The following is a 72,089-nucleotide window of genomic DNA, read 5'->3' on the forward strand; positions in this document are numbered from 1 at the left end:
CTGGATCTAGTCTATGCTACAGCAAACAAGGTGTACCAATTTCAGTAAGAAACAGTTAGAATATGCAGGCACTATAAGCCTTTAACCAGAAATTCCCTGCTCAGAAGGGCAGAATCCAGCCTCTCCTCCCACAAGAGTGCGGACCGCAATCCTTCTTAACGTAAAATAACTGGCCTGAAGCCCAAGTGCTTAAACCAGAACTAATACACTTTTAGAATAACAGACACTGAGCTCTCAATCAGCAGTTCCCAACTTAGAAGGATGTAAGCTACCTGTCCTGCCACCACAGTGCAGGCCACAAACCTTCCTAATGTAAAACAACTGGTCTGAAGCCAAAGTGCTTAATCCAAAAGACTTAAAAATGATAGCTACACTTTAATCAAGTTACTACCAGCAGTAATAAATACAACTGAATACTTTAAAGAATGCCTGGATTAGTCAAGTTATACAAACAAAGCTAGATTCAGCAGGCCTGGATCTAGTCTACGCTACAGCAAACAAGGTGTACCAATTTCAGTAAGAAGCAGTTCAAATATGCAGGCACTATAAGCCTTTAACCAGAAATTCCCAGCTCAGAAGGACAGAGTCCAGCCTCTCCTCCCATAAGAGTGCAGAACACGAACCCTCTTAATATAAAATAACTGGCCTCAAGCCCAAGTGCTTAAACCAGAATTAATACACTTTTAGAATAACAGACACTGAGCCCTCAATCAGCAGTTCCCAACTTAGAAGGATGTAAGCTACCTGTTCTGCCACTACAGTGCAGACCACAAACCTTCTTAATGTAAAACTGGTCTGAAGCCCAGGTGCTTAAACTAAAAGGCTTAGAATGAGTTACACCAAGCAGTAATAAATACAATTGAGTACTTTTAAGATGACGCAAAAGCAAAATAAAGTAGGAAAAAACACAAATACAGTAAAAGCAGATACATTTTTTTTTTTTTTTTTTTTTTGTGGAAAGAGAGAAAGGAAAGAGAAAGGAGTAGCAGAAACTAAGCTGATTGGCCTTCTCAAATGCTCTCCCTGTACTGGGTAGAATGAGGTAATGACACAAGACTGGGAGAAGGGTCCCAGATCAAATTTACACTAGGGGCGGGCAACTGCAAAGCCAGCAACTATAAAAACACTATACCAACAGGAAGGGAGGGTGGGAAACAAACTGCAGAAATGTTACTCACAGCTGAAAAGCAGCAGTGAGCCTTTAAATGAAAGTTTTAAACAGCTAAAGGAGCCAATAGAAAAAAGAGTTTAACTGCAACAAGTTATTATAAACAAACAACCCAACAGATGCTTAATAAGAGTGGACAATTTCCAGTTAAAACCTCACACACAGTGAAACTAGCTAGAAAAAATACACAGTACACAAAGTTCTATAAACAACAAAGAAATAAAGAACAAAATAAACAAAAAACAGGATACTTAATGTTATATATTATAGCTCTGAGTTTGCTGAGCTAGATATAGATATATATATATATATATATATGTGTGTGTGTGTGTATGTGTGTGTGTGTGTGTGTGTGTGTGTGTGTGTGTGTGTGTGTGTGTGTGTGTGTATATATATATATATATATATATATATATATATATATATATATGTATATATATATATATATATATATATATATATATATATATATATATATATATATATATATATATATATATATATATATATATATATATATATATATATATATACACATATATCTATAGCTATATATATATATATATATCGATAGATATAAGTGTGCTATATGATGAAATAAATGAGAAACAACAAAAAATATCAGAAAATAGTAAAAAAAACACTACTGTTTGCAAGGATGCATCCCCCCTTCCTGTGCCCTTGCTCCCTTTACTAACTATGTATACCAACTCCAAGATCACATAACAGAGAGAATGGTAAATTCACAGAGCCTTCTTAGCTGTGATACTAGAAGCAGAACTGTCAACAGCCGAAAAGCAAAGAGAATGAATGTTCAATCTATAGGTTTCGCTCTTAGAAGTATAATAAGACAAACCCATAACTAAAGCGAATGCATATATACCCACATCCAGGCTATGTGTCACAGGTTATTACTAGCCACATTGTGTTTCAGACACTAATATTATCCACATTAGCCAGGGTGGTGGGCAGGCAACAGCCATCACCATTTGCACAGGTGAGTGAGGCACAGTGACAAGGAACAGCATTGGTCTTGCAATGTCAGTTCCATAGGCATTTGATTAATAAGGATGATATAACACAGCTCGTGACCATTTTTAGATTATCACTGTGATCTGGCTGTTATACTCCAATGGAATGAGGGAATCCACTATACTGTGTTTGGGCATGGGTAGGTGTTATTCATCATGAGGCCATAGAGAAGTGGACTGGCATTGAACTGTGGAATCCTGAGTGTGTTGCTGGTGGGCTGTGTCCACAGTAGATCTGAGCAAACTTCACTTATGTCCTTGAGAGGGTCCCTAGTCATACTTGGAGGCAATATTTGAACTGGAGAAGCCCAGCATCCCATGTAGCCTATCATGATGTCAATATGTATATGAAACAGCATGTAAACACCTAGATGCCTTAGCATGTAATCACCTACATGCCTGGAACTTGATTGAGTATGCCTGTCATCTCTGCACAATAGCTGTGTGGCTGATCCTCCAGCACAACAACCTCACATTCCTGTTCCCTGTGTCCTAGCTGGATGAACCCTCCTGCCAGCAGAAATGCAACATATTCTACTTGTTATCCCTGCAAACTGTCTGGCTACTTTCCAAGACTAACTCAAAACTAAATGAAAAGATCTGATGAGAAGTTCTGGTTAATAACTGAACAAAAGGTGCTTAATAAATATCAGTATGGACTGTTTCCTGTGGTTGCTACTTTTTTCATTTGGACTGGTACTTTCCAAGACTATCTGTTTTCAGTATCATGTCTGGATAAATAACCCTCTCAGGACTGCACACAGTACTTTCTGTTTTCAGTGCCCTTGATGGATGAACACCAACCCATACTACTGCAAGCTGTCCTTCCTGCTTCTTGAGCTTCATCATGTTGAGTCCTCCAGACTGTCAGAACCCTTTGTGGGCATTGCAGTCTAACTACACACACTGTACCTTGGTGTGACAGTGTCTGTGACTGACATGCCTCCTTGGGCAGTGACTGTAATCCTGATAAGCATTTTCCTCAGATTCCGTGTTACACTGTAACACAGACTCCCACAAAATGGTGAATACAGTTTTCATTATGCTAAAACATTGCTCTTAGTATAGCTATTATGCTAATGAAATGGACTAATTCAATAATGTCTGAATCTTGACAATAATACAATGCATTCTCATCCTTATTCTGCACTATGGGGTATGGTACTGGAATGTCATTCAGAGCATGAGCTTTGAGTAATTTATGGCATGGCCATACTTATTACAGTTTACAACATGCTAATGACCATGGTCATCACACTACTCAGCTATTCATCATGTCCATGCATTGGTTTGGAGATCATGTAGGTAGTTAATACATGTGGTGCCTGGCCACTCTACTAAATGATTTCACTGTAAATCTGACCATGTGTTTCATCCTATTATAGATGACCATCATGCTAGTGTGCTGCCCATCTATGCATATGACATGGTCTCTGCAAAACATTGCAATGCACTCTATCATTACCACTCTTGACTTTGATGTGGTGAGACCATGGCTTCAGGTTGATCTAATGCATTGCTCCCACACAAAGCATCAGGAAATAGAAAACTTTTTTACACCTCCATACATGCAGTGTAAAGATTGCCTGGTGGGTTATGCAGGTCTCTTATATAAAGTAGATTCCTGCCATATGCTTACTGGGGCAGTGAGTGATTACACTGGCATCTCCTGAGCTGGAGAGGAAGACAGGCATAAATGTACTGACTTGAGGAGGGACTGCTCACATATTCCATGCCAGTTGGAAGGAGACAGGTTACAGAAGGACTGAGAGAGAGAGAGAGAGAGAGAGAGAGTGAGTGAGCAAATATTAGAGTAAGCAGTCTGCTTCTGCTGTGTCACTTCTACAGTAAGCCTGACACTGAGTTCTGCACATGCCATCTATTGTCAAGGAACTGTTATGCTCATTAATGTTTGCTTGCTGTTTTGCAGTGGCTCAGAAAATTGAGGAAAACTGGATAGCATGTCAGAGAAGGCAGGCTGGGCTCTACAGGTGGCATGTAAATTATTACACTAATTATCATATATCTGTGCAAAGCCTGTGTACCACAGAAAAGAGAATTTGTAGTTTGTCTTTTTTTCCTTTTTTGTGCATGTTAATATTAACCATTGCTTAGCTTTTAACTGATTTTGTAGATTATGCTCATACCCACATTGGTAAACCTGTTCTTTCATCTCTTCTGTAATACTTATTCACTCTTCATTGTTTTACATTGTTTTTGATTTTTCCCCTCCTTTCATATGTATCACAGTAACACTGATCACTCTGTTTGTGCCTTGATTTGTTCTTTGTTTTTCATTCTTTTTTTATTTATCCTGCTTTGTTGTTTTTTTTTTTTTAATATTTATTTATTTGGTTGCTTTTTTTTATTTTTTTATTGCAGGATTGGCCACGGAGCAGGCAAAAGTTAAATGTCAGTCTGAATTGTCTATACTGGCCCATCGCATAGATCACTGGATCCCCATCAATCCCCAGGCCACCCTCCTGGCAGGTTGATGAAGGTCAACTTTTAGAAGGTGATCCGGAGGAGTCACTAGCAGCTTTGAATGCTTCTTCTCTGATCGATGGCATGGACCTACCCATCAGAGAGTGGCATAGAAGGATATCCTAGATAACTTTACATGAGGTTTGTGGGGCTGGTGAGGACTAATGTCTACCAGCTACTCTGCATCAGCATCAGCACTCTGCAGTATCCTATTATGCAGGTGGTAGAGTTGTGCACCTGTCTGGCTTTAATCATTAGGTCATGAAGGCAGCAGCCATGGAGGTGACTGTCTTCTCTGGGGACCGACACAGGTCTTGCTTTAGAGGTCATCATTACCCCCCCATCTTATTCCCATGCTGGTTTTCTATTTCCATGTGTGTCACTCTTCATTCCCTGTTTGTAGTGCAGTTCACCTTACCTCTGTCAGCACATCTCTTCATTATTCTCCCCTTTTGGTTCTCACTACTTTTCGTTTCATCTTCGCCTGTGTTATGTGTCTTTCTGTCTGCCCTTCCTGTTACACCTTCTTTTCTACATGCATTTCCCCTGCTACCTTCTACATCCACCTTTCTGATAAAAATGAACACCTGTCCTTCAAAAAATATATACTCTTCTTTCCCATCCTTACTCCACTTTCACCCTTGTATAGCCTTTCTGTGTATTCCTTTTCTTATTTCCATCACTTTCGGATTGTCCAATCACCCCCTTTCTTTCTCATTTATATAATACAAACAGTTGGCAATTTGCTGTGCAGACCTTTTATTGACTCCAGTCTGTGTTTGTGCAGCAGATATGATGAGCTTCGATATGTGTTTGAATGATACCTGCATGCCAATGTCTGTGGGTAACATGATCACATATAGCATACTCCACTCCTTTGCATGTCTGTCATTCTCATGACTGTGAGGTTCCATTATGTGTAAATGTCCCAGGCTTGTCCAAACTTTGTTGGCACTTTAGAATACCTAATTCCTGTGAAGTCACATGAAGTTAGCTTCACACGCTATTTGCCGTAGTGTGATCATGTTATGCTTTTTCTGAACACTGCCATATAATCAAATATATAACTGAGTCTCTGCACTTTATGACTAAATATACTATAAAAGTTAAATGACAAATACAGAGTTGTTTTATAGGTAGACAATCACCCCTGCAGCCTCCCCCTTTTTAGGGATTTTATTAAAGACAGAAAATTCACGTATTCTCAGTAAATAACAGTAAAAACTGAAAAATGTAACTTAATAATTAAAGCATAAAAGTTGTCCCATGCTCAACGTTTCAGTTATGTTCATTTTATTTTAAGAAATTATGGAAAAGACACAACTGTCCCTGAGCACAATTTCTTTGCAAGTGCTACATAACTTAGTGACAATAAGGATTAATGAGCTGTTGTTAATCTTGTGTTATTGTAGCTATACTGTGCTCTAGGATCATAGCTTTGAGGATTAAAAGTGAGACACTTTTCCACGGCCTGTTGTTGATCAGGATATCTCTTTCTCTAAGCTGCTTTCCTGCTGGTTGTTACTTCTCTAAATAAATGGCACAGCAATTATACAACAGAAAACACTGACAGAAAAATGAGAAAAAGCATAAAACGCTGCAAACTGTTGTTAAATACTTTTCAGGAAGGCAACAAGCTACAATACTGTCATCTGACAACAAAGCAGAAGAAATACTACCAGCACTGAATGCACTTGTAATGGTAAGGAATTACATTAATTCAGTCTTAATATTAGTAGTACTCATGCACTCATTATCCCCGTCTCCAATCCCATCTAGAGTACTTTGTATACTCAGTCACTGGATATCTGATATCAACTGTATAATCAGTGCTTAAGTGATGCACTTAGTTAATGGCTATATTCTGGGCATCCTATATTACTAACAATATTTATAGACAGTACAAGATAATCTTACAACAAAGCTCTCTCAAACCTAATGCTTTATGTCTGACATAATCTCAGCTTATTTACATAAAGTAAGGAAGTCTATACTATACATGAATGGATTTTTTTTTTTTTTTTTTGAATATAGCAAGTAAGCATCTATTTCAAATTGACACTGTGGTGTTTACTTTGAAGCTAATAAGGCATTGCAGAATGCAAATATTTTTTAAGTTTCTGTTTCAGACCTTTACACGTGTGTATCTTTTAATGTGTCTCAAACAGCAGTCATACATGTTATTTTATGCCTTTGCTGCTGGAAATAAAATTTTTGTCATATTACTTCTTTATTTGTGAAGTTTTGAACTTATGCAGAATATAATATGTAAAGTAAGAGTTAGTCATAAATGCAACTTAAAAGTTTGTGAGCATATGTGTGTGTCATGGGGGGAGGCAACATTTCCGTCTTGCTTCACTCTATGCCCTTCAGTAACTAAATTGAAATGCTTCCCATGATGCCATTTCCTCCCTATGATTATTGTATTTCGTTAACATGCAAGCACTGGATGATAAATGTTGCTCAATTAGCAGCTATCAGCAGGCTTCATCTTTCCTGCTCTATTTATCTCAGACAGCCATGGTAATTGATTACGAACATACTGCAACTGCATTAGTCATAAACATTCACAAATTAAATATTCTGGCTTGAAAATTATATAATACAGCTTGTGTGTTGTTTTTGCTAAATGAAGACGTAACTTTTGCTTTCAACATTCTTAGTATTTGAAAAAGCTAACATTTCCCCATAGGGAAAAAATACTGGTTCTTTAATTAGCCTGCTATATACACTATAATTGAACATATCTCAAGGCAGCACTGACAGGTCCAATTTTGACATTCTTTTCATACTAATGTACTGCATTGAATTAAGGAGTTCTTTGTCTTCCTAGCATTATATTTAGAAAATTAAGACATAATATTATACATTGGAGTGGTGAAGTATAGTGTATAAGCAACATTGCTAGTACTATGTGCTATAAAAAACATCCTTAATGCATTCATAGGTGTGCTTTGCATTTATTAAATATGAATATATTAAATATAAAGCTATTATGACATTGTTAGCAACTAACTGCAACATATGTGTATGCATATATTTATATATATATATATATATATATATATATATATATATATATATATATATATATATATATATATAGAGCTGCGGTAGCATTGTCGCCTCACAGTAAGACATTGTCCTGTTCGATTCTCAGCTAGAGTGTCTTCTGTTTAGAGACATGCGTGAATGGCATACCTTCGTTGAAGGTTGTGCATCAGGGCCGGCAACTCGGCATGTAAAAATCTACTGCCAATCATTAGCGGACTGGAGTTCCGCTGTGGCGACCCCTAACCGGGAAAAGCCGAAAGAGACAACAATAAATATATATATATATATATATATATATATATATATATATATATATATATGTGTGTGTGTGTGTTAGTATAGATTCACTTTCGAACATCAAAAGCCCATAACATTGAAATTCAAAACATTGAGACCAAAATTCTGAAATTCAAAACACTGAAAACTCAAAACACTGAATCCCATAACATTGAAAAAACATAGGAAGCCATCACTTAATATATGCCAGCACAACTACATACAGAAACCAAAAATAAACCATATTACACTTCTCCAAATATAAGCAGGGGTCAAGCCCCACTGCACCTCCCATGTGGGGGCTGCACCCCCACGCCCTGCTACTTAAATATATCAACTCCGAGATTGCACTACACTGAACAAAATGACATATATACCATTCCATGCTTCATGACTGCATGTTTAAATTCTAAAAAAATATCCTCAGCCTTCTGTTAGAAACACTACTTCACTGTTAAAACATTACACATTACTATACATATATCTGAGATACTTACCAGAGTTTCATAGGTAACCTCACTCATGTTCCCTTTTTACTTGCTATACTACAACATAACACATCTTAATGTAATGTAGTGTGATGTCGGAGTTGATATATTTAAGTAGCAGGGGGTGTGGGGGGTGCAAGGGTGCTTGCCCCATTGCTTATATTTGGAGAAGTGTAATATGGTTTGCTTTTTATTTGTTTCTCTACATAGTTGTGCTGGAATATAGTACATGTTGCTTTTCTATTTATTTATTTTATTTTTTTTATTTTATTTATTTTACATTTGTTGACTGGGGTAGTCCAACTGGATACATGACCTGGAAGAACCAACAAAATAACGTGTTGAACCAACTTTATTGTGGAATAAAACCAGAATTAAACCAAGCGCTTTCGCTCGGTTATTACCGAGCTTTTTCAAGGTGACAACAAACACATACTGACTCAATTCAGGTCATTAAATACTAATTTCAACCATCACATGACCCTCCTAATTAACCAAGTTCAAAATATAACTTTAAAATACAGCCATAACATACTCCAAATTTTGATTAAAATATAATGAAAAAATATATGAAAAATGTTGTGAAAAAACTATATGAAAATGAAACCTAAACCAAGACAATAAATATTCCATTGTTAAAACTGTAGACATGCTTAAATATAAAATAAAATATATAAAATGAAATATATGATAAAATGTGGTAAAACTTTTTTTAGTCCTTTAATACCAATGATGACCGTTTTCTAACACCAAAACACGATTTACCTAAAGCAATAAATAACAAAATCGATAATCGAGTTTGTTTCCTGTACAGACAAGAATAACAAATAATAAAATATTTATTTAACAATGTGTCGTTAACAGGTAAAAGATATTACAAACGGGCCTTTCTCAACTTTAGAACACTGTTGATATTTATATTCTCGTTCAAGCCGGGAAACCTTCCTGAATCTAATTTCAGTTGCCAATGTAATTCTCAGTGCTCCAATCTAGTTTCCCAGCTGCCACCCCTAATATCCGGTAATACTTGTTCAAAAACCATAAATTTTATGAGCATATTCTTACAAACCTGGGAGTGCTTATAAAAGGCGTTATTTTCTTTACCCTTAGTGATGTCATTAAAATGCTCATAAACCCTTCTCCTCAGATGACGTTCAGTTTTGCCCACATAGAAACTATGGCACGTAACACATAGGCCCAAATACACTACTCCCTTCATTCCACAGTTATAATATTTCATGGAGGTGTATCTAAACTTCCTAGAGGGGATATGTAGTGTGTCTTGTTTAAACATTGCGTGACACTGCTTACAGCTCCCACATTGATGTGTGCCAAGCTTCGTTCCCTTTCTATTCAGTTGTGGGTCACTTTTTTTCTCAAACAATTCTTTCAAATTTGTGTCTCTCTTCCTAATAAGATGTGGACAGGGTGGTACTTAGAATTTAAATTCATCCTGCAAGCTAAGAATAGGCCAATACCTAAAGATAATTTGTTCAATCCTGTCAGAATTTGTAGAGAAGGTGTGAATGAAACTATTTTTACTGTTAAATTGATTCAAATGTTCGTTCTGTTGTAAACTATTAAGTCCAGTTCCCAATAAAGGGGGGTAGCTAGTTTCTCTATTTTTAATGACCTCCTGTGTCAAACATTCTATCAAAGTATCCGGGTATCCTTTTTCTAAAAAGAAACCTTTAAGAGTTTTTATTTCATCCATAAAACTCTCCCAAGTACTAGACATTCGTGATGCCAGAATTATCTGCCCTTTAACAATACCCTTCTTTTGGTAGAAAGGATGTCCGCTGTTAAAATGTAGGTAAGAATTAGAAAATGAATTCTTTCTATATAACATTGATTGAAAACATTGTTTTTCATAGTCTTTAACTAAGGTGACATCCAAATAATGTAATCTGTCCTTATCGATTGTATGTGTAAACTTTAAGAATGTTGTTGTGTTATTAATATAATGTAGAAACTCAACCAGACTGTCTTCACTGCCCTTCCAAAACATACAAATGTCATCCAGGTATCTTTTATAGTGTAGTATGTGTGGAAACCATGAACTTGAAAAAACAAAATACTTTTCCCAGTAGTATAACACCACGTTGGCGTATAAGGAGGCACAAGAGGCCCCCATTGTTACCCCTTTTCTCTGACGGTAAAATTCTCCGTTGAAATGGATAAAATTGTTCTCCAACACTATCTCCATAAATTCTAGAATAAGATTAATGGTCTTGGCACCAAGGCTTAATTCTGATGTCAGAATTTGGCCAAACCATTCCAAACCAGTCAGGTGAGGGATACTCGGAAAAAGTTCCACTACATCTACAGTAACCATAAAAATTTGTGGATCAAATAAATTCTGGTCAATGCCTCTCAGAAAGTCCCATGAGGTCTTACATATATGCACAATAGTAGTCACATATTGTTTTAGACTAAAGTCAATGAACTTAGCTAAAGGTTCTGTGATACTACCAGAACCAGAGACTATTGGTCTAAACTTGAGTGGATCCAAAGTTTTATGTGTTTTAGGAATACCAAATATCTGGGCAGTTTTTGGCTTATACACATGTAAGTAGTTGTAAAGGCGTTCGTTGATCACATTTTGCAAAAGGTGGTCATACAACTGATAGTTAATTTTAGCATAAGCAATATTAATTTCATTTATTGATAACAACTCGTATTGATCCACATCCTGTAACATATTGTGAATGTATGAGTCATAGTCAACCGTATACATCAGGACTACTCCCCCACCCTTATCGGATTTCATTATCCTACACCCTTCTTATTTCAAAAGGTTAATCAAAACTAACTCATTGTCATTAAGGTTAATAGGGTGGGTCATAAAAATTCCTTGTTCCATCTTCCTAATGTCCCTTTCAACCAGTTCTTCAAACACTTTAAGAGAAGGGTGAATAGGGGGATTGAAAATGGTCATCATTGGTATTAAAGGACTAAAAAAATTTTTACCACATTTTATCATATATTTCATTTTATGTATTTTATTTTATATTTAAGCATGTCTACAGTTTTAACAATGGAATATTTATTGTCTTGGTTTAGGTTTCATTTTCATATAGTTTTTTCACAACAGTTTTCATATATTTTTTCATTATATTTTAATCAAAATTTGGAGTATGTTATGGCTGTATTTTAAAGTTATATTATGAACATGGTTAATTAGGAGGGTCATGTGATGGTTGAAATTAGTATTTAATGACCTGAATTGAGTCAGTATGTGTTTGTTGTCACCTTGAAAAGCTCGGTAATAACCGAGCGAAAGCGCTTGGTTTCATTCTGGTTTTATTCCACAATAAAGTTGGTTCAACACGTTATTTTGTTGGTTCTTCCGGGTCCTGTTGTGCTGGGCTTGCTCGTTTTTTGGCCCGTTTCTGATTTTTGGATTCATCAACTGGATACATGTCCATTTTCAGTGGAGGCCCATGGAGAAAAGCTCCACATTCCAGAAAAAAGATCACAATAACATAAGTACATTACTAAGATTTAACAAATTTAACTAGTAAATACATTTTAGCTAAGAGAATACTAGTAAATACATTTTAGCTTAAAAGTAAGGAAAAAGTATTCTAAGCTAACAAATCTTGTATGGATATACATACAACCTAAAACAGTAGGTAAGTAACATTGATCACTATTTGAACTTTCAGATGGTTTTACAGACAAAGATGTCAATAAAAAAGGAATAGCTAGTTAAGTGTGAGTGAGAAGAATAGGGTCAAGAGACAGTGGAGAAAGTTAGTCTGGGTTTGCACAGGGGCATAGCCAGTGTGATTTAAGGTATGGTTTGAGCTTGGATTTAAATAGGGCAGTAGAAGATAGGGAGGTAAGATCAGTAGGGAGGGAGTTCCAAGTTTTACCCACCATGTTAGAGAATAAAGAATCTCCAGCCAGGTTGTTGGTTTTACATATCTTTCCCATTATTTTGTTTGAAGAGCGCAGGGTTTTCAGGTTATTGTAGGGGGTGATTAGATTGGTTAGTATTGGAGTAGATGTAGGATGGAACAGTATCTTATAGGCAATTGTTAGATGGTTTGATAGGATAAGATTTGGCAATTCTAATCACCCTAGTTGATTAAGATTGTTACAATGATGGGTTCTAAAGGTAGAACCAGTTGCAAATTTGGTAATATTATTGTAGGAGCTAGCCAGCTTGTTCAGATTACTTTTGCATAGTTTGGTATGGGGAAGCATATAGCAGGGTTGAGATAAGGTGGGTCTGGGCAGTAGTGGTCCTTGCTAGTGGGGTAAGAAAGGGTTTGGTCCTATAAAGGGAGCCTAGTTTTTTGTTTACTGTTTTTGTAGTGTTGTTAATATGTGGCTCAAAGGTGAGGTGGTTGTCAATTAGTACTCCAAGCAGTTTTGTAGTAGAGTCTGGAGATATGATTGTACCATTGCTAGATGTGATTGTGAAATGTAGTGGGGGGCTCTGTGGGTGGGAGTAAATAGTAGCATTTTTGTCTTTTTTTTTTGGTTCAGGATGAGACATGGTTGAAGGAGCCAGTTCTCTACTGTGTTAAATGTGTTTTGGGTTAGGGAATGCAGTTGTGAACGTGAGGAGGCTGAGCATATTAGTGTAGAGTCATCCGCATATTGGATACAGGTGGCTTGAGGTAGAGTAGTGTGTAGGTCGTTAGTAAAAATAGAAAAGAGGACCCAATATGGAGCCTTGAGGGACTCCAAGGGCAACTGGTAATTAGGAAGACAAGTTGTTTTCCCATAGTACAGCCTGTTGCCTATTATTTAGATAGGATTGGAACCATTGAATAGCAAGTGGATCCAGTGATAAGTTGCCAAGTATGTTTATGAGTAGCTTGTGGTTGACCATGTCAAAGGCTTTTGCCAGATCAATGAAGAGGGCTGAGGAAAGAGTGTTACTATTACAGTTTTTATTAATGACATCTGTGAAGGAAAGAAGAGCAGAAGGGTTGCTGTGAAATGGTCTAAATCCATGTTGGCAGGTAGCTAATAGGTTGTTTGCTAGGAGGTGGTTTAATAGTTGCTTATGAATGCACTTCTCCATGATTTTAGCCAGAGGGGTTAATATGGCTATAGGCCTATAGTTAGAAAAGTCTTTGGAATTACCAACTTTATGCATGGGGATAACATGTGAGATTTTCCAAATAGTTGGAATAGTTCCTTCAGAAATAGTTCTGTTAATGAGGATGGATATGGGGTAGGCTATAGTGTTGGCTGCTTTTTGCAGGTATTCTCCAGGTAATAGATCAGCAGAAGGTGGTGGGTTTAAGTTTTTTGATTAGGTTGCATACAAAGGATGTAGGAACGGGTTGGAATTGAAATATTGGGGGGCTATTAGGGATAATATTAGAAGGAGATGCAGTGTTAGTGGATAGCTGATTGGCCAAAGATTGAATGTTGTCTGTGAAGAAAGTGTTGAAAGAATTGGCAATTTGGTTGGGGCTAAGGATATTCGAGCCTGAGGGGGTGGGTGTGATTGAGTGACCTGGGTGCAGGAGTTTGTTTATACCTCACCAGAATTTTTGAGGTTTGATTTGGTTGGTCTGTTGGAGTTGGCAGTAATAGTTTCTTTTATCTGACAATATGGCTTTTTGGTTTCATTTCTTAGTTGTCTAAATATTAGTTGATCTGCCAGGTTTTTGGTTGTATGCCAGGTAGCCCATTGTTTGTTTCTATGGAAGATTTTTTGTTTGGTAATTTTGGTGAGCCAAGGGGCTGGTTTAGACCTAGTTTTTACTATTCGAGTTGGGGCATGGTAGTCTAGGATGGTTAAAAATTTAGAGTTAAAGTATTTAACGGCATTGTCTAATGGAAGGTGTTTCAGGGGTGTCCAGTCGCAAGGTACAAGTTCTTTTTGAAAGCTGTCAGTGTTAAAACTTTTATTACATCTTATTTTCTTATATATGGTTGGGTTTGGCATATCTGGCATATCAGTTTTATACCTGATTAAGAAGATGAGTGAGTGGTCACTTATATCTTCTGGAAGGGTCCCTACTTTATAAGATTGGTTTTGGCTGTTTGTAAGAATCCAGTCTAGGATGCTATAGTTATTATGTTTATTGGTTCTAGTGGGGAGTGTAATGTTTTGTATAAAACCATGTAGGTTGATGTGTGAAGAGGGCTGTTCAGATGTGCAGGACATCCAGTTTATATTAAAGTCACCAAGTATTATGGTTTCTTGTGGGTAGGTGGTGGACAGCCAACTCAATGTTATGGGATTCAATGTTTTGAGTTTTCAATGTTTTGAACTTTCAAGGTTTTGGTCTCAATGCTTTGAATTTCAGTGTTATGAGTTTTCAATGTTCTAAAGTGAATCTGTATATATTCATTTATTTATTTATTTATTTTACATTTGTTGATCGGGATAGTCTGACTGGATACCTGGGCATTTTCGGCGGATGCCCAGGGAGAAAAGCTCCATACATACATGCATACAGAAAAACTGTTACATTAAATAAGTTAAAGCACTGTTACAAATACAATGCATAGGATAAAAGTCATTCATTCTGCCATATATAAATCTGATGTGTTATGGAGTAACAATTAGGAAGCAATGTAGGGTGACCATATATATAGTATATATATATATATATATATATATATATATATATATATATATATATATATATATATATATATATATATATATATATATAAAATTGTCTCATGAAATTGCGAACACTCAAAAGAGTGAACTAAAAAAGTGATAATTTCTGAGTGAATAAAATGAAAATTGCATGGACTAAAACTAATGTCCCTGCACTCCATCATATTAATGGCTGCATCCCACACCCCTGCAAATTATATATACTAAGTCTGAGATCACACGACAATATCACTGCATCACAAAAAAGCTGCCAGCAAAATTACCATTAACAAGAGCGTTCATTTATATGAACATTCACTTTTTTCTGCATCACTTAAAAGATTTCTTATCTACATGTTTACTCTTGTAGATTACAACTATATATATATTGTAATCAAATGTACTGCACACTTGAGGCAGCTGTTATGACATTGTTATCCACTAACCACCCAAAACTAACTTTGTAGGTGGTGAAAGCAGACATTCTAATTGAAAAATACTCTCCAATCCCAGGTAACCTGAATGTTTTTTTTTTTTTTTAATTTTTAAAATGAACATTAAGAAATAGGCTTGTGTGTTTTAACCTCTTTGAAAAATAGATACAAGCAAGCCAAGCTTTCATCTGACAGCCACATTTGCCAGTATTTAATTATTGCCAGACTCTGTAGACTGAATTATTTTCTCTAACAGTCCAAAGACCTGTATGCTTCCATCATTCTCTTGAATTACAGTTATTTTTCTGCCATGTTGTACTGCACTTAAAAGACAACTACAACATATTGACAGTCCTAGAGCTGAGTGTCTGCTCTTATCCTTTGAATACTTATTGCATACGTCCATTCTCTAATCACCACATTTCCTGTTGTAATTACAAATATCTGAAAAGCTGTCTTCAGTACTACTTTCCATTTTGCTAACAAAATGAGTGAAATTTGTAGCCACTCATATCTGTAAGGCCAATCTAACCAGCAAACTGACTGAGGTCCATACGAATGTTGTAGTATTTGAAAATTCTTTTCCATTGTTTGAAAGGATATTTTGTCTCATCTTTGTAGGTGTTGTTACCACTGTCTTTTTCCTGATCATATGTGCAAATATTGTACAGACATGTGACAGCAAGAGCATATCTCTGTATATTTCCATTCACTTACTGAAGTGCAGAGGTAAACACTTCTAATAGCTACACATGGTTACTGATCCATTTCAGAAAAAAAATTGTGCTATGGAAATGAGTAGAACTTTTTTTTCTCTAAACTCTTTTATTGCGTTTTTATGTAAGTATAATGTTTTTCTCCTCTAAAGCCCTTTTTTACATTTTAATATAAAAAGACAAGGCAAACAATACAAACAGCAGATTGCATCAACAGCACTTTTCACAATGAAGTACTTTTGTCAACTCAGGCATCTGAACTTATGACACTGTGACCATAACCCATGACATTACAACATACACCTCTCCTAAAGACTTACATACCTATGCAAAGTGTTCATTTACTTGCACACTAACCATTGCTTACGTTCCACCTTAATTGTGTGAACTACTCTGCTTATCCTATTTGGTCCATTCACCTTAAAACACTTAATTAAATTAATTTCCCTCATTTTCTGTCTCATCAAAGTCAACCCTTTGCTGATCACCTTCATTATCCTGTCTAAAAATACTCATGGTAGTGCCTACAAAGATATCCTTTCATAAAGCAGCAACCATATAAGCATACCTCCCTCCAAACTTCTATGGGTTCACCTATACTACCTCTCACACTTTACTAAAAATCACCTTATTACCTATTCCTTCTCTCTCCTTACTCTGAAATTAAAGTTTTCATCTTACAAACACACACCTGTCTCCAGCCCTGTCCCTCACCCCGTATTTCTCCTTTTGCACTTCTATATTAAATGGCTTTTTGAATAGATCCTTCAATATCTTTCCATTTTAAGTGATATTCTTTTTAATCAGGACTTTTGCCACCTGTAATCCTACTCTTAAATTATTACCTATTGCTTTCCCCTGTAATACTTTCATAAACCCAAAACAATCAATCAATGTCCACCAGTTACACAGAGACTTGCTCACATATGCATAAGTCAAAACAAAATTCATCACTTCCACAATATATATCTGATATCAGCTCATGGCTCTAGATATCTCCAGCAGCTATTATAACTTGCCTATGCCTCCTTTAGTACCTCCATGGATCTCCTGAACCCTCTAGATGCCATTATTTTATATAAGTCATATACAACCTCTCCATTTTCAGTTTACCATTAATGGAAAGGAAAAAAATGCAGTCTTTAGTGTTGGCAAGAAAAGAGCAAAACCAGACAGTCAGCCAAAAGGTAGTTAAAACTTAGTTTTTCTCAATCAAGAAAGTAATTTTGTTAAGATTTAGTTAAGCACTTTCATATGACAATCAGTAAAACTGAATTCTTCAGAACAAAATGACATGCATCAGTTCATCCCTTTAAATAATCAACAACAAAGACCTCATTTATGAACAACAATATTTAAAGACCTTCTTCTTTTGGCTTTTCCTGGTTAGGGGTCGCCACAGCGGATCACCTGTCCACTCATGATTGGCAGTGGAGTTTTACAGTGTTGAGTTGCCAGCCCAGCACCCAACCTTCCACAGAAGGCACACACACTCAGGGCCAATTTACAGTGTCCAATCCACCTACAGCATGTCTTTGGAAGGAAACCCACGTGACCACAGGGAGGACATGCAGACTCCACACAGAAGGCACCCCAGCCAAGGGTCGAACCAGAGAACCTCTTGCTATGAAGTGACAATGCTAACCGCTGCACCACCATGACCACCCAGCAATATTTAAAGACCAACAAACTTAAAATATCAAACCATTAAATAGCAATACTATTCATTACCTAAAAAATGCACCAATAAAATGGCAAAAAAAAAAAACCTCTTATATACTTATTCTACCCTTATTTTTAAAATGGGTCTAGCAGTAATAACATCATGTATGCCCAGTCTATGGGAAGTGTTCAGTTTTAATTCCCGAAGTAATTTGTGGTATTCTAGACATGTTCCGAAGCTCCACCCCTGGGGTTGAACATGACCAATCTCAGTGATACCATATTCAAACTTCAAGAGCGTTTATATAAAGAAATTTTCTTTTTTATTTTTGATGTCATAAATATGCACAATATATATCATATATCCTGTTACAAAGAGGTCGCTTTGCCTTCCCTATATAAAACACTGCAGAGGTTAACACTTGTCCAAATAAACAACCCCCCTGGTGCCACAATTGCCTTTGCAAAAATATACTGTAGAAGCCTTAACATTTTCTAAGTTCAGACTAGTAGAAGTAAAAATATAACTACATTGCCCACAGAATCCACATTTTTCAGATTCCTGTCACTTCTGTACTCCATACCCTATTTATATTATTTCCTGGCTTGTATACAAATGAATGTTGTTCTCCTACAATCTCAAAATGCTTTCATTTGCCTTAAAACTATTCCAGGTGTTCCTAATAATATTAACAGACTTCCATACCACTCAATCCCAGTGATTACAGGATTGTTTGGAATTAGGTATCAATGGACTTTGCTCACTTCTTTTGATACCCATACTTAAAATAGGTGTATACATGTTATTTATATTTAATATAAGTTTATTAATAATTGCGTTCAGTAGATCCATAGGATAACCTCTTTCAAGAAACGTCAATTTCAATGGCGTTACTTCATTTTCAAAACAAGTATTATCTGATACCATATGGGATATTCTAATAAATTGTCCTTTAAACATCTGTAGCTTTTGGCTGCAAGGGTGATTACTCAAAAACTGAAGGTAAGACTTACTAAAGGTAGGTCTTCTATAGATAATAAAAGCAACAAATCTGTTTAATAAGGCACCAAAAAAAACGACTAATAAAACTTCAAAGGTGCCAATATGAGCAAGTAGCTACACCATAAGCCCAACAAATGAAACAAAATGCTCACAAAGAGTATGTAGAGACTGGAGTAACATACTCTTTGTGAGCATTTTGTTTCATGTGTTGGGCTTATGGTGTAGCTACTTGCTTATATTGGCACCTTCAAAGTTTTATTAGGTTTTCTATAGATGCTAGACTGAAACCTAACTCATAGTTTGTAATGGTGGTATCTAAATAATTTATCGAATTCTTTTTCCAAGTGTGTGCAAATCTCAAAAAATTAGTAATGTACTGTAAGTAGTCAATAGATCCATGGATTAGTTCTTTAGATCCTTCATACAGGATAAAAATGTGATCCAAAAATCTCAAATAAATTTTACAGTGGGTGGAATATTTCTGGTTGTCAAACACATATTTTTTCTCCCACCCATACATCACTAAATTAGCAAAGACTGGAGCATTCACAACACCCATGGCACCCCCTTTGATTTGCTTGTAAAATTCCCCTTCAAAATAAACATAGTTGTTGCCCAAAATTAAATTCATGAAATCGGTAGTAAGATTGACTTCTCTTGAAGTTAAAAACTCATACTTAATTAAAACATGATTGAACAGTTTAATTCCTTCAAGTGAGATACATGCAAACAGGTCAAAAACACTGATATTAATAAAACAGATGTCAGCAGACCATGAGCTATTCTTAATTCTAGTCAGAAAGTACCACAGTATTTAATGATATGCATAGTATAAATCAGAATGCATTTTTATTTCCTGTTCAATGCTGTTTTTATGAGCCAAGGAATTACAATAGAAGGGTACTTTTCTGCCCTTTCCACAAAAATCAATTTTCAAAACGTGTTCATCTCTGTACTATACCAATCTTGCAATCACATTCTTATATACACTATTATCCTAACTTGAAAACCTTGCCACCAAAGAGATTAGTCATTACAATCACCTACACAATTGCCTATTTTCCATCTCTCTTTCTCTCTCTGTCTCCTAATTCTAGCCAATCTCTCCTACTGGCCTCTACCACTGCTGATCCTAAGTACTTATGTCTACTACTTGAAAGTGGTAAACTGACATTACTGCATATCATATTCCTGCTTTTTCCTCTATCATTATGACAACAAATTTCTTTCGATGAAAGCATAAATCTGCCTCTCTTCCAAACTGTCTAAAGTGTCTAGAGCAGTGTCTCGTCATCCTGTAACAACACCATGCGATCAGCAGTTAACAGATTTAAAGCGTATCTTTCGGCCTAATTGGCTCATTATTTCCATTTATCATCTTATACTTATTGCCAGCTTATCCATATCAAGTAATCGGACAGCTGTTGAGACTGGGCACCATGCCAAATTTTACCCTATAATATACTTTTGCTCAAGATAGTCTTATTCCCCAGTAACTGAATTTTGTTCCTGGGTAAAGCTGAAACAGTCCTAAGGTAATGTGAATTCCAGGGGTGGCTCATGCTATAGGACTGCAGGACTGCAGCCCTTCCGCCTAGAAAACAAATAAAAATAGAACTAAGAACCACAAAAACAAACACCGTAATTCCCAGAAATCTGCACATGCATGCATGCTCGAGATACATGGGAACACTCTCAGACTGCTTTCTCAGCAGTCTAGATAGGGGAAAGGCATCTCGGCCCCAAGATGCCCAGCAGTCTATGCGGTGGTGACGTCACAGAATAGAGGCACTCTAGACTGCAGCAGGCTGGACCAGTCAAGATGCATGGTGCGCTGCACCAATCGCGAGGAGGATTTGGACTGTTCAGATATTGGCGGTGGCAATAATCTAGGCAAAGGGTGGATTTGGCAAGGTTTGTGTGTGTAAAATGCCCCAGTTGCTATACATTGGTGGCTAGAGCAAACTCATGGTGGTGTGGTAAGGAACACCTCAGGCTTGAACCCTGTAACTTGTATGGAGGTGGTAAGGGCCTGAATTCCCTATCCACCACCATTTGTAAAAAAAAAAAATTGCAGATTTTTGCCTCATATTTGATCTGTTCTGTTCCTCATAATATCTATGGTTTCTAAATATTCAAATGCTTAGATATTTGATGGTGCAGTGGTAACATTGTTGCCTCACAGCTACAGCTTCTGGTTTCAGGTTTGATTCTTGGCTGGGGTGCCTTCTGTGTGGGGTCTGTATCTTCTCCCTGTGTCTGTGTGGGTTTGCTTTTGTGTCCTCCCATGTTACAGACACGTGTGTCTGCATTATTTCTTCCTGGGCCTCTGCTGAAAATAGTTATTTTTGTTCCAAGTCAGACTGTCCTGGTTAACAGATGTTTAATAAAATTGACAGGCATTTGAATTTCAGATGTCAGGTTTCTGGATACTTAATTCCTTTAATATTTGATGGTGCAGTGGTAGCATCGTTGCCTCATAACTTTAGGTTTTTCTGGTTTGATTCTTGGCTGGCGTGCCTTCTGTGTGGAGTCTGCATCTCTTCTCTGTGTTTGTGTGGGTTTGCTCTGGTGTTCTGCCATTTCAAAAAGACATGTGTCTGCAGTATTTTTCCCTGGGCCTCTGCTGTAAATTGTTTTTGTTCCATCAGACTTTCCTGGTTAACAAATGTTAAATAAGTAAAATTGACAGGCATTTGAATTTCATACTTCATATTCTTCAGAAAATAGCATAGCAACACAAAACCTTTTATTCTAGCAATTTTCTAAGTTTATAAGATGAATATTTGAAATTTGTCCCTATTTTTGGGACTGTATTCCTCCATTATTGGCTTTGTCCAGGTTTTTTGTGCTAAGGTTGACAGCTATGGCAAGAACTGAATTCACTAAATATGTTTGAGGGCTTTTGTCCCTCATTACTGGGTTTGTCCAGGTGTTTTGTGCTAAGAAGTTGACAGCTATGGTGAGAACTGAATTCACTAAATGATAGCCATTTAAGTTTCAGTCTTCCTCTCTGTCACAAAGCAGCTGATTTGGCATAGTGGTATTTTTCTATGACTGTTTTGCATAGGGACCTTGGCAGTAAAATGTATGGTGGTAACACAGCATTTTATTCTAGCAACTTTCCAAGATTATACAAGCAATGTTTAATATGTCCCTGGTATCTGGGCTTTTGACCCTCCCCCCAATAAATTGTGACTTTTTCCAGATTTCTTGTGCTGTGAAGTTGAGATGCAGTTGAGTATTGAGTAGATTTTACAAGGAGCTGAGAGCTGCAGGGGAAGAGAAGTTTAGTGCTGCTTATGCTGAGTCTGCTTGCATTGTTAATAGCACAACAGATTGTGTGTTTGCTTTTGATGCAGAAGGCTGTGGGTTCTACTCCCCCAAAGGGTGGATGCTGCTGTACTGAGAATGTCCTCTTTGGTGAAGATACTAACTATGAACCTGTTATCAGTTTGCCATCCATTTCCTATTGCAATATTATTAACTTATCATTATTTTAATGTAATATAGGAAATGTATTCCTCAGGGGCAACATACACTTTATTTTTCAATGAAACCATGAAATATAAAGGTGCTTGCTAGCAGCAACCTCTTCATTAGTTACAGATTTCCTTAATGTGGAATTATTTAGATGACTTTTACTTCTTCAGTTATTCTACATATTTACTGATAATGGTGGACTGTAGAAGTTTGAGTAGACTTTTATGATGGAAATGTTCTGAACTGGGCAGTTTTGTCATTATTGGTGCATGTATTTTGTTTCATTGTTTACTGGAAAAATGTTCAAAGCAATAAATTTAAAATGCCCTCTAACAACTGTACTGTATTGTACAAGGAATATAATTTAGTACAACAGGAAGGTGTATCAAAGAGCACATGTATGTTTCATGTGCAAGGGGCCTATGATTTGAAAACAGCCCAAAGTTAATTTTTATCTGCCACTTGCAAAATGTATTTTCTTTGAATGTGGGTTTCAATGAATGTGAGTTTCAAGGGCAGAGAAGTTTTAATGCTAAGTCTGTTTTCAATGTGAGACTGCATTGCTTTGTTTAGCAGATGTCTTAATGTTTGTGTTGTAAAATGCAAAATAAAACTTTCAAATCAAGTCCAAATCATAATAGAAGTAAAGCAGTATGCACATTAGTGTTTATGGTAAATGGAGTGAAATAGCCAAGTAATGGATCATTGGAATGGCTGCAGGAGGGGGGACTGCTTTCAACCATGATTTTGTGAGGGGGTAGGGCGGCAAACTCAAAGACAGCCCCAGCTGAACTATACCTCCCAACTGTCCAGATTTTCACAAAATTAATAGATTTTTGCTTCTTATTTTTGGTTTGTTCCTCATACAATTTGTGGTTTTCTGGCAAATCATTTAGGAATTAAGTCACTAAATAATGACAGACACTGAGTTTCAGACTTCGTAACCTTCAGAAAAATGCATGCTAAAGTAAGACCTGTTATTCTATCAACTGTCTCTGTTTATACAAGAGCTATTTTTAGTACTGTTTATATGTTTCCCCAATATATTTGGCCTTTTCCAGATTTATTGTATTAACAGGTTGAGAGGTACATGCAAATAAATTGCGTTATAGAATTAGGCATAGCCAAACCTCTCAACTGTCCCTGATTTTGGCTCAAAATGTTGCTCTTCCCCTAATAATCCCTCCGCAAAAAGGGCTTACAATTAAGAAATAACTGTAATAATCAGATTTATAGATTACTTTTATTTCAGAAATGCATGTAGATTCTTTTATTTTTGTCAGCTGCTCAAGTTAGCAGTACTAATATTAAAGCGTGTCCCTTCTTTGACAGGTTCCCAGATGTATTGTGTGGCTATTTTATATTTTTGCATCACATTTTTGGCCCATTTTTCATAAAATTGTAGGGGGGGGGTTGGCAAATTAGTGGCAAATCATTAAAGACTGAAGTTAGAAAATAATGACAGACATTTGAGTTTCAGATTTCATACCCCTCAGAAAATTCATACTAATGCAAGACCTACGATTCTATTACCTTTCTAAGTTTATAAGAGCAATATTTAAAAATTGTCCTTATTTTTGGGCCTTTGTCCAACTTCTATGTATGGCTTTGTCCAGATTTCTTACTCTGAGGTTGAGAGATATGACAAATGTGTCAGGGCCATTACAGTCAGCCAGAGACATTTCAAATTGCGACATACTTGTTGCACCCCACTCCCCATGAAGTGACTCTGGATGTGTCCAAGAAAGGCAAGGAGCAGTTATGCAGTGTAAATGTGCAGGGTGTCCCCCCATCCAAGGTAGACCACAAGTATTACAGTGGCTTTTCATCTGTTCTTGATTTTGCAGAATGGTCTGATTTCTGTCATATTTTTGTACTGTTGATTTATGCTTATTACTCAGAAAGTGCCTGTTGCTCTGTGTTTAAGTAGCAATGCTTTAATGACCATCAGGTAAGCTTGTCTGAGATCGTAAGATGCAAGTAAGCTTTAGTAAGCATACTGTTAAAGAATTGCCAACACTGAAAGCCTTTCTGTTGTTGCCATGCAGAGAATACTTACATAACTAGATAATGTATAAGCCTTGGGTATTGAAATGCATATGACAGTATTTGTAATAAAGGACAGGATTACATTATTTTAAGAAGCTCATCACACTTGTTGGAGACTTCCAGTAATCTCTGCAGGCTTTACCCGTAAACTAAACAGAATGCCAATCTATCATGTGTGGTCCATTACCTGTACCGTAATCCTTTAAGCAATTTATCTTGAACTTGTTTCTTGTTTGCTGTTCATTTTTTTACTTTGATCATGTTTTTCCATGAAACAAGTAGATAGTTGTTGTCAGGCAGCAGGTCTTTTTTGGATAAGAAACATTTTTACAAGTGGGGGCATCACAGAGATTGCTACTTTCAGCATGTTACTTGGTACTTTAATAAAGCTGAATATAAATTATAATTAGAACTGCAGTGCAAGGAGAAGTGGTTTGAGTTGAGTGCTGCTTGTTTTTCTTATACTTGATTTTGACTGGCATCTCAGTAATGAATTTAAAAAGTCATTTATTTTTTCATGCCTCACAACCTTTTTCTTTCCTTCTAGATATTAAGTTGTCATGCAGCCAATGCATTGAAATATTTTTATTATTCTACACTTCATTTTGTCTTGATTGGACTCTCATATTGATGGTTTGGCACCCAGGGCAGCGTATTTAATTAAAGTTAGTTTTTGTGGTTTTGAGAATAGCTCCTCCCCTTCCTGGTTGGCCACACCCCTTCCCATTGACCTCACCCATTCAGCTGTCTCCTGCAGCAACCCTTTGGTGAATTTCCTGCAAAATTTGTTCTATAGTAAAAAAGAAAAATCCGAAAGTCAAATATTGAAGGCCTTTTAAGTATCCATTATTTTCCTAGTACTACCCAACTACCCAACTTGTTTATGACTTTCCATATTAGGCATGAGTTCCAATTCCACAGAAGAATTTTCTACAGAGAACAAAACTTTTTACATTTCTTACTCTGTCAGCAATTACTAATATTGCACAGTAATCAAATCAACAGATACATATTGAAAAGCATTCAGGAATTGGTCTTGTTATGCAAGCAAATTAGAAATTAAATGCATTCACTAACATTTTCGCCTGTCCATACACCTCACTCTTCACATTCCCCTATTGGATGCTGTAAAAGCATCATTCAGACAATAACCTTTTCTATTGTTAGACAATGCTTACAAATTCTCAAATGAATGGACATTTTTTCACTTTCATAGTATTATTAGAAATGGAACATGCCTATGTCTTCATGGAGCAAAAGTATAATCTGAAAAATGTAAATAATACTTAGTACTACAATCTCTACTATATGTATTTTCACATTCCCATGATCCCATGTATAGATTATCATATATTTTACTAAAAATCTTTCAATACTGTATTTGCATCCTGTATTGTCCTATGAGCTTTATCAGTTTATCAGTTATGGTCAGTGGGATTGATTCAATTTTTTGCATTTACAAATGTTCTTCATATTGATCACTGCTGCGGTAGTCTTAACTATATGGGTTATATTCTGCAAGGATGTAACAGCCAACCAGCTTTCAAAGCTTCAGGGTAGCTTTTACGAGCTGAAACTGTCAAGCAGCTTGTGCTGAGCTGACTAATAGACAAGGGTGCAAAACCCTGCATAGCTTTCCTGACAATGAACAGTACACTCCTCTGAGATATTTGAGGATTAATGGTCAGCTCATGTTTTCTTTTGCTGGGCAGATATATTCTCTTTGGGGAAAAATCCATTTTCCTATATTTTCTGATTTAAAGCTAGGAGTCTTGTGTTTTAATGGACTGTCTGGAGACATTGTGACATACTTTTAAATGGAACACTCATTTTTTGTCAGTTTAAAAGTAGCATAAACTGAATGGTAGCACATTTTCTGTGGGACAAATTGTGTTTACTTTTCTGTTGTGGGGCTGGCATAGTGTTTTAAAGTGCTTTTTACAGTGTATTTTCTGTCAATTAATTGTTGTGGATGGGTAGTTTTATTGGCATTTGTTGCCTGTCTTCCCCAGGAAAAGAGGTACCATTTTTAACTTGACCATGGAACAGATTGTCAGCCCCACAATCAGCCCTTTTTCCAACCACAAAAAGAAAAATTTAAGCAAACATCCTTTGCTACCACAACAAGCTAGAAATTTGCCTCAGTCACAGGTGGGTGACTCTGCTAAGGCCATTTGATATACCTCAGACCATTCATATTTTACCCCAGATCTATGTGGTGTATCACCTGCAGCTACTATGGGCTTAGGGTTATCCATTTGCTCTGTGGCTGTTGGACTATTATCAGTCCTGGGAGAGGGAGCTGGGAAGGATTCCCTGCTGCATCAGAATGTTGTGCCTGTCCCTGCGGAAGCAGTGGCTGCCATTAATTACATGATTAGGCTTATTTTTCCTGCCAAGCATATATCTACACCTCCACAGATGTCTTTGGTCAGTAGTAGTTTACTTAGACTAGCTCAGGGTTTAATTCAGGCTATTGATCTTTTTTAGAGTAGTTTCTGGTAAAAAAAAAAAGAAAAGAGGGATGCCACTTTTCCTGAAGATTCTGAATCTGAACAGGAAAATGAAAGGACAGATTCAAGGTTTTGCCCTCAGATTTCTGATTCAGACACAGATGAGAGCTCAGTTTCTGATTCTGTGTGTGGGGGTTTTCTTTCTCTGAGACTGTTGCTAGAATGTTCTAGTGTTTTCAGTGGGAGAACACTGAAGTTTCTCAGTCCCTCTAAAACCCTCCAAAATTACTATGAATTGTTACAGAAAAGTTTCCAGAATTTTCCAGAAACTACACCCATTCCCCCTGTTCTGTCTGCTTTAGAGGATGTGAGTCTTGCTGCCTGTAATTTTCCTCACAGTCAACCTGTTGTCCCTAAAAAGGCAGATAGGAAGGATGAAGTTCCTCAGTCATTTCAATTTTCAGACAGTATTCCCAAACCTGACCTAGTACAGCTTTAGTTGATTCCACTGCTGCTAAGCACTTAGTTAATTTGAATTCTAATCTTTCTAATAAGGCTGGGAAAGTTATGGATAGATATGGAGAAAAAAGTCTATACTTCTGAAACTGTGATTTTCAAAAAATTAAAAAGTCAAGCTCATATGTTAACGTTGTTTTGACATATTGTGAAATTATGAGGAATGTTTTATATACAGTTTCTTCTTGTGAAGAAAACATTGCTTTAAATAACATAGTTTATTTTCCTGCACAGGTTAATATTTATTGTTTGCAGTGAGTGTGTGTGTGTGTGTGTGTGTGTGTGTGTGTGTGTGTGTGTGTGTGTGTGTGTGTGTGTGTGTGTGTGTGTGTGTGTGTGTGTGTGTGTGTGTGTGTGTGTGTGTGTGAGACACTCTGTTGATACTTCTTCCAGGGCTATGGCCACTGGTACTTTTTTAAGGAGGTTTGCTTTGCTGCACCCTCAGAATCTCCCAGATGAATATTAAGGATTTTAAATTCTCCCTTGGATAGAGCTTTAGTGTTTGGCCCCTCTACTACAGAGCTGATCAAAACGTGTGATGAAAGGGACAAGCTGATCCATGGAATTTATAGTTTTTTAGCCCTCCTTTTCCAAATTGCCCAATGAATTTTCTTTCTCATCATCCAATTTTGGCAAAAGCAGAATAACAGTCTGAACAGACTTCAGATAAACAGTTGTTTAAGAAAAGAAGTGGCAAAAAAGTTCCCAAAGAGACTTTAAACCTCCCAAAACCAAGGATAGGGCAGTAAGTCTGAATAATTATTCAAGAGACTTTCTTACCCCCTGTCACTCTGGCCCCGTTTCTCTTCCAGAAAGTCTGAATCTCCATTTTTATCTTTGTTAACTGATAGTTTCAGACTAATGGGTTCTAAAAATCAGTTATCAGGGTTGCAGACGGCAATAGGAAGAAATTCATCCTTTCAAGAGGGTCATTCTTCATCTTGCAGTTCAAACTCTTGTCTCCACCTGTTCTTCATCAAACACTGTCCCAGGAAGTTAGAAAACATGTTTCTCCTTACTAGGTGGGGAAGGGATTTTATTCAAGGATGATCTTAGTGTCAAAGAAAGAAGATTGGAGACAAGTTCTGGATCATTCTTTCTGAAATCTGTTTGTAATAGTGCCTAAATTCAAAATGATGTCACTTCACAACCTGTTACTTCTTTTTCCTCTTTCACCTTTCCTGGTAAAACTAGACTTAAAAGATGCTAATCATCACAATCTTATTCATCCAGTCTTCAGACATTTCTTATGGTTTTGCATCTGCATCACATTATCAGCTCTCTGCCTTAACTTTTGGACCATCCATTGCACCAAGAGAGTTCACAAAGTGTCTAACTCCAATTATAGCTCATTGCAGGGCATCTACATTTGTCCATGTTTAGAAGACTTCATTATTTTTGCAGTCTTTTTCAAAATGTCAGGAATCTCTTTCTTGTGTGAGAGATCTCTTTCATAAACTGAGCTTCCATGATAATATTCAAAAGACTTTCTTGGCTCCCTCACATAGGCTTTCGTTCAAAAGATGTCAACTAGAACTTCAGTTCAAACAGTTAAGAATTTGATCTTTATTTAGATGTGTTTCTAAGATTCTCCACTCAGCCTTTGGTCAGTTTTATGAGGGAATATTTGGGGATTTTGGGTCTCATGATATCTATGATTTTTATGATACCACTGGCAAAACTCCACATGAAAAAGATATAGTAATATCTGAAATCTCTTTGGTCCCGGCATCAACACCCTTTATCTTTTCAGATCACAGTACTGGGGTGTGTCAGAAGAGAAATCTTTGGGGGGAGGGTGGAGACAACACATACACTTAAATCCATGTCTCCCTTTCTCCCTCCACGCTCAAAGCAGTCACCACTGATGCTTTGGACTTTGTTTGGGTAGCAGTGTTAACAGTGATAAAGTGCAGTGGACGTGAGACACCAAGGACAGACAAAAACACATAAATATTAAGGAGATCCTTGCCCTGATCAAGTCACTCAAATCTCTGAACTATCTTTGGTCCACAGGACCTCTTTGGAGTTTTATAGACAATTCCACAGTGATGTGGTACATCAACAAGCAAGAGGGAACCAGATCATACCCTCTTTGCAGACTAGCATGTTCTACTTCAAAACATCTAATGCTCAGAACATTAAAAATCAAAATACTGAGAACATAACACTGAAAACCCAAAACACATAACATCGAAAACTCAGAACACTGAAACTTTGCATCACAACATCAAAAACTACAGAGCACATGTAAATAATATCCCTTCCACCTATAACACCACCAAACTAACAAACACACCTTTTACTATGTTTCTGCATGGGGAAAGCCCCCCTGCACCCCCATGTGGGGGGCTCTGCTCCCCTCACACTCCGTAAATGAAATATACCAACTCCGAGATTGCACTACAGTGGAAAAAAGTTAATTTCCTAACCCCACTGTATCGTGATTACCATGCAAAATGTACACATAATGTCTAAATCACTTACCAGTATAGCCTAAAAACATGTACAGACTGGTAAAATAAACACTATATAAATAGTATAAATTCGTAAACTATATAAACAATAACTATATAAATAATTACAATGTCTTATAGTGATAACATAAGATTAACAGATTAAACTATAACATTTACGTTTGATGATACACTACTCGATGTTACACATTTTCAGTGTTATGAAATTCGATGTTAAGAGTTTTCAGTGTTTTGGTTTGTCGATGTTTTGGTCTCAGTGTTTTGAGTTTCAATGTTATGATAATTAGGTGTTTTGAAGGGAACCACTAGCCATGTTAGCTTGGAATATAGCTTAACATCACAGTCTCAATCTATAGGCATCCCATATTCTGTCAAAGCACAACTGTGTGGCAGACAAGGTGCGCATGTCCAGGGCAGACCCTCATACATTGAAACTAGATCGGGGATCTTCAGAGATTTGATCCATCTGTAGGGAGTTCCTCAAGTAGACCTCTTTGCCTCCTGTCTGAACAATCAAGAGGCAAAATTTTATTCCAGGACTGCATGCAAAACAGCCCGGAAGATGGATGCCTTTTCTTTTCTTTGGACAGGAATGTTCCTGTATGCCTTTCCACCCTTTCTGCTAATATCAAAGGTACTTCTGAAGATTCAGAAGGAATCCTCTAGGATCATTGTGGTGACTCCCTTCTGCTCCAAGCAACCATGATCCTTTCCTCTTTTGGAGATGGCCAGGGGTAATTATAGGTTCATAGGTGTGTACTAGGCTAATGGCCCTGGAGCCTTTACAAGCCTAGCCCATAAGATTACCCTGGCATTGTGCCATCTGACCTTAGTTCCCAGTGCCTCTGTCGGGTAGAGCCACTGCAGTGATCCCCAGTGTGATTTTTCTATTTCCCATCCACTCATCAAGATTTCTCTTGAAGAGAGCCAGTGAGGTGCCCTGTTCAACATGTATGAGAAGTTTGTTCCATAGCATGGGCAGTCTCTAGATTATGAACCTGTCCCTCCAGCACATTCTGTCAGTTGTAGTAATGAGATTGAGGTTTCTGGAGTATGTGGTGTGGAGGGATTGGAATTTCTTTATATGTAGCATTTCTAACAGAGCTGGGTCAGACATGGCTTTGTAAGTCAAGCAGAGATCACCTCTATGTAGGTGATATGAGACAGAAAACAGTTGGAGTTTTTTTAGTCTGCCCATATAGGACAAGTGTTTAAAACCTAGGATCCTCTTTGTGAGGTACTTTTGTGGCCTCTCCAGTTGTTGCAGATGTCTAGTGAGGTACATGCCAATAGGGCATTGTACTCGATGATTGGCCTAATGAGGGAAGAATAGAGGGAGACAATGACTTCTTTCTTCCAGGATGCAAAACCCTTAGTAATGAGATGTGCCACACAGGACTTTCTGACCACAGTGGCAATGTGGTGATCAAAAGAGAGATTGCTGTTAACCTGTGTTCCCAGATCTCTTATAACACCTTCTGTGTTTAGTGGACTACCATTGATGTGGTAATTCATGGGATCTGGGTTTTTCCCATAGGGGATGATGACACATGTTTTGACATTCAACTCAAGGCCATGGTTCTGACACCAGTCGTTGGTCTCAGTGAGGCCTTTCTGTAAGATGTCAGCATCACTTAGGGAGTTAATAATGGCTCCCAACTTACAATCATCTGTGAACTTTGTCAGCCAGAGTCCCTTCGTGTTACAAAAAACAGAATCTTGCCTCATGATAGGAACCACACCAGGAAGAAAAGGTCATATAATTTATTACTTCTTCTGGTACCTCAGCTTTTTGGCTTTGTGTTGGCCTGGATTTCAGAGAAATAGATACCAAACAGGAGAGGACCCAGGACCGATCCCTGCGGGACTCCACTCGTGACTGGTTGGCAGTCTGACTCGGAGTCAGTTACTTTCACACTATGGGTTCTATCTGTGAGCCAGTTTGCAACCCACCTAGTGATATAGGGGTTGATGCAAAGCTTAGTGAGTTTTTCTATGATTCCTGAGCGGGGAATGGTATCAAAGGCCTTGGCCAGATCAAGGTAGGCTTTATGAACCACCTTGACTTCATCCACAGCTCTGGTGACCTACGCAAAGAAGTCAACCAAGTTGAGCAGGCATGATCTAACTTTCACAAACCAAACTGTGTGGGATCCAGAGTATGGAGATTCCCTATATCCTTGTTTATTAGGTCCATGATGATGCATTCCATAGCTTTGCATATCAGACTTGTCAGGCTAATGGGGCAATAGTTCCCAGGGTCTGTAGTCACTCCTCCTTTGTGTAGAGGGATGACTATAGTGGTGCGCCATTCGGTAGGGACAAAGCCTGAGGTGAGGCTGTGATTGAACAGGGCACACAGGTGAGGTGTCAGTTCCCTCTGTAGTTCATGTAGAACACATACAGGGATATTGTCAGGTCCCAAAGAAGCTGTATGCTTGGCCTTGGACAGTGCTGTTTTGACCTGTGCAGCAGCAATACTGGGTGCCTGGCAATTTACTGGTATTGTGATTGGTCTTTGGGGGGGTGGGGTAAAGTTGGCATTGAATCTGTCAGCTAGTATATTGTCAATATCTGTTGGCTCAGTATAGGAGGGACCATTGTGCAGTAGCTCATTGCAGATCTGGGTATTGCCGTGGATATTCTTTACATAACTATAGAAGGCCTTATGGTTGTCTTTACTGTCTGCTGCAATTTTGTTTTCATAGCTAGCTTTAGAAGATTTGATAAAGGATCTCAACTTTTTTGAGGCTGATAAGGGAGTTTTTCCAATCGTGGGACTTCACCTTATTCCGCATCAGTTTCCTCCTTCTGTTGTAGAGTTTCTGTATGGCAGGGGACCACCAGATTGTCTTCCTTTTTTTGGAGGAGAGTGTCTTGGTTCTATTGGGTAAAGTGAGATCCATGCATTTGTGTACGTGTTTGTACAGTTGGTGCATGATTCGGCAGTCATGCAACTATTCTCCATTTGCTTGGGTGCTGTGAAGTTACCCACCTCTGTTTTTAGGAGCCCAAAGTTAGCTTTGTAGAAGTTTGTCATAGTGGCTATTTTTGTGGGAGGGGGGGAGTGGATTTCCTAGATGATTCGTTTGTGGTCCAAGGAGGAGTTGACTACTGGTGTAGAGCAACAGTCACCCATGTTAGTAATGACCAGGTCAAGAATGTTGCTACCTCTAGTGGGGGTAAGAATGAACTTGTCCAGGGAATTGGAATTAATGAATTCCAGGAAGCGTTGGGCAAGTGTATTGGTACATGAGTAGTTTCTCCAGTTAATGGAGGGGTACTTGAAATCGCCCAATATGTGAGTGTTAGATTGGACCCTAATATTCTCCAGGATGTTTAGGAACATGGACTGTGAGTCTGGGGACATGGTTGGGGACCTATAACAGGCTACGACTTGAATCGCTGTCTTACCCAATGTTAACTGCACCTAAAGTATCTCTGATGTGTTATGTTGGGCCACCAGTCTGGAGGTGTGTGCATCCTTTATGAATATGGAAACACCACTGCCTTTGGAGCTTCGGTCCAAGTTCTGGGGCCGAAAGGTGTGGAATGAGTTATAGCCTGGTAGTGCACACGTGCTTTCTGCTGCCTTGAACCAGGTCTCTGTTATAGCACAAATGTCGATTTTCTCCTTTTTAAGGAGTGCTTCCAGCGCGTGCATTTTGAGATTTAGACTTCTAGTGTTGAGCAGCATGACACTCAGATTGCATTTGTTTGCAGCTGTTACAGTGGTAATTTGGTCTTTGGAACACCATCTAAAAAGGCACTGTAGGGGTGGCAAGAGCCTTGGTCAGTATCTAGAAGCCCAAGGGTGACAGATGCAGGGAATCTCTGGCAAAGCATTGAGGTCTGTCAGTCATGTCATCCCAGGCAGACAAATACTGGATCCCCTTAGAATGACATCAGAAACTTAGCCAATTGTTGAAATCAATCATTTTCTGCTTGTACTGTGATATCATTCTGGGTGATGGTAGGATGCTGCTCAGGGCTAGGGTAATACCCGTCTGTGCTACATAATCCAAGAGCTCCTCCATATCTCCTTTCATGTAGTTCAGGGAGGTACATCTCAGGTCATTCACACCCAAATGTACAATGACAGAGTCATATTTGTACCTGTTGTTGAGGTCCTTGAGTGCATGCATTATGTAGTGGATCCTGGCACCTAACAGGCAGCTGACTGTTACATTCTCCTTATTCAAGCTAGTGAGTGGGACATCAGTGTGCCTCAGTATTGAGTCACCTATTACTAGTGTACTGGGGATGCTGTTTTGTCTTCAGGGCTTTGATTGAGTGGCACACTGTTTAGGATAGTTATGTGTCTCATGATAAGCATTGTGTTGTGGTGGTTAAGTGCATTTCTGCATTCGTGGTCTCTGCTGTTTGGGTAGATTTTTATTGAGAGCCTCTGCGAAGTTGGGTATTTGGTTTGTCTTTTTATGTGAAGGCAGTGCATGTGTGCATTCTGGAGGGCTATGCATTCCATGTGGTGTGGTGTAAATGTTGACCATCTCCTCTTGACCAGCTATTCCGGTCTTGGCTGGAGAGTGCCTGGCTTCCATTTTGGATACATAAGTCTGAGTTTTGGGAGGTAAGAGGTGAAGGTTGTCGGTGTACATGAGGCAGTTGCTGCATTGTCTCAGGATGCCCAAGTTCTTCAGGATAATAGGAGAAAGCACTGGGAACTGACCTTTAGACATGCCTGGAGGGGTGGGCATTAATAATAAGTACTTGAGCTCTTTTCTTGTAGAACGTTTAGTGTTGGTAGCACTTTTGTATGCTACAATAATTGCTACAAGAAGTCTGGTATGATAAAGTGATATTCTAATAAGCTAGTAAAAGTGCAGGAGAGGAGAGGAGAGAACTAGCAGATCTAAGGGAAAAATTGAAGAGCAGACTTTGGCAACTCTCAGAAGTTTACAAACAGCCCTGGATACAGCAAATCTGTATCTAGACTATGCTCGTTATAGGAAAGGCAGGAAACAAGCGCACACATAGGCTTTTAAACCAGAAAGTTGAAAAAGATGGAAAAGCTGCCCAAATGGCCAATAAACTACAAATTCTGGGCCAAAAACCACTCATCTTGTGGTAGATAGGCTCCCTAGTGCTTAGCACTCCCACTGATAAGCTGAAGTCTTCCCTCCAACACAGAAAGGCTTGGGGTCTCAGAAGCTTACATACGGTCCTGGACTAGACTAGTTACAGGAAAGGTGGGAAACATGCAAATGTGGGCTTTTAGACCAGAAACTTGAAGGAATGGAAAAAACTGCCCAAGCTGCCAATAGACTACAATTTCTGGGCCAGAAACCACTCCTCTTGTGGGAGATAGGCTGCCTTGTGTTTACCACTCCCACTGACAAGCTAGAAGGCTTCCCTCTGACACAGAAAGGCTTGGGGGGCTCAGAAGCTTACAAACAGTCCTGGATACAGCAAAACTGTATCTGGATTAGACTAGCTACAGGAAAGGAGGGAAACAAGTGCAAATGCTGGCTTTTAGACCAGAAAGTTGAAAGAGATGGAAAAACTGCCCAAACGGCCAATAATCTACAATTTCTGGGCCAGAAACCACTCTTGTGGCAGAAAGATTACCTAGTGTTTACCACTCCCACTGATAAGCTAGAAGGCTTCCTTCCAACACAGAAAGGATTGAGGGGCTCAGAAGCTTACAAACAGTCCTGGATACAGCAAATATGTATCTGGACTAGACTAGTTACACGAAAGGCAGGAAACAAGCTTAGAATTTGTTTTCTCAAAGTATGGATCTAATCATGTGGTATCTGTGTTTATTTTAAGCCAAACTATCCATCTCCTTGTTTTCATTTCTGCACCTAAAATGGGGTAGAAAGGATACTCCATATCTTGGATGTCCACAGACAACTCAGGTACTATCTTCTTAGAGCTAAATCTTTCAGATCTTTGGATAAATTGTTCATTTCTTGTGAAGGCAAGAGCAATAGACAACCTGTGTCAAGATAGACTATTTCCCTGTGGTTTTCTAAGATGACTACCTTCTGTTATACTCACCAGGATAAATCTATTACTGGCAGGGTCATGGCTGACTCTACCAGGGCCTTCACTTCTTCAATAGCTTTTTGGAAATGGTTGGATTTTAGAAGTTTTCTAGAAGCTGCTATTTGGTCCTCTGTACATACTTTTACAAAGCATTTTAAGCTTCACTCCTTCTCTTGGTGTTGATCAAGCCTTGCTAGGGCCATTCTCCAGGGGCTCCTGGACCCTTCTTTTTCCTCCTTCCAAACGCAGTTATGCTTGGAGCCTATTTCTAGGTGACTATGGATCATACAATTGTTATCAGGAATAAAAGAGCAACACTCTTTTTGGATGACTGTGTACTCACCCCTTTTTAGAAGCAATGATAAAGTCAAGTGCCATGTGGTTCAGTAGCACCACACTGCACATTGCAGTCAGTTCTTGGGTTGTGAAATTAATAGACCACTCTATTCAATTTACAAGTCTAAAAAGTACAATTAGTTAATATTTCCAGAAGCTTAGACAACTTCCTATGCTCCCAGGTGGACTTTACTACCCCATAATCATGTACAATACATGCTCCAGAAATTATCCTATCACCACAATTCACCAAGATTCATATGAGCAAACCCTTTGAAGCATTTTTTTGTACAGTATTATGATAAACTGAAGAGGCATCTATTTTTACAACTGGGTTAGAAATGTTTTTAGTGTCTCTCTTGCAATAAGCATTATAGATATTTTCTTCAGGTAAACAGCTGCATGTCATATAGCTGGAACAACATAACCTATATAACAACAACCACACCAGTCTGTAGGTCACCAGGGATATGCTTGACTTCTGCAAATGTAGTAATATTCCAGCCATGTTGCCATGCCCTGCCCATCAGCCCCACCATAACATTTCCAGGTGAAATTATAAGTTCTAATTCCACCAAAAAGTGTTCCATTTTTTGCAATAGCAAACATGTCCTTTATCAGTCATTGGCAGTTGAAATGGCATTATGGTAAAGGGGTGAAAACATGTTTATGCTTCCAATTTTTGCAAGGAAAGTAAAGTGACATGCAGTATGAAGCTTAGAATCAGTCACTGGCATAGGAATCAATGAAGTACCACCGTCATGTACAGTAGGCATATGCATACAAACCAAGCAGTTGTTAACATTGAGGATCTGTGCATAAGTATGTAAGGCAGCAGGAAAAGTGTTAAATTTAGTATGCCATTCAAGTGTTGATTCAGTTCTAATTAAATGCCTGTCTTTATTTTCAGCAATGCATGTATGTCTATAAAGAAATGACTCAGCACTTACAGTTCCAGTAGTCACAGAGGATATGATGCACTTACAGTTCCAGTAGCCACAGAGGATATAATGCACTTACAGTTCCAGTAGTCACAGAGGATATGATGCACTTACAGTTCCAGTAGTCACAGAGGATATGATGCACTTACAGTTCCAGTAGTCACAGAGGATATGATGCACTTACAGTTCCAGTAGTCACAGAGGATATGATGCACTTACAGTTCCAGTAGTCACAGAGGATATGATGCACTTACAGTTCCAGTAGTCACAGAGGATATGATGCACTTACAGTTCTGGATAGCAAAAGTAGGTGAAGTAAAATGGTGATAAAAATAAAAGTAGCTGCTGTACTAATCCGTCCATAGTTAAAACAAGCATGTTGGAGCTGGAGAGAGCTTTCTAGAAACTGTAAACAAGGATGCTGAACGGATTTTACATTGTGTAAACAAAACTGATCATCAAAGTGTCTTCAGCTGAGGGCCTTAATCACAGATGAGTTTGAAAAAGAACACTGTCTATATAAGGCAATGTCTAAATCAGTGTCCAGAAGGAGGGATGTATCTGTGATGCTGGGATTAGAAACAAAGAATCATGTTGTTGATGCTGAAAAAAAATAACTGAAGTTTAAATTAGTCCAGAATGAGGGAGCAAAATCATGTGATTTGACTTCCTTGTCTGGTAAAAGAGGTAATTTAAATACATTCAGTTCCAGATGCAGTCTAGATGGTGGATGTGGAATCAAGTTGGATGTCAAACAGCTCATAGTTAGCTCTGGATTTGATCTGAATGTCAAAACATCAAAGGCTGTCACTTCAAGATGGTAAACTGTCTCTGTTTTTTTCATCTGGTTTAGCTGACAATAGGTTCTGCAGATTCACCCAGTCTGATGTCAATGGTCTCTTGAATGTACTCATAACAAGGGAGGTCTTGATATGCGACATGTGAATTCAGGTGATGAGGCCCTCACAAAGGATAGCAATAACAGTTATGAGCAAAACCAAGTATGATCTTTCCATCTGGGGGTGTGAGCTTCTTTGGGAGTGTACTTTAATGTAAACCAAGTATCTGGGCTGCAGGTCATGATAGTCCTGCTGTGTAGGTCATTTGGTTTCAAGCAGAACTACAACTAGAACACAGAGACTTGCCATGAAAGCATGGCTTTATTAATATCTCACAATTCTAAGTTTTTAAGGAGAGGGGTAGCAGGTATTCTCATGGGTCTGCCCCTGAGGATTTCATGATGATATAATTTTTTAGGAGTATTAACTGCACTTCTAATACTAAATAAAATTAAAAGCAGTGCTTCTGGTCATTTAAGACCAGTTTCATCACAAACTTTAGCTAAACTTACTTTTAATGTTCATTTAGCTTCCTCTACTCTTCCAGATACCTGTGGACTATAGAAACAATGGAATTGCAATTTAACATTCAAAATAGGGTCTATGTCATATAATCAAACTTCCAAAATTTTGAACACCATATGTTCGAACTTGGAAGTTTGAAATATGACAACATCGATACCTTAGAACAGCAAATTTTTTTCCCAGGGAAAAAAATTTGCTGTTCCAAAAAACACACACACAACACAGGCACACCAAAAACCTAATAAACCTACACTATACCTTTCATACACAACTATCTATGCACAAACCTTAACCTAAGCCCTAACCCTAAGGTCCATCACTATCACACACTTACCTTAACTGCACCCTAACCCTAAAGTCTGTCACTATCGCACTTTTACCTTTCCCGCGCCCTAATCCTATAGTCCATTACTATCGCACACTTACCTTACCCGCACCCTAACCCTAAAGTCCATCACTATCGCACACTTACCTTACCCCCAGTCTAACCCTAAAGTCCATCACTTTCACAAACTTACCTTACCCGCAGCCTAACCCCAACGTCCATTACACTCACACACTTAACTTAACCTTATCCATAACTTTCGCACCACACTACAGAACATGTCGAAGCCGCAGAAACATCCAACTGAATTCTTTGCCTGGGAAAGAATTTGAATTTCTGCAGCTTCAACACTTCTATTTTTCAAACTTCCCCATTCTAACTTCCAGCATTTGATATTTATGACGGCCAATTAAATAATAAGTACCCTTCAAAATATTATGAAGTCGCTGTACCATGTGACTAGTACAGAGCTCTGATCTGACTGTATGCAACAGGGAACGCCAAATCTAGGAATACGATTAGCTAAAAACTTTTTTGCTACCATGTGTGCATTGGATATCCTTCTACCCATTCAAAAAAAATGTCAACCATAACTAGTCCATATCTGAATTTCTGCACTTGAGTAAGTTCAATAAAGTCCAACTGCAAAACACGGAATGGTGCCTATGGCTTCTTCAATGATCGAACAGGTACATGTACTGATTTAGACACATTATAGTACACAAGTATTTATGAAAAGTTGAGAAACGTCTGAGAGATTAGGGGTGTACCAGGCAGTGGAAATCTGTTTCATTAATGCTTTTTCCCAAATGGAATGGCAAATGGTAGGTTTTCATGAGTCAAAAAAAATTTTATGGAGCTAATAGTCAACCATCCAGATGGTGTCACAAAAGGTACAGAGAATGACTGTAGCCATCGTTTACCCACCTTCTCTTAAAATTTTCTGGTCTTTAAAAAAAAACTGAAAAAAGTAGTTATTTAATTTAATTACTGCAAAAATATAGGCTGAACAGGATAGGAAATGTAGCCTGTCATGTTGCTATATCTGCAATTTGCTGCTATATCTGCAAAAGTATTACACTTTGTCACAAAGAAATCATCAGTCTTATGTGCAGCACATTTCACTACAGCAATTTGCCCTGGTAATAATAAAGCATCTTGTGATGAAAGGAGGTTCTGTCAGCGCAGCTAGCTGGAATTTTGAAAATAATTATATGACATTTGTGAATACTGAACTGATTCATACAAGATGTTGGTGTTCCAAATGCATTAGAACTGTATGTCATGAGTATGTCAAACTGATATATACAGACATTTGTGTGGAAAAGCTATTTGTAAAGTGCTTATGTTTGAAATGTATCCATAGTGTGCCTTACTGGAGAGAAAAGAAATGTACATGCACTATGGAAACTGTTTAAATGAATATGTTTTAATCGATGAAACTGGATTGTTAACCTCAGTCCAGCAAACTTTAGAAAAATATATGAAATTAAATCACTTTATGGGTTAGGCCATAAAGATGCTATCTCACAGGCTTCATGGGAGCCAGAGACACAAAGTCTGTACTAGGAAGCTTTCTGTATTATCTTTGGGGTGAACTAATTACTATTCTGGAAGCATGGAGGAATGCAATTGCTTTATGACTTCTAGCACCTGCCAAAGATCTGAGCAAAAGCCCTTGTTTGTGCATTTTTTACAGGTAGGTGCTAAGTCCTGCCAGCTTCCAGCAATGGGGGTTTAACATGGGAACTAGAAGTCTGATGACTAGAAATTATGTCATCCTGCAAGCTGTCTCAGCAGTAATATTTTAGATATTATTTTGAGAAATCTCTTAGTGAGACGAATCATTCTGTATTCTTTCTTGGACCTGACAACAAGAAGTTACATTCACCTCATCGTCTGCCTTGCACTGTTAAGGAAGTAGGGACTAGTAACTTTCTTAGATACAGTCAGGAATATGGGGTTTTTATTAGAACCTCAAAGTGTCAGCTCTCCAGACACTTAATGATCACCTATAAACAGCGAAAGCTGAAAAACGGGAACGGTCACTTCTGTGAATTTTTTTCACAGGGAAATAATTCACATGGCCGTTACTGCGAATTTCCCCTTTTCTCCAATGTAGAGCAATCTTGGAGTTGGAATATTTAGCTAGGGCCCCCCACACTTTATTATGATTTGAAATGTATTGTCCTGTTCGTCAGCAAGGGAAATTTTTTCCCTGTGAAAAATTTGCGGAAGTGGCCGTTCACAATTTTCAGCTTTCGCTGTTTACGGGTTGATGTTTATGTGCTCTGAAAACTGACACTTCGAGGTTCTAATATAGGCCCCAGGAATATAGTGAAACTTAATTTAGATATAATTTTTCCTTATTTGTCTGAGCCTGTCCTTCAATGTCATTTTAAATATTTCCTGTTATTTAAATTCTGATGTCACTGTGAATATATACCTATTGTTTTCTTGTTCTTTTATTATTAAAGATATTTAAACCTTTCACTGTGGCTGATCTTTGTAGAGATATTTAAGTTTTGAGATTACTTGTATATTTATTTGGTGACACTGTGTGGGACACTCCTAATAGCCTTGCTCTTGGTCAAACTACCATTTGTATTAATACCAGTTTCACTCAGTATATTAGGTACTCTTGGAATAGCCTTTAGGTAGCTGTCAGGAGAGTTCTGGTGGCAGTGATAACTACCTTATAGTCTTGGCAAAAGGGGGCATAGCTATTAAACCTGTGCCAGTCTTTCCCAGGTGTGTGTGTGTGTGGGGGGGGATGTACAACTCTCAGAAAATGGACAGTTCAACTTTTCCTGAGCGGACTTAAAAATCCACCTAGAGTTAAAGGGACTTGAACTGGGGGCCAAACATTTGGAAATAGAATCAACAGAGAGACTGCACCATTTGGAGGCTGAAAAAAATGGGAAACTGCTGCATTTGGAAGCTGAAGAGAAAAAGAAACTGAAATGTTTTGAGGCTGAAGAAAATGAGAGGCAGAGGCAATATGAAAAGGGAATTCTGAGTCATGGAGGAAATGTGGAAGGGAGTAACTGTACCCCAGAAGCAGTAAAGGTCAGTAAACTTCTTCATCTATTCCAAAAATGTGATAATTTTGATAGTTTCATTCATATGTTTGAAAGAATATGCAAACAGTATAATGTTGACCAAAGGCTTGGCCTACAGTTCCTCACCCCCTTACTTGATGGTAAAGCTTTAACTGCTGTTTCTAAATTGTCTGATAATGATTACTTAAATTATAATACAGTTAAAAATTGTTTATTGGACTGCTTTAACTTAACACCTGAAGTTTATAGAAAAAAGTTTTGTGGGCAAAGACACAAGGCAGATAAAAGTGTTTGTGATTATATTGGGTCTATATTACAGGATTGAATGCTTAGGTGATCGAACACCTAAACACTGAACTTGTAATATCAAAAGCAAAAAACAGCGAATGGCCAATTTAATGCAAAGAAAGCGTTCCCTTGGCCATTCGACAGATTTTGTCATTTTGTCTACAATAGAGTGATCTCAGAGTTGATATATTTAGTTGGGGGGTGTTAGTGGCACAGCTCCCCATGTCAGGGGGGTGGGGGGGCAAAGCCCCCCCACTTCGTTTGGGTAAGAAGTTGTTGTTTTTTTTTTCGTGGCCAGCCAATGTGTTTTCCTGTGCCATTTGACATTTTTGCGTTTGATATTTCAAGTTCGATGTTTAGGTGATTGAGCACCTAATCATTCGATCTTATAATATAGACACATTAAATTGCTGAGTTAAGCACTTCCTTTCATAGGTGAGTGAGTGGGTGTCAGGTCACCATTTTTGTAGGGCTGGCAGACCTTTTGGTAAGGGAACAAGCACTTAGCACTTTGCCTGAGGACATGAGAATCGGGTTGGCAAATAGGGAATGCAACACCGCAGAGGATTTGGAGAAATAAGGAGACCTATACCTAGTAAGCAGGGCATTACTGCACAAGAAAGGGATACCCTGTTGCACATGGGTATAAGACAAGTCATGGTGGGTAGCCTATACCACTCCAAAAGAGTCTGCCAGTAACAGGGGAAGCCACTAGTTCAGCTATGCTGCCAGGATCAAGGGTTAAATATTTTAAGTGTAACCAGTGAGGCCATGTAGCATATTGATGTCTATGGAGGCAAGGTGAGGAACAAAAGATAGGGGAGCCAGCAAGTGGAAATTACACTATGCCACTGGTAAGTTTTCTGGAGGCAACAAGGTATTAAACTACAAGAAAAGGTTATATCCTATCTTAGGAGATGGAAAACAGGCCACTACTAAGAGAGACACAGCCTCTGACCTAATCATTGTGAAGACTGCAATGGTTAAAGATGAGCACTACTTGCTTGGGCAGTCAACTCCAGTCAGAGCTTTAGGAGGGTCCCCATTCCAAATACCTTTGGCTAGGTTGCACATTGACTGGGAGGGTGGAAAAGGAAGTAAGCAAGTAGGTGTGTTTGAGGATATCCCTGCCGATATCCTGACAGGGAATGATTTTGAAATGCAGTACCTTGTGTACATGAAGGGACATGCAGTCAGGGTTGGAGACAGACATGTCGGTCTGGTAGCCTGGGGGGATGCAGGCAGACTGCACACTTGAAGCCATGACTTTTGAGGTGGCTATTTCAGGGAGGGAACTACCCTGTAATAGTGAGATGGAAGATGAGCCACAGCTGTTAGTGGGTACTGATGTTCCCCTGGACAGAGTGACTGCAAGGGCAGAGGTGAGTAGTAGAACCCAGGCTGACAGTGAGGCACCGCAGTCAGAGAATACCAGACTTCCTGTAGAAGGGGTGCTGGGAAGGGTTAAAAAATGTGAGTTGAGACATGCTCGGCTCTCAGAACCTACATTACAAGGCTTGAGGGAGGTAGGGAGGCATCTGATTCTCAAGGAAAAGGGGATTCCATATACTGAAACAAAGAGTCACTATATAGAGAATGGACCCGTGAGGGAGGGCTACATGGTGAGAGAATACAGCAGTTGGTAGTGCCCAGAGCCTACTGTTTGGCAGTTATAGCCATAGCCCATAACATTCCTTTTGCAGGTCATATGGGCAAAGCATACCAAGAGACATATTGGGCAGAACTTTTATTGGTTGGGGATTTCTAGGGATGTAACAGGGTATTGCAGGACCTGTGAGCCATGCCAAAATGTAGGCAAGGCAGGATACAGGGTCAGTTCTCCTTTGATGCCTTTTCCTGTAATAGATGAGCCATTTCAGCGATTATCTATGGATATTGTGGGGCCTCTGAGTACATCAAGTTCCACAGGGAAGAAGCATATCCTAGTGGTAGTAGAGTATGTGACCAGATAACCTGAGGCAGTGGCATTGTCCTCCACTGAGGCAGAAAAGGTGGAAAATGTTTTGTTAGATATTTTCAGCAGAGTAGGTTTTCCAAATGAAATACTGACTGACTGACAGAGGTGCCAGTTTCATGGCAGACCTGCAGGCTTGTCTGTGGAAGCACTGTGGGGTGAAGCACCTTAAGACCACACCCTACCACCCCCAGATTAATTGTCTGGTGGAAAGGTTAAACTCTACACTAAAGACCATGCTATGGGCATTTGTAGATCAGTTTAAGAATGAGTGGGACAAATATTTGCCCCATCTGTTGTTTCCTTATAGAGACCTACTCCAGGAATCCACAGGTTTCTCACATTTTGAGTTGCTGTATTGGCATAGGATAAGGTGACCTCCAGATCTGATTAGTGATGACGGGGAGGGGGAGCATGAATCCCACAAGGATTTTGTTGTAGCATATGTCTTAAGCCTCAGGATAAGGCTCAGGGAACTCATGGGATTGGCCCAGGAGAACCTGGCAGAAGCCCAACAGCGGAAAAAGGTCTGGTATGACAGGAATGTTCAAGCCAGAGAGCTGTGAGGCAGCAAGTTATGGTTCTCATTCTTGTCAGACACAATAAGTTGCAACCAGCTTCAGAGGGACCATTCAAAGTGGTAAGGAAGGTCAGTGATGTTAGCTTCATGGTAGAACTGCTAGGCAAGTGGCAGGGGCACAAACTGTACTATGTTAACACCATGAAACCTTACATTGTTAGGGAGGCCCTGGTGCTAAGTATTTGCAGTAGGATGGAGGAGTAGTCTGAGGGGTATCTATGGCTACAAGTAGCCAGCAAGCAATATCATAGGTTACTATCCTGGAGCCTAGGGTTGAAGGCATATGATATGACAGTGCAGCATTGTGCTGGGGTCAGCAATGCCAAGGCAGCTGGGACCTCAAGACAGGGTATGGGGTAATACATTCCCAGATAGGCTCACCCCTCTCATCAATGTTTCTCAAGTGGGCACTTGAAAACCTAGCAGGCTCACCCCTCTCATCAATGGTTCTCAAATGGGCACTTGAAAAACTATCTTGAGTCTTTGGGGGGAAGTGTGATGAAAGGAGGTACTACCAGCATAGCTAGCTGGAATTTTATAAATAATTATAAATTAATTATATGACATTTGTGGAACATCAAACTGATTCCTGCAAGATGCTGGTGTTTCAAATGTATTACAATGGTATGCCATTTGTATATCAAACTGATTTATACAGATGTCTGTGTTGAATAGGTAATTGTAAAGTGCTTATGTTTGAAATGTATCCACATTGTGCCTTACTGGAAAGAACAGAAATGCACCTAACACTGTGTTAACTATTTAAATGTATATGTTTAAACAGAGGAAACTGGAGGGTTAACCTCAGTCCATCAAACTTTAGAAAAATATCTGAAATTAAATCACTTTATAGGCTAGGCCATAAAGATGCTATCTCACATGTTTCAAGGCAACCAGATATACAAAGTCTGTACTCAGAAGCTTTCTGTATTGTCTTTGGGGTGAACTAATTACTACTCTGTAAGCATGGAGGAATGCAATTGTTTTATGACTTCCACCACCTGCTAAAGAACTGAGCAAAAGCCCTTGTGTGTGTATTTTTACAGGTAGGCGTTAAGTCCTGCCAGCTTCCAGCAATGGGAGTTTTGCATGGGAGCTAGAAGTCAGATGTCCATCCAGAAATTATGTAATTCTGTAAGCTATCCCAGCAGTAATGTTTTAGATATTATTTTGAGAAGTCTGTTAGTGAGACAGAACATTCTGTATTCTATTTTGGACCTGACAAGAAGAAGAACCATTCACCTCATCATCTGCCTTGGTCTATTAAGTAAGTAGGGAGTAGTAACTCTCTTAGATACAGTCAGGAATATTGTTAAGCTTAGTGAGATATGTTTTTTTCTTTATTTGTCTGAACTTGTCCTTCAATGCTATTTTAAATATTTCTAGTGATTTGAACTCTGATGTCACTTTGAAAATATACTTGGAATTTTCTTGTTCTTTTGTTACTAATTATTAAATATATTTAAACCTTTCATTGTGAATGATCTTTGTAGAGATATTTAAGTTTTGAGAGTACTTGCATATCTATTTGTGGCACTGTGTGGGCCACTCCTAATAGCCTTGGTCTTGGTCACACTACCATTCGTATTAATATTAATTTCACTCAGTATAATGAGTACCCTTGGAAGAACCTTAAGGTAGCTGGCAGGAGAGTTCTGGTGGCAGTGATGACTACCTTATAGTCTGGGCAAAAGGGGGCATAGCTAGTAAACCTGTGCCAGCCTTTTCCAGTTGTGTGTGAGTGTGTGTCTGTTTGCAAATCAAATCTCCAAGAGTATGCTTGTCAGATACTTGGGCAGGGACATGAAGAGACATTGGACAGCGAGAGTGTTGAAGAACTTGGCTTGGAACCATGGCTAAGGACTCAACTTTATAGCTGTGCCAGTGGGCAGTCTTATTGTGGATCTGGAGAAAATGGAGAAACCACCCCCTAACTGACTGTGGTATCTGTGTGCTCTTAAGGGAAATTGCACTTGATGCAGAGAGTTTCATCTGGAAATACTGTGTGTGTACCTGTTATCTTCCCAGTGAACACCTCCCACAGGTGCCAGTGGTGAGGGTTGAGGCTCTTTGATTACTGGTTCAATGGCAGGTCGTCACGCATCTAACAATTAATTTAAAAAACTGCATTTTAATGACTGCCCCTGCTATTGCTAAATAACCCCTTTCTTTCCAAAGTGCACCAAAATCATGAACTACTCCGTATGCATAATGAGAATCTGTAAAAATTGTTACTGACTGATTGCTGCCAATTTTACAGGCTTCAGTAATGGCTACAAGCTTAGCTACTTGAGTAGACACATTTCCATTTAAGTATCCAGTTAACAGAAATCTATCTTGTGTGCAAACAGAAAAGGCTGCTACAAGTTTATTGTCATCCCTTTGAACTCAGGAGCCATTTGCAAAAAGAATTAGATCTGCATCCTGTAAAGTAACATCCTTCAAATCTAGTTTAGGAGGTAGCTTAGTGTTAGTAAGAATTAAACCATCATGCGGTTCTCCTTTGTCCACTGTAGGGATTAAAGGAGCAAGGTTAAGTGGTGAACAACAAACAATCTGTAAAGAAGGTTTATTAGGTTAAGACAATTACTTATTTTTCTATATATGCATTTATTTACTTGTCATTTGTGAACCGGGTTAGTCCAGTTGGGCTAAAAAAGCCCTTTTTCAGTTGAAACCCGAGGAGAAAAGTTCCAAAACTTCAAAAACTGACAAGTTTCAGAAACAGTAATAATCAAGATTAACAATTACAGAAAATACAGAGCTGTACAAATGCAAATACACACTTGCTTACAAGATATTCTTATCTAGACAATTGTGTTACAGATAAATATTACATTGTATCTTCAGTAATAAAGTTGCTACAGAATGCACAACTGTCACATAAGTCTCATGCCTGAGTGTCAGTGCAGCCACCATGTCTACTATGGAGGGTGTTGTGGCCTAAGGCAGTGGGGGACAGTTGCAGTTATAAAATCAAGATTTATACTCCTAACTAAACAAAAAACTCTTGTAGTCTCTTCTACATTCTCCCTGCACATTTTCGTTTAGCATACTGTAAATTCAAACGTATAAATAGTGTGCAATCTTGTAAAGACTGTATATAAAGTAATCTGCTCAAACTATTATGCTTGTATGATTTTTGTACCTTTCAATAGTAATCTTGAACTACTAATCTGTTTTTCTATCCTGTATAAATACCATAAACTGTAATTTGTTTCTTTTTTAGAAATGCTATGCCAATTTTGTTTAGATTTCTGAAGAAAATCTATGTAAAATTGTTAATCTTTTATTCTCTGTATGTCTTGTCTGGCAGCTTTTCTAACCTGCCCTCCACTGAAAATGGACTTGTTGTCTAGTCGGACTTTCCCAGTAAACAAATGTAAAATAAAATAAAAAAATACTAAAATAAGCAACAGGTCTAAATCATAATTTTTACATTGTGGTAACAATCCTATTGCTATTTTAATTCTTTCCCTACAAAACAGAAATAATCATTTAGAATGCTCTGGTAACCCAAGTGCAGGAAGATTTAAAAATTATGTTTTTAGTTGCACAAGCTCTTGTTCATGGTATTCCTGCCAAGATAAAGCTTCAAGGGTATTTCTTTAAAAGTTCCAACAGAGGTTTCAGTACTTCTGCATAGATAGAAATCAATTTTCAACAGTAACCTGTTATCCCAGACAAGCTCACAATAATTTTAATGTAGTAGGGTATGCTGCAGTTTGGATTGCAACAATACATTAACGCAAAATATGTCTAGCACCTTCTGAATAAGATGTCCCAAGTATTGGACCTGTAATTTCCATAACTGCAACTTATCTCTATAAATCTTAATTTCCAGTTCTGCTTAGTCAAAAGAAAATAATGTCTTGTTTACAATCATGTGAATTTCTTAAAACTAAAAGCAAATCATCTACATACTGAATCAATGTAGACCTACATTGAAACAATCTTATTTAAGTATTTCTTTATTTCCTTAGAAAAGAGTTGGAATTTCAACATGCCCTCATTGTAATGTAATCCAGGTATACTGCTGCCGTCTACAAGTGAAAGCAAACAGGTATTGGCTATCTGGACGTATAGGGATTGAAAAGAAAGAAGATGGAATATCTATCACTGAGAAGGTTGTGGCATCTGATAGAGTAGAACTTGGCATTGTTGCAGGATTAGGAACAACTGGAAAAGTCAGTACTACTACAGCATCCACTGCACATATATTTTGTACAATCCTGCATGTACTTTTTCCGGGTATTTTAACTGGTAAAATAGGAGTATTACAAGAACAGACAGTTGGGACAGTGCTGCCTTGTTCCAACAACACAGAAATAACAGGTCCAATTCTTTTCTCTACTTCTACTGACAGAGGCTACTAAACTACCATAGGTAGGTACTCACAGGGTTTGAATGTTATACATACAGGTTCTGTGTCCCATTTGCATATTTATTTTAGTCCAGAGCTGTGGAGGGATAACATTTAATTCCTCCATGGCAGTGTTTTTTTCATTTTGTTCTGATGTTATAATGGTAAAAAGGGCATTGTCAACTGTACAGATGGTATTTGAATATAATTCTAAAGATTCATTAGGAAAATCTAGAAATATGCTGTCAGGTGTGAAATGAATGGTATACCCAAGTTTACATAGTAAATTAATATGTAACAGATTTAAAGGGTCCAAATTTCATATGATAAAAGCATGTTGATCATTTAGCAGACCAACTTGAATAGGAATAGATTTAGTTTCTGGGTAGTACAAAGGAAGTCTGGACATACCCACACCCCAAATAGTATATTTACAATGTGGAAGGTGTTCAGTATTTGATAAAGTAATCATAGATCTAGTAGCTCCTGTATTGACAAGAAATGGGATATATGTATTTTGCACTGTGACATTGACAAAAAGACCATTTTGATCAATCAATATCAAGGGAATAACTGTAGTTCCTGCTCACAGCTGTCCTAATGAGTTTGCTGTCACACCAGTGGCTGCCAAGCAGTTTCCATACAGAAAGATTTCTTTCAGGTTGCGGTAATTGAACATTTGGAGAACTTGCTTGCTGTCCAGATATTGGCCACTCATTTTAACAATGCCCTGTTTGAGCATAATTAAAACAAGCATATAAATGTGGTGCACTTTGCCATGATAGCAGTGAATCAGAAGGATAATATTTTGACACTGTCCTGGAGGCTGTTGAAAGAATCAGAATCTACCTCTTCCTCCACAATATCTTCTTCTAGTTTTCTACCCTTGGGAGTCGATATTGAACTGATTTACGTAAACATCTACTAACTTTTTCTTTTGGCCTTGTTTTTCCATAAGTATATTATCTATTACATATTGTGCTTAATTTACAATCTCATGAATGCCTAGGCTTGGCCAATTTAAAAAAAAAAAACTTTTTAATCTGTGCTTGGATACGTGGCAGCAATCCTTCTACAAAAGCTGCTGAGAATGCACAGACTACTGCACCTTCCGTAGGGAATTCATGTCCAGAGAAGGCTTCGAACACATTTATCATTTGGTGGAAATATGCATCAGTAGATTCAGTCTTGTTCTGCAGAATAACTTTTACTCTTGCCCAATTAGGGATATGGGAGGCATGCTGTGGTAATGGCTTTTAAGAGGTTATTTCTAGCAGCTAGAAATCCATTATATATATGTTTCAGAATGTTGCCACCTATGTTAGATATATAACATATTTTCCAAAAAAAAATATCAGGAGGCTTGGAGACTTTTAATACTCCTCTCAAGTCTTTAGTACTATTGCATGTATTTTTCTAAGATTTCTGAATATTTTGCAGAATGAATTTGAATGGGAGGGAGGAGGCTACAATAGTTTGAAAATCCACAGCAGTCCATAGTGATACCACTCTACATGGAAAGTATATCGGGATCAGTAGAAGAGTCAGAATTTGTCTCTTCTCCTTCAGTTTGCTTACTAGGGGATGTACACTGATATTTATCCCAGTGTATAACAACTGGGAATTGGGTAAATAATATGCTTAATGTTACATAAAGTGCTAGTCTTTGATGATGAGCTTTTGTTAGAAACTCCTTTCAGTTTTTCCATGTTTAATATTTGTTCCGTATTCATGTCTGTAATACAACTGTTTCCCTTTATTAGCTGTGCACATTAGAATTTGAACTGAAAGTATCGTGGTGGGTACTGAATAACATTGATGACAGAGTCTGGTGTTATAAACCAACCCAGAGGGATGGATGTGCTGGAAGTAATTCGGGCTGCATCTGTGGAAGTTGTAGTTGTTTCTGCACAATTCACTTCTACCTGCCCTCTCATAGATGGAGAACTATCAGCTTCTTGAAACATGGGTGTGTCATAACGTGCAGGGGATGCAGAAGGTAACGTAGGATAGTCTTCATCTGATGGTTCTGGCTGCATGACTCATACTTTTTCTCACCGTCTTAATGGATGCATACCCCAGGAATGGGATTTCACATCTGCACATTTTCGTAATGCATTTACTGTTTAATTAGCTGCTTGCAGCTGTGTTTTTACCCTAGCTAAATTAATTTTTTAAGCTTCTAACTGCAGATTCATTTTCCTTATTTTTATATTCTTCTTGCCAGTCATTAAAAGCTGACCAGCAAGAGGTCTTTACCTTATTACATTTTTTGTTTCACTTTAATTTTTTAAATTTTCTAACTTTTTTTTATCAAAAGTACCTTTTCCTGGAAACTGTAAAGCATTATCATTTTTTTGTAACCTGAGACCATTTTGCCAAATAACTACAGCTGTCTCTTTCATATTTATTAAACATGTACCTGCCTGGCGTCCCACACTCTGGGACTTTTAAACCACTTATATGGACACCCATTATGAAAACTCACTCTCATACCTAAGAAATAGATATGTGACTAAATTAGTCATTGCCATTTCCAATGAAGGAATCCTCTCTGATTTATTTTTCTTTATATTTGATTAGAACCTACTCTTACTCCTGAGAACTGTACTCTATCTTTCTGACAAGGACACTCAGTCCTTGTGGCTAGAATACTCTGTCCTTGAATATATCGATTAGACCCCACTACCGTAATTCAAATATCTTCATGCTGTTAGTTTGAGTAATTACACATACATCAATTTCCAGATGCATGCAATTTACTCTCTCACATACAGTCAGATTTAATGAAGAAAGTTTTATTAAAGCTTACCTGTAGAGACTTTAGACTTTGTTGAGATTTTTAAAATTGCGTATTGATTCACCAAAAATTTACCTAATAGAATACCTGTCAATCTTTTGGGCCCACTGGCAATTTCTAATGCAGCAGCATATAAAAGGCTCAGAAATTCAAGTAAATATGGCACAAAGTTGTTAAGGTACCCAATAACGTTTACACTAAACAGTTCAGCAAAGAATGATAATCTTCTTTATTGTAAAAAGAAACACAGACATGGGAGACTAGGAAATCAAGGTCCTGTCTCATGAAACTTCAGAACAGTACAATTTTTATATTTTCATTCATTAGAAGCAACATTATTCTAACAATCATAGAACAACCACTGACCAATTAAAAATTCACACTACAGTATTAGTTTTGCTAAGTAACATATCTTAACTACTTGCTTATGACTTTCCATATTAGACATGAGTTCTGAATTCCATAAAATAACTTTCTACAAAGAGCAACAAATCTTTCTACATTATTACTCTGTCAAGAATTACTAAAATTAGACAGGAAACAAATGAACTGATGCATACTGAAGGACATTCAGGAATCGATCTTTCTGTGAAAGCAAATTAGAAATGAAATGCATACACTAACATTTTTCCTTCTCCATACACTTCAGCCTTCACAAGTTCTTTTAGGATTCTCACAGAAACCTTACCATACAGATTACAGAGTGAAATTAGCTTAAAATATATACAGTTCTCTAGGCAAAACTACTGTAGCCTCTGTCATTGACTGTACAAATATCCTTTCTAACATATCATTAAAAACCTGAGCCAACCTTTGACTAATGTCTAATGCTGACACCTTTAAAAAATCTATAAGGAACCCACTGGCACCACCTACCTTTACTCCATCGCATAGATTATATAACCAACGACATCTTCAGAGTTCTTTCTTCTTTATTTAACTGTGCCTTTTCCTTTTCCATCAAACACACACCATACCATACCATACCATACCATACCATACCATACCATACTATACCACAGCATACCATACCATAGCATGCCACTACAAACATATTCCATTCCAACTCTTAATACCCCTTATCCACCCCTGCCTCTTCTAGTACTGTATATCCCAAGCTAATGGCTTGGACTCATGCACCCTTTTTAAACTGAACACTGCTCTGCTGTGTTTTAACTTTGTCTCAGTCTGAAACTCTTTCAGTCTCATAATACAGTGTGTTATATTATAAATCATCTCTGTCTTTTGACACCATCTCCTTAACTTCTTGCTGTATCATACATTTTCTTTTCCCCTTAATCACATCCTTCCACCTTACCTATTAAATTTCATCCCCATCAACCTAACCGATTCTCTAATCATAGTTCTACCTTTCCTGTTGACATTATTGATAAGTGCCTGTTGCTTAATCCTTTTTAGCCACCAAACTTGTTAAACTCTCAGTCATTTCATACAATTCTGTTTACATCCCTCCCCTACCCCATCTTTCCAACATTCTCACCATGGCATCATCTGAAACATACCTCTGTGGAATTCTAAAGTCTATTATTTCCCCTCTAGGATCCATTTCATCAAGAATCTATCAGACCTACTTATCTACAGTTTTTATCTCTTGAGAATGTGTCTACTTTTCCACCACCCACCTTCCAAGAATATATCAGATAAAGTTCCTGCATCCCCTTGCCTGGCCTCGAAATAGACTTTGGCAGGTCTCATGGAATTATATTCAACTCTGCAACCTGTGGACTTAGGGACTAAGCACAACAATGCAATCCACTCCTACAAATAAGATGAAAGACTCATGGGGGCCATTTTAAGCCTAAGTCTAGCCAATTTCCTTTCTGGTGCTTTGAATTAACCTGTCCCATTTGGTGTTAGATTGGCCTTACCCATTCCATGATCAATAATTATATATTACCCTAGTTAGAATCACTGAAATCCTCCCAGATAGATACTTTGAGGGGACCCATGCATAGGATAAAGTATTTAAGAGCTGCCTTCATCCATTAGCAGTAGTGGGGGGCGGTTCTGCGATACATTTTCTAATACTAATCCATAGATCCAAGTTGTGCTTCAATACGGACAGGGATAAGATTTGTTTTAGGTGTATGGGGATTAAGTTTCAGAGCAGTGACATCCTCTTTGAGATATATCTGCCCATCCAAACCATTCTGTTGATACTGTAAAAGAGGTTTAGAGCCTTAAACCAAGTATTTCCAATGCTGTTTGACTTGTTGATGTGCAGTAGGTTCATCAGTACTGGGTCAGAAGATGACTTCTATGCTAGCAGGTCCATCAGTATTGGGTCAGAGGATGCCTTGTATGCCAGGCACAAGTCAACTCTTAGCAATCTGCAGGATACTGGTCCATATAGGACATATTGCTTAGACCCTGTATCCTTTTAGTAAGGTTTCACTGTGGTCATTCTAGTTGTTGCATGTGTCTGGACAGGTACATGCCAAAGGGACCATTATATTTATTGACTGGCATAATGAGGGCGTAGTAAAGGGTAATAATAACATCTCTAGATCTAGACACAGTCCTTTTGTTTATAAGCTACACAATATGGAATGACATTATTCCGACAGTGGACACGTGGTGGTTGAAAGTTAGGACACTATTTATATAAATTCCCAAATGACAAAACAACTGGGTCAACTCTTAGGATCAACTCTTTCTTAATTCTTTTCTAACCTCCAAAAATCCTGCATAACAGAGGTAAGTAGAAATCTTTAAACATTTGTTAGGTTATCATACAATGCAAGCACTGGCTGAAAGAGATTATTAATGCTATGGAATAAGAGTCACAATGTGATATGATATATCTGCAAAATCTTTTCAAGTTATACAGAAATATATTGCAACATTTCAATAAACATATACAAATAATTATTTGAATTCAACAGAGGTTTTTTTTAGAAAACTGTTTTATTTTCATTACAAGCTATGCTACCGAGACAGTGAAAATGTGTATATCCCTAGGCACAGCACAGCTATCCAAAATATATAGCATGTGGTTTTACCATTTCCCAAAATGGTAAGCTATAAATCCTGAAGGAAGCAAACACAGTATAAGTATCAACACACACACACACACACACACACACACACACACACACACACACACACACACACACACACACATATCAGTGTTACGTGCACTGACCCACCTGTTGAGTGTCTTTCGAATTCTCTTTGACCAAAATAACAATTTTACAATGCGCACCTCTGAGTATATTATGGCATTTAAGATATGTGTCTGCATTTTTTGTGCAATACATTGTAAACCAAGTACTTTTGTTAAGAAAACTAAGTCTCTGTAGTATACTTTCACAAAATGTTTCACATGACATGTGCAGTTAACATGTATCATTGTATCATTAACATACATTTAATTCATGGTGTTATATGCAGAAATGGAAAACTTATAAGTGCTATGTCAAACTATTAGAAATTAATGAAGTACAAGATTTAAGAACATGGACTGCACAGCATAGATCCAGTGCCTACCAGAGGCAGCTCATTCTATTGGGCTGCAGGACTGCAGCCCCCTAGCTGTACAAAAGAAATGAAATAAAAAAACAAACAAAAATAAACAAAAAAGAAAAAATAATTAAAAAACAAATGCGAGTCCCCGGAACTCGCGCATGCGTACTCAAACATTCCCGAGTCCGGAACTCGCACATGTGCACTCGCTGCATTTCCCGAGTCTGGACTGCTTACCAGCAGTCTACAGCATGCGCACAGAATCCAGACTGCTGGTAAGACAGTTCGGACTCAGAAGACAGCCTGCAACAGCAAAGATCCCAGACGTCTATGCAGTTACAACTGCATAGACTGGAAGGGGACTGGACTGCAACATGCAGGCTGGAGCCTGCTCTCACGGGAAGGACAGGACTTTGGCTCTCTTGCGACTTTTCCACTTGAAACTGGAGCTTTGGCTGGCATTCACAAAGCTGCTTTGGACTGACACTTTCCAGGTACTACTTGTTTTAACAGAAGGGTGTGTGTGTGTCTTGTGGGGAGAGATCTCCTTTATCATATTGTCACCATGTTTGCTGAACAGACTATGAAGTACTCTTACCAACCTGCAGGAGTTACTAAAATTACAAGTCAAACCTTATTATGAGAAAAAGGCATCCTTTACCCCCTTGGTGTGGGAGTCAGTGCCCCATTCTACCTTCTTTTTATATTCTGAATCCATGGTTACGCAGGTGTGAGGAAATATAGATAGTCTGCTTCAGTGTAAAATGTCACAGAAAGGTAGGAGGGGAGCTACAGCATCCCATATTAAGATGGAGGAGAGGTGGACTTGGTACTGCAACAACTAAAGATGAAGCTTTCAAATGATGTGTTACACTGGTCTATTGGACCATATGATGCCTCAGGGCACACTGGGTCTGATACCCCACAAAGTTGTAGGTTTGTTAGTAATTATGATATGTTAAGCCTAGACAGCTAAAAAGATAAACATACAAATATCACACAGATACATACAGGCACAATTACACACACATGCACACACACACACACACACACACACACACACACACACACACACACACACACACACACACACACACACACACACACACACACACACACACACACAACACACACACACACAAGTTGTTATAAGGTGGAAATGACTAAATGACTTTAAGAATGGGCACTGACATGATTTGCTACTATCCCCTCAATAAAATTATATTTGTGATAAAATTCCATACATCAAGGTGGCCTTTTTATGTACAGTCATGTAAAAAGTGCAATCCAACAGAAATGTTTAAAAAGCTGACTATATCTTCAGATATAAGCTGTGTTTTCTAAAATTATATAGCACATGCAACCAGTTATTTATTCAATTTGTTTGGTTATTAAATAATAGATATTGGTCAGCCTGCTGGCACACAGGTAGGCATTTATCTTTGCTTATCGAGTTCTACAACAGCTTAGCACTCCTGCATCTAAAGGGAAGCTGAAATGGAATGTGGCTGAGCGACCGGTAAGTAAGAAATTAGACAAAGTTACAACTGAGCCGCCCGTTAGCATAACCTAGATGTGCTCCAGCCATCACACATATGACCTTCAGTGCTCTTACCACTGCCCTGATGACTTCCAGAAAATCTAAAAATATTTCCTTCAGCAGGGTCTCTTATCATTTTCCCTATATATGAGATATATAACAGTGTATTCTGTATATACAATATACCAAATACAAGATGCTTGCTTCAGCATATAGGGTGTGCTGTCTGTGACAAGATTAATACGCCATGCCCAATTCAAAATCTACATTTGCTTATTTATTTTATATTTCTTTATTTTTTCATGCCATCCTTACTGATATTATCCATTTCCTTCCTCTCTGGGTGAAGTATTTGGGTGACAAACCCTACCACCCCCTTTGCAGATAATAATAATAAGACAGCATATTAGTATATGGAAGCATGTCCATGATCTCCGAAGTCTGGAATATTCTACAAGAGAATCATAAAGATTTAGGACAATGAAAAATAACATGCTGTGTTATCCACCTAGTAGTGTAAACCTTGGCTCTAGACGATTGTCACTGATGAAGTGACTTGCTGACCTCATGTACAAAAATGGGTAAAAGAAGCTATGGATGGATGTGTATACCATATGCCTGTAGTGCAGAAATTCTTTTCATTTTATTTCTGTTTTGTACTGGATATTCAGAGGGTGTGCAGTTAGACTCAAACCTTGTACCTTGGGAGTAGGTAGCAAAAGCTTGAATTCTCTGTCGACCACCACTTGTGAAACTTTTTACCTTATTTTTGTTCTATTCCTCAAAAAATCTGCATTTTTTTTTTCTGGATTTTGAATTTACTAAATAATGACAGGCATGGCATTTGAATTTCAGACTTCATATTCTTCAGAAAGTACATGGTAGACAAAGCTTATAAGATCAATATTTGAAATTTGTTCCTATTTTGGGGGACTGTATTCCTCCATTATTGGCTTTGTCCAGGTTTTTTATGCTAACAGGTTGACAGCTATGGTGACAACTGAATTCACTGAATATGTTTGGGGGCAGTATTCCCCCATTATTGGCTGTGTCTAGGTGTTTTGTGCTAAGAAGTTGAGAGCTATGGTGAGAACTGAAATCACTAAATGATAGCCCGTGCTTCATGGAACAGTTGATTTGGCATAGTGGTATGTTGTTCTGACTGTAATATACAAAGGCCTGGGTTGAAAACCTGGCAGTGAAATGCATGGTGGTAACACAACATTTTATTCTAGCAACTTTCCAAAGATTACGCAAGCAATCTTTAAAATGTGTCCCTAGTTTTTGGGCTTTTGTCCCCCCCTCCCCAATAAATTTTGGCTTTTTCCAGATTTCTTGTGCTTCAAAGTTGAGAGATACAGTTGAGTGTCAAGTGCATTTTACAAGGAGCTGAGAGCTTTAAGAGACGTTTAGTGCTGCTTATGCGGTGACTGTTTGGGTTAATAGCACAACAAGTAATGCACTTGCTTTTGATGCAGAAGACTGTGGGTTCTACTCCCACAATATATAGATGCATTACTGATTCTCTACTATGTTGTACTTTTAAAGGGGGTGGATGCTGCAGTCCTGAGAATGTCCTTTTTGGTGGAGATACCTAGAAATGATGAACCTGTTATAAGTTTGCCATCCATTCCCTATTGCAATATTACTAGCTTATCATTTTTTTAATGTAGTATAGGCAGTTTATTCTTCAAGAGCAACAGGCACTTAATTTGTAAATAAAACAATGAAATATAAAGTTGTGTGCTAGCAGCAACCTCTTCATTAGTTAAATATCTCTTTAATATGGAATTATTTACATGACTTTTACTTCTGCAGAGATTGTGCATATTTACTGATAATGGTGGATTGTAGAAGTTTGAGTAGACTTTTATGATGGAAATGTTCTGAATTGGGCAGTTTTGTCATTAATGGTGCATGCATTTTGTTTCATTGTTTACTGTAAAAATGTTCAAAACAATAAATTTAAAATGCTCTTTAACAACTGTACTGTATTATACAAGGGATATAATTTAATAGGTTCATAGGCTAATTGGTAGGTACTAGGCTATCTGCCCGAAGGCATTTATAAGCCTAGCCAGAATGTGTTGGCTTTCACCACCCCCTTAGATTAGTTCCCTGTGCCTCTGTCCAGCAGAGCGACTGAAGTGATCCCCGAGGTAAACTTTCTGTTTACCATCCACTCGTAAAGATTTCTTTTGAAGAGTGTTAGCGAGGAGCTCTGCCTGATGTAGATTGGGATCTTGTTCCAAAGCATGGGAAGTCTCTGGGACAGGAATCTATCCCTCCAGCATGTACTATTTATTGTTGTAGTGAGGTTTAGATCCCTAGAGCATGTGGCTCGTGGTGATAAGGTTTTCATTAAGTGGAGCATGTCCATCAATTCTGGGTTGGACATGGCCTTGTATGTCAGGCAGAGATCACCTCTGAGTAGGCAGTATGCAACCAAGTACAGCTTTAATTTCTTCAGTCGAGCTGCATAGGGCATCTGTTTGAGGCCAGTGATCCTCTTGCTGAGGTACTTCTGTGGTCTTTCCAGCTGTTGCAGGTGTCTTGTAAGGTACATCCCAAATGGGGCGTTGTACTCTATGATGGGTATGATGAGTGATGAGTAGAGAGGCACAATGACCTCTTTTGATCTGGATACGAACCCTTTTGTGATTAGGTGATTAATACAGCCAGAAAGGTGTATCAATGAACACACGTGATAATCACTTTGCCAAAGTGGTTAGAAAGACCTTCTATATAGCCCACCTTATCACAAAAGGGTTCGCATCTAGATCAAGAGAGGTCATTGTGCCCCTCTACTCATCACTCATAAGGCCCATAATTGAATACAATGCCCCTTTTGGGGTGTACCTTACCCGACACCTGCAGCAACTGGAGAGACCCCAAAAGTACCTCACCAAGAGGATCATGGGCTACAAACAGATGTCCTATGCAGCTCAACTAAAGAAACTCCAGCTCTACTCAGTTGCTTACCGCCTACTCAGAGGCGATCTATGTCTGACGTACAAAGCCATGTCAAACCCAGAATTAATGGGCATGCTCCACCTCAAAAAATCCAAGTCCCTTGGAGCTACACGCTCCAGGGATCTAAACCTCAGCACAAAAATAAATTGGACATGCTGGAGGGACAGATTCATTTCCCAGAGGCTCCCCTCACTCTGGAATAGAATCCTAATTCATGTTAGACATAGCCCCTCGCTGACCCTCTTCAAGCGAAATTTGGACGCGTGGATGGGAAATCGCAAATTCACCCCTGGGATCTCTCCTGTGTCCCTGCTAGACAGAGGCACAGTAAACTAATCTTAAAAGGGTACCTTCTGTGACTTACTTTACAGAGGCACAGTAGGTTAATCTAATAGGGAGGCGGAAGCCAAATACACTCTGGCTAGGTTTATAAATGCCCTAGGGCAGATAGCCTAGTATCTACCTATGAACCTATGAACCTATGTATGTTTCCCGTGCTAGGAGCATATGATTTGAAAACAGCCCAAAGTTAATCTTTATCTGCCACTGGCCAGATGTATTTTCTTTGAATGTGGGTTTTGATTCTGTTTAATGAATGTGAGTTTCAAGGACAGAGAAGTTTTAATGCTAAGTCTATTTTCATTGTGAAACTGCATTGCTTTGTTTAGCAGATATCGATTAGTGTTTGTGCTGTAAAATGTAAAATAAAACTTTTAAATGAAATCCAAATCATAATAGAAGGAAAGCAATATTCACATTAGAGTGTTTATGGTAAATGGGGTGAAATAACCAAGTAATGGGACATTGGAATATCTGTAGTGGGGAAGCCCCATTCAACCATGATTTTGTGAGGGGGGAAGGGCAAACTCAGCCCCAGCTAAACTATACCTGTCAACTGTCCAGATTTTTGCAGAATGAATGAATAGATTTTTGCTTCTTATTTTTGGTTTGTTCATCATAACATTTGTGGTTTTCTGGCAAATCATTTAGGAATGAAGTCACTAAATAATGACAGACATTGAGTTTCAGACTTCACACTCTTCAGAAAAATGCATGCTAAAGCAAGACTTGTTATTCTGTCAACTAAGAAGAGCAATTTTTAATACTGTTTGTATGTTCCCCCAATATATTTGGCTTTTTCCAGATTTCCTGCATTAAGAGGTTGAGAGGTATGAGCAAATACATCTCTTTATAGAATTAGGTATATCCAAACCTCTCAACTGTCCCCAGTTTTGGCTCAAAGTGTTGCTCTCCCCCTAATAATCCCTTCACAAAATGACAAATTTGGAAGAAAATGTGGAGGGTTTATAATTAATAAATAATTGTAATGATCACAGTAATAGATTACTTTTAATTTCAGAAATGCATGTAGATTCTCTTATTTTTTCAGCTGATCAAGTTAACAGTATTAATATTAAAAAAGTGTTCCTTCTTTGACAGGTTCCCAGCTGTACTGCATGGCTATTTTATATTTTTGCATCACATTTTCTGTCTGTTTATCATAAAATTGTAGTTTTCAGGCAACTTAGTGGCAAATCATTAAAGACTGAAGTTAGAAAATAATGACAGACATTTGAGTTTCAGATTTCATACCTTTCAGCGAATTCATACTAATGCAAGACATACTATTCTATTATCTTTCTGAGTTTATAAGAGCAATATTTAAAAATTGTCCTTATTTTCGGGCCTTTGTCCCATTTTTGTTTATGGCTTTGTCCAGATTTCTTGTTCTGAGGTTGAGAGGTATGACAAATGTTTCAGGGCCATCACCGTCAGCCAGAGACATTTCAAATTGTGAAATACTTGTTGCACCTCACACCCCTATGTAGTGACTCTGAATGTGTTCAAGCAAGACAAGGAGCAGTTATTCAGTGTAAGTGTGCAGAGTATCCCCCATCCAAGGTAGACACAAGTACTGCAGTGGTTTTTCATCTGTCCTTGATTTTGCAGAATGTTCTGGTTTTCTGTCATTTTTTATACTGTTGATTTATGCTTCTTCTTATTTAGAAAATGCATGTCGGTGCAGTGCCTGTTGCTCTGTGTTTAAGTAACAATGCTTTAATGACCATCAGGCAAGCTTGTCTGAGACTGTAAGATGCAAGTAAGCTTTAATAAGCGTACTGTTAAAAAATTTCAAACATTGAAAGCTTTTTTGTTGTTGCCATGCAGAGAATATTTATATAACTAGATAGCGTATAATCCTTAGGTATCGATATGCATATGACAGTATTTGTAATAAAATACAGGATTACAGTATTTTCAGAAGCTCATTACATTTGTCAGAGACTTGAAGTCATCTTTGCAGGCTTTACCCCTAAACTAAACAGAATGCCAGTCTATCATTTGTGGCCCATAACATGTGTAGTAATCCTTTAAGCAATTGATCTTGAGCTTGTTTCTTGTTTGCTGTTGATTTTTTACTTTGATCATGTTTCCCCATGAAACAAGTAGATAGTGGTTGTCAGGCAGCAGGTCTTTTTTGGATAAGAAACAGTTTTACAAGTGGGGGTATCACAGAGATTGCTACTTTCAGCATGTTACTTGCTACTTTTATAAAGCTGAATATAAATTATAATTAGAACTGCAGTGCAAGTAGAAGTGGTTTAACTTGAGTGCTGCTTGTTTGTTATACTTGATTTTGACTGGCATTCCAGTAATGTATTTAAAAAGTAATTTATTTTTCCATGCCTTGCAACTTCTTTGTTTCCAGCTAGATATTAAGTAAGCTGTCATGTAGCCAATGCATTGAAATATTGTTTTCTTCTACAATTCATTTTGTCTTGATTGGACTCTCATAATGACAATTTGGCAGTGGCACCCAGGGCAGCGTATTTAATTAAAGTTCCAGTTTTTGCATTTTTTAGCATAGCTCTGCCCCTTTCTAGTTGGCCACACCCCTTCATGTTGGCCCCATCTATTCAACTGTATCCTGCAGCCCCCCTTTGATTTGAAGTCACCAGCTGCCACTGGTGCCTACAGAAATATCGGTACAAGGCGAACTCATGATTCAGGGACTACTGACTTATTGTGCTGTAGAATTGTGACATTGCTACATGTAAGTAGGCATATGATGAGTTGTACACATGCAGGCAAACTACTTAGCTTGCTAACAATTTCTGTAGTCTACTACTGTGACTTGTTGCAAAGAACAAATCCAAGCTTTAAATGTCTCCTGTATCTGCAATATGATTAATGCTCCCAGGCTTGATGTTTTTTCCAAAAATGACAAGGGCCTCTTTCATTGGACAGGATATATCTTTAGAGTTAGGTGTTCTAATGGAGAGACCTTTGTGTTGTTGCAACCTGGAATACTGAGTCTAGGAATGTGATGCAGGAAAATCATAACTTTCCCGTTGTTGATGTTTCATGAAATATGAGTTGCCTAGCTTGTGCATTGACTGCATTGTGGATTTGCAAAATAGGAAAAGGATTCTCAACCAGCAGCTTTCTTGCCCACCTGTACCAGTTTTCCCTGTGGTTTATTGTTTTTTCCTATTTTATATAGATAGATATTATATATATATATATATATATATATATATATATATATATATATATATATATATATCTTCTGTTTCCCAAAATCTCAGAAGATCAAAAACCAGAAAACCCAGACTACAAACCAGAGTAAGCATATTACCGAAAATTTAAAAGATTGACTCCTAGAATACTGAAATGTAAGTAAAAGTGGAACAGTAAGTGGTTAGAGTGTACACTGTCTCTTTAAGGATTCATAGTAAGGATGCAAAGCCAGGTTTGGTGAATATTATGTTTTGCTATCATGTTATTGCTGTGAAATTTGTGGAGTTACAAAGTGTTTAAAAGATGTAGAAGTGGTAATACTTGAACGGTATAAATATATATATACATATATATATATATATATATATATATATATATATATATATATATATATGTATGTATATATATTTAAAGTTTACCATAGTTCTCAAAGTAGCGTGATCTCGGAGTTGGTATATTTAATTTATGGGGGTGTGGGCGGCATAGCCCCCCTGCTAAAGTGGAAGACATAAAAATAGTTATTTCTTGTAGTTTTGTGAAGGGTTAATTTTGAGGTAGTGTAACTGAAGTATGGTGAAAATAGTTTTGTTTTGTTTATATTGTGTTTAGTGTATAATTTACATATGCAAGTGTGGTGCTGTGTAGAAATATTAAAGTGGTACTTTGAAGTTTAATAGTTGTGTTATGAAGTAGTGTGCTTGTGTTGTTTTGGGTGTTTTGTTTAGCTGGAGTGTAGGTACATTATATCTCTTTACTGTTTTTGGTATTATGGGATTCAATATTTGTAGGTTTCAGGAATGTGCATATTTGGGTTTCTGGTCTTCGGTCTAATGAGATTTTGGTATATACAAGCAGATCCAGATTTATAATATATATACATACACACATATATATATATTTGTTTGTGTCTTTTGGCTTTTCCCGGTTAGGGGTCGCCACAGCTGATTAGCAGTTGATTTTTACGTACCGGCTTGCCAGGCCTGACACACAACCTTCAACGAAGGTACACCCATTCATGCATGTCTCCACACAGAAGATGCTCTAGCTGAGAATCAAACCTATATATATATATATATATATATATATATATATATATATATATATATATATATATATATATATACATACATATATACATATATATATATATATATATATATATATATATATATATATATAGATATATAGATATATATATATATATAATAAGAGAGAGATTCACAACCACATATAATAGCTAACAAACAGTCATGTTTACATTACTTTGACGGTATGTAACTCAGCTCGATCCACTATATTATTAAATCATAGTCATTGCCTGTTAACCAGCAGCATCTCAGGAACATTACTATTATTAACTTCCATTGCTCCAGGCTACAGGCTGCATAAACCTTCTGACCTCTGCTATGTCTCAGCTTTTACTTTGAAACTCCTAGAAGTAAAAGCAGATAAATACACAGAGTAGAAGAAACAAGGCCTTTAAATACTTTTTTCTAGTATAGTCACCTAATAACTGATTCCTGACTAAAGCAATCAGTGACAGTCCAGAATTTCTTTATTTCTCATTAAGGACATATGTCGCAAATAGTGCAGAAGCATGTTGAGGTGCGCAAATGTTTATCAAAGACACAAATAATGTACCAGATTTATAACATTCAGCAACGAGACTCACCCTGCTATGAATGTCAAAGAAAAGTACATTTGATTCATGTTGTGTCCATGTTATTCATGTCAGGACATCATTCCCTGGGTTTTACATTTCCACAATGAAATGATTCCTCTAGTGGACCTTGTTTTACATTGACTCACACTCAGTAGCTAGGAAATAATTATTGTCTCTGTAGCAAAGGATCTCTACCATGTCATTCATCTTACAATGGCACAAGATAGAAGTACTAGGGCACAGGGTAGACTGGACTCGCCTTGACCTAACTGCCTAGAAAATGTTAGAGTTGTTGGAATATGTGCATGGCATGTGACCACTTCTCTATATAGGGCATATAATGAGTAACTCAAACAGTAAAATCCACCAAATTTGCAACTAAGCAAAGCAACACACTGATTAGTTCAAGACCAACTTTTTAATATCAATAATTGAGCACTTTTATCAGTGTATAACAAAGACTTCATCAGAATTAATGAAAAACACACTGAAACACATTTAACATTCCCTCCACATTTCATCACATGGTGGTTCAAAACCAATGAAAAATTTCAAATTAAAAACATGTCAAGTGCATTATCTTAAGTCATACTAGCTCTCACAATATACTGTTATTTTCATCCCATCTGCATTTATAACAATCAGGCATTCTGTATTCATTCTCAAGAAGAAGACATTCGAGTTTTACTGCCTAGACTGGGGGTCAACCAGGATTTCAGGACTCCAGGTAACTCTTGGGAACATGGAGTTTATGACTGTATTTTTTGTAGCTCATCAACCAACATCCATTGCAGGTAAGTGCTGTCTCTTTCTAACCTAGTTTTTAGTTAATACGTTTTTACAGATGTATTAATATTTCTTGAGTCAGCTCATAGCCTTTATGAGACGATTCTATTTAGGAGCATAGTACTGAGAAGACGCACATACACTAGTGCTCTTTCTTGCCTCACTTTTTATCAGACATTTAGGCTATTTTTGGTATGCCCAGATCCCCCCCCCCCAATCTTATATTTCTATAGATCCTCCATTTATTTGTTTTTTAAGTGGTTAAATAAATTTAGAGCCAATGCTAGTCAAGTCATTTAATTCAAAATAGCTCCCTCTTTACTGGCAACCACAAAATATGTTCACTTAAAAATTAATCCCTGACTTGCAGCCATGTCATTTCTTTGTTTTTAGTTTTGATTAGTGCTCACTAATGTTGGGCTCCACCAAACTTTAAATAGGTTTGTTTTCTCCCCTTCTCCTTTTCCCAGCCATTAGCTATACAATCTTAAGATTATTCACCATAGCGTCGATTACAACTCAGCCTGGGTATCTTTATGTCCATACATTTAGCTCAAATTTACAGCTCCATTTGTACCTTTGGATGAATCTTCTAATTAACATTAGTAATCAGTATCCATTGTGCAAACTCATGTATGGATGAGGGACTAGGGGGGAACAGATATGCTATTGTTGTTACTTTACCCGTATCCTGACCCACGTGTAGCGATTAATGTGTTGGCATATCCCGTTCCCACCTGGCTTCCATTCATTAGTATTAGCATGTACATTTTGTTTTTTTAATTCTAGTTTTTTTCTACTAGAGCTAGGTAAGACCCCAATACTATTCAAACCATTCCAAATGAAATATCCCCCATGTAACTGGCTAACAACAAGAAGTTATTATATGCTCTCCAACATATATCTAGCCATCCCATTTACTAACTAAAGATTGGCACTGACTGGCCATAGGACTCCACCAAGCAATAAAACATTTTCATGTCCCGTCTGCCCCCCCTCCCTCCATTCCTGCCATTAGCCGCACATTTTTAATACTTTGTAAGCTTTTTTATTTTTAACAGTGATCCACCAGTAATCATGGTTCCTTGGCGCACCTCTCACCTTCCCAATACCACATAAACATTTATTTTACTCACTTCCCCCACTGTTTTTGACTTCAATAATTTTAACAACTTCACTAATCAGCATCCATTATGCAAACTTATGTAAGGATGATGGACTAGAAGGGGGTGAAGATGCTATTGTTATTCCTTTACCCATATCCTGCCCCCACATGCAGTGATTAATGTGTTGGTATGCTTTGTTCCCTCTTGGCTTCCATTAATTATTTTTTTTATTATAATTTTATTTGATAGAACTAGGTTAGAGCCAATGCTAGTAAAGCTGTTCCATTTGAAATAGCCCTCACGTATTTTGATAACAACAAGCTATTATTTGCTCCCCAACATATATATATATATATATATATATATATATATATATATATATATATATATATATTCATATATATGTCTCATTTACTAACTACAGATTAGCACCGACTGGCCACTGGGCTCCGACAAGCATTAAAAAGTTTTTGCGTCCCCTACCCCTACCTCCCATCCCTCCTTTCCCTTGCCATTTTACTGCACTTTTGCAATAGATAGTAGCTTTTTTTTTTTGGACTGTGATCCACCACTAAAAATGGTTGCTTGGCATGCCTCCAACCACAAATCCTGCCTGATATTACATAAACATTTTTTCGCTACTTTCCCCACTGTTTTTAGTTTGAACAATTTTAATACTTTTGTACCTCTGTGCTAATTTTTCTTTTTAAAATATAAAGTTAAACAGTCACTAAGGAGAAGCATTTCTGCTGAAGAATGTGAAAGCACTGCTTGATTTCAGTATAAACATGGCATCTGATGTTGTAAATCTTTGTTCATTAATTACTATTAGAACTTCGGTTCCCTCCTCAAAACGGATATGGCTGTTTCCAAGCTCACACCAGCCAAAAACTCTCAGCTAAGACCTACTCATAATGCCCCTCTCCTAGTTACTCCAGACCTCGTTTGCTGTGTTCCTAGTCAGATGTGCTAGCCATCTCTCTCAAAGCAAAGTAGAAAATTGTCATTTATAAGATAGTTTGATTTCAAATTTATTTTTTTTAGTCAATTTAGCCTTTTCTCACTGTCACCTATAACCTAATTCTATTCCCAACCCTTTAACTTGGTAATTTAATTTTTACCATTACTGGTACTGTCCCTCTCTCCTACATTTGGTAGCTCCTTCCTTACCACTTGTGGTATTTTTTAAATACAATCATTGGTATTCTCTCCCCTTTTTCTCTCACTTATTTTATTTTTTCTATAGGATAGCCTTGTTGTCTTACTGTATCAGACAAAACTAAGTTGGGGTTTAAACAGTGCGACAAGTGTGGACGTAAAATGCCTAACTCGGATACACATGCTCATTGTGTCTACTGTTTGGGCATGGATCATATTAATGCTGACTGTGACATTTGTACTAGTTTTAGTAATCGTACACTAGCAGAACATGAAAATAAGCTCATTTTAAAAGGTTTAATCAAGACACCTTTTTCAGAGACTCTATCTGGGTCGGAGGTCTCACACCCTCCAAAGACCAAAAAACATAAGGAAAAATGGAGTCACTCAGTTCCTGCATCTCCATCAGTTACGGAACAGAGTTGGCTCTGTGCTTCACCAGCACCCTCGGCGCAGACCTCTTCGGCACCAGGCTCTGTATCTTCTCCATCAGTGCCATCCATGATATTCACCCTTATTTTGTTTCTAACCTTGGCACCACTGACTTTGGTGCCATCCTTGGATCTGACATTAGCTCCTATGACTGTACCTGCTTCGGCACCATCGCTGGCCATGGTACTGACAGTTTCTTCGGCTCTATCGGCTCCAAAACTTGAATATCTGCCAAGGACAGGATACTCTCCAATTTATGACCCTTTTTTGGGGCAGAGGTTTTGCACCTTTCTAGAAAGACCTGATTCTTCTTCAGCAGCCTCCTTTAGATCCACTAGGAGTTTTTCTGAATTAGATCTAGTGCGGGTTGTGGACCAGCTTCTGCCAGCTAGGGTATTGCCCATTCCAGGTAGACCTTCCATCCCTCTTAGCTCGGAATCTTTTACTACATGTTTCCCTGTTTATCCTCCTTTGGCCTCTTCCCTGGTGCCGGAGATCTCAGTACCATTGTCCACCCTGGTGCATACTGTCTTGACTCTGAAAGTAGTTTTTCCTTTGTCAGCACTGACCACCCTTGCTGCATTGGCTCCAGTGGAGCTGATGCTTGGACTGTCCATACCTTGGTACATAGCCCGGCGCCTATTTTCTTGCTTGCACTGTCTATGCCCATGGCTTCGATGGCTTCCAATCCTCTTGGAGCTCCTCATCTGAAGGTGGGCTCCTCAGGGTGGGGTGTGACCCTGGTTCCGAGGTTGTCCTTACCGGTTCAGAGCTCCCATCCCTCATTGGGCAGGCCTGCTTTCCAGGTGATGGAGAGAGTCCTTGACTCCACAGGCTCGCAGTTAGCACCAATGACATCAGTATCAGAAACCCCCCTAGCATGGACCCTTCCCAACCCTCTATTTCGGGACCCCGAGCACGGGAGTTGCAAGACCCACCTTTTGAAGGGAACCCTTTCTCTGGAGTCCTCCTCAGAAGATCCCACTGGTGAGCCACCCCAGAAGAAATGGTTCAAGAGTAAGCACTTTGATTCCCCGGAGGAATCTATCACCGAAGGCACTAATTGTGATGAGGGGGAAGGGTCCCCACTGTCTCCCCCAGATGATGTCTCATTCAGAGACATTCTCAAAATCCTCAAGTAGCAAGGAGACTGGAAGTCCTCTAACCCTTCTTCTCTGGAATCGGTGTTCTTGCAGGCCTTCTGTACCTGACCATCTACTTCCTGGGTGACCCCACCGGCAGACGACCTTGTTAAGCTCATTGTGCAGCATGCCTGGAAGGCCCTGGACAATGTAGAACCTGTCATCCAGAGGTCAGACAAAATTTTATCTACACCTGAAGATCAGCCCCACTGGTCCAAACAGTTGATAGTTGATTCAATGGTTGTGGTGGTGGCCACCAAGAGGAAACTGTCAGAAGATAGTTCCACTGTCCATCGTCTGAACAGGGAATCCTGGACCATGGACAGACTAGGGAAGCAGACCTATGCTGCAGCAACCTTCGCCATTTGGTCACTGAACTATCTGGCACATTTACTCACCACCAAGAGAGACCTAATTTCTGAAACGTCTTCCTCTTTGGTGGGGTACTGCCTGATGAGGTGCGTGACACTGTCGCCTCACAGCTAGCTACCCTTGAATCCATCTTGAACTCCTCGATGTGTTTGATATCTCACATCATCGAGGGGGCAGCTCGAGCTGCCGCATCAGGCATTGTCATGAGACTTAATGCTTGGATGCAGTTGTGTGACTTCACAGACCCCTTTAAATCTTCCTTCATCAATGCACCTGTCAAGGAATCTGCACTTTTTGGACCCAAAGTATGAGACATATGTCCATGTAATGAGAAAGATGGAAAGAGCTTGTCTGCTGTGGGCATACACTTTTCAAACCCCCAGAGGTCCTTTTCCAGGAACCAGATAGGAGGAAAAATGTGATTCAAGAAATCCCAAAGATCTTTCCATGACACTCATGGTGAACAATTCCCCTGGGGCAGTGGGGGCAACTCATATGGAAGATGCCCCTTTTCTGGTAGAGGGGATCCGTGTAACCAGGGTGCTAGAGATTCTTTCTCTGGCAGACCCTACCAGCGCTAATGAGCAGTGACCTGATTGCTTTCCTCTGGAAGCAGTCGGGGTCATTTTTCTCTGCACCTACCAGCCTGGCATCTTATTACAAACAATGTTTGGGTGCAGAGAATAATATCCAGAGGATTCCAAATAACATTCGATTTAATTCCCAGACCTATCAAACGAATCCCCGATGTACCACCCAATCAGAGGGAATTAGCAGCCTTTGAAATAGAAAAGCTGCTAAGAATAGGAGTCATCTAACCAGTCCCACCAGACCAGACAGGATCCGAGTTTTACTCAAGGTTCTATTTAGTGCCAAAAAAGACAAGGGACTGGAAACCAATCCTGGATCTTAGCCTATTGAACAAATTTATCAAACCTCAAAAATTCCGGATGGTCACGGTTCAGTCCATTCTTCCCTTCATAGGGAGGGACAACTGGATGCGCTCTATAGACCTCCAGGATGCATACTACCACATAAAGATGGATCACCACTCCCGAAGGTTTTTCCGCTTCCGGCTGGGAGCCAATCACTACCAGTTCAGGACACAGCCCCCCCCCTCCGAGTTTTCATCAAATGTATGGCAGTTGTGGTAGCTCATATTCAACTACAAGGATTCCAGTTGTTTCTGTATCTAGACGATTGGCTCCTTACTGCACTGACCAGGAATCTCCTAATCCGCAACCTCTGTTACACTCAAGGTCTCGCTCTCCGCTTGGGGATTACAATCAACAAGGACAAATCTCAATTGACCCCAATGAAGACACTGGAATTTATTGGAGTTGTCTTCAACACAACATCCTGTCAAGCTTCTATCCCCCCTCACTGGCTTTCGAAAATAAGACATCAAATCCAAGACCTTCTTCCTCAGACCTATGTACCAGCATGTCTTGTATTGCAAGTCTTAGGTTTCATGGCAGTTGCCATTACGTTAGTACCACTAGCGAAGCTGCACATGAGAATCCTGCAGTGGCTCCTTCCTGCACAATGGTCATTTCTAACTCACCCACTCGACCACATGATACATCTTACAAACTGTTGCAAGGAAGAAATGCTATGGTGGATGAAGCCACAAACAAATCTTTGGTGTCGACCATTCTGTCTTCCCCAGCCCATGGCCATGGTGACCACAGATGCTTCCCTGTTAGGGTGGGGGGCATTTCCAGGGAAAGATGGTCCAAGGCACCTGGTTCCCCATGGAGGCCAATTTGCACATAAGTGTCCTGGAACTGAGGGCAGTTCTCTTAGCGATGCAAGCGTTCCATGCATCCCTACCCTCTGGGACCATTGCAATTCAATCAGACAACATGCCAGTCATCTGGTATATCAACAAGCAAGGTGGAACTAGGTCTTACCCCCTGTGACAGGAAGCCATGAGGATTTGGCACTGTGCAATAGCATCCAACCACTTTTTTATAGCAACGCACA

Source organism: Protopterus annectens, chromosome 12.part0 (genome assembly GCF_019279795.1).
Source record: "Protopterus annectens isolate FY-2018-M chromosome 12.part0, PAN1.0, whole genome shotgun sequence".
In the NCBI taxonomy this organism is placed as follows: domain Eukaryota; kingdom Metazoa; phylum Chordata; order Ceratodontiformes; family Protopteridae; genus Protopterus; species Protopterus annectens.